Raw genomic sequence first — 72,089 nt, 5'->3', positions numbered from 1 at the left:
TGGTACCCGAAGCATCATCCCAGCTTCCAGATGTCAGTCTTAGCAGGAAAAGGTACTGAGCGCATCCTTTGAAGAGCTAAATCCAGTCACCCTGCTGTTAAAGTCAACAGCTGCCAGGCACTTGGCTGAGCTCTGACTTGTGTTGTATTGGAAGGCTCAGAACAGAGTTAATACTGCCAAGGAACAGTCACACTCATCCTTAGAAAGTGCCACAAGGATCACAACACAGCAAAGCACAGATCACAACGAGCTCGCACCCCCTCTAGCAACTGCCTCAGTCTCCCTTTTCTGCAGAAGACTGCCTCAAGCATGGTTCGTAGTTTTTCATTCTTAGTCCTTTTTTCTTATTTTCTCCACTCCATTTCAACCAGGCTTTTTTACACTGATACACAATGCATGGGAATGTCTGTCCCAGTAATACAGAAATAATAATAATAATAATAATAATAATAATAATAATAATAATAATAACAATAATGACAGAGAACAAACTCTTAGGCAAAATCTTTAATGGTTTCTTTTTTTTCCTCCTGAAGAAGTGGTGAGGGGTTAGGCACATGGAAGACAGTACTGACAGTAGTACATCTACCCCTCCCCCCAAAGGATCAAGCCACTTGGTTGAGATGCTGGCATAGCCCAGGTTAGTAGTCATGAAGATGACATTTTCTAAGAGTTTCTTTATGTATTAAATAAGGTCAATGGCCAGTGTCCTCTCAGGAATCATGGTGCCTCTGTGATGGGTTTGGTCCTTGCTGGGCATTGTGGGAGGGGGTATGGGAAACAGACGGGCAGATGCCATGCATAATTGCCAGGGGTGGGCCTTTCTGTAGTAGATGACAGGTGATGAGTTAAAGGGTCCAGAGCCTTGTGTTCCTATGAAGGTCCCTTTTCTACTTCAACATTGTTATCAAGGTTATGAAAGACCAATGCTGCTGAGCCAGTGGTCATATTCAAGTCTTACAGTGCTTTGCAGTTAGCAATATTTGACATCTCCATCCCCTTTCATGGAAAGATTTACTTTGCTCAGCTTCTGGGGGAAGCTTCTCCTAAGCCTCTTTTGTCACTTCTTGTCTGTTTCCTTCACCCTTTGCCAAGGCAAAAAACACAGATGTCACCTCAAAGGGAAGGAAAGTTTATTCTGGAGCCATTATGATTGGCCATGGCCTGGAAACACATACTCAGAGTCTCCCAATACCATATTTCAATGTGGTGACAATTTTATGAGGTTTTATAGTAACAGAGCAGAGAAAATCATGAATCAAGGGACTTGTAAAATATACCGATGGGACTGTGAGATATGTGGGTTATATAGCAAAGTGGAGAGTTATCTGTCATAGTCCTTAGATGCTCTCTTATGACATTCTTGGCCTTTAGGTTGGCAAAGACAAGGGCCTGCTTGTACATTTGAAAAGGATTTATAAGACTAAATGCTAGGCCAAACACAGAGGTGGGCAATGATTGGCTATTAAGAGAGCTAAAGATAGCCCATGATAATTGGGATCGGGAATCAGAGACACAACAGCTCTACACAATCACGGAACTTCTGATTAGTCAACCTTGTAGACTCTTTACATAGCTGCACCTTTTTCTTGGACTTCAGTTCACAGTTCCCCCATTGGACAGATATCGTATTTTATACATGCAGATGTTGTGTGGGATTTATATCCGATGATACTGGAAGCGCTCTTTATTAAGACCTGACATAAGTGATACCGAGTGGATGGGAAATAGTCTTCAGGGAGAGAGATATTGGTAAAACCACTACGGAAGAAATCCCGGGGTCATTAAAATTTAATAGCCACATTTGAAACCCCAAAGCTCACTCTCGACAGTGACACACTTCCTCCAAGGAGGCCACACCTCCTAATACTAATCCTTTCAAAAATAAATCCCACTTCCTGTTTACTAAGCATTCAAATACATGAGCTTATGGGGGTCATTCTTATTCCAACCACCACAGTGTGTTTGTGTGAATGTATGCCACATGTGTATGAGTGCCTGTGGAGGCAAGGAGAGTGCATCAGATCCCCTGGAGATGTTACAAGCAGTTGTGAGCCACCTGATATTTGTAGCATAAATCTTAAAAGTTCTTATTAATAAAAACAAACCGAGGGCCAGGTATTGGGTTAAATGCTGGAAGATCAGAGAAGCAGAACAAGCCACAGCTTCCTCACCTCACCAATTCCTCTGCTGATCCTGTTTCCTCCGATTGGAAGCTTTTGAGTTCTCATCCAAAGTGGGTCTCAGCTGAACTGCTGCTCAAAAGCCTAAAAGCTTAACAAGCTCTAGTTCCTGGTTTTCACGCCTTATATACCTTTCTGCTTTCTGACATCACTTCCTGGGATTAAAGGCTCACTTCTTGGGATTAAAGGTGTGTGTCACCATGCCTGGCTGTTTTCAGTGTGGCTTTAAACTCACAGAGATCCAGATGGATCTTTGCCTCCCAAGTGATAGGATTAAAGGCATGTGTGCCACCATTTTCTGGCCTCTGTATCTAGTGGCTGTTCTGTTCTCTGACCCCAGATAAGTTTATTAGGGTGCATAATATTTTGGGGGACACAATACCACTACAGATATGGGTGCTGAGAACTGATCTGGGGCCTCTGGAGCAGTAAGAGCTTTCAACCACTGAACCATCTCTTCAACCCTAAAACTTATATTCTTCAGTTATATTGGTTACATGTTTTCCTTATGTTCAGAGTTAAGTTCTCTCTATGAAATATTTTGTTTGATATTTAGAGTATTTGAAATTATTTATCTTTGATTTTTTTCCTTTATCATGTTTGATTTTCCAGCTATAAGTGGCAAGTTATAAGTGTGGGAAAGATAACCCTTTTAGAATATTTAAAAAAATTATTCTTTGAAAATTTCATCCATTTATGCAAAGAATTTTTTTGAAAGAATTTATTGACGGCATCCCTCTGAAACTTCTTCTCTGCAGCTCTCTGTGGTGTATCTCTAATCTGTTTCCCTCCAAACATCTGGCCTCTATTAAAATTTTTAGATTTATTTTATGTGTATGAGTGTTTTGCTGGCATGTATGTATGTGTGATATATATATTTAATATATATAAATATATATTATATATTTAATATATTTAATCCCAAATATATATATATATATACTTGGGACTCTCAGAAATCAGAAGAGGGCATCTGATTCCTTGGAACTGGAGTTGCGGATGGGTGTGAGCCACCCTGTAGGTTCTAGGAACAAAACCAAGTGCTCTTAACTGCTGAGCAACCTTTCCACCCCTTGATGTCTTCTTTTTGTTATTATTATTAATAACTTCCTGAGTATAATCATGCTGTCTGTATGCACATTGGTGTGGGACTTTCCACTATGGCATGGGCAACCTACCAGAGGCCACATCCCCAAGAAGTGTGACTTTGCCTCCCTCAGTATCTATCAACTGCCAATAGCTTCTCAGTTAGGTGTGAGATCTTAGGGGCTTTTCTCCCATCTATGCTGGAATTTTGGTTGGCTTAATCTTGTACAGGTAACCACAGCTGCCATGAGTTGATGTATGCACAGCCATGTCATGTACTGAAGATGACATTTTATAGCTCTCTTCCCTATCTATCAGCTCTAATATTCTTTCCATCCCCTCTTCCGTGATGTTTGCAATGTCTTGGTAAGGAGAGGTTGATAAAGATGATCGATCCATCAATAGCTGAGCACTCACAGTCACTTATACTTGGCACTTTGACCAGTTATGACTCTCTGCATTAGCCACTATCCACTGCAAAAAGAAGCTTCTCTGACCAAAGTTGAGAGCAGTCTAGGTCTGTGGTTATAAACAGAAATATTCAGAAGGCAATTTGACAGCATGACCATTTGGAAAAACAGTTGTATATTCCTGACTAGGGTCTATGACCTCTCTATCCATGGGCTCTTGGCCGCGTTTGTAGTACCAGGTTTGAAATCCCTCCTGCAGAGGAGAGCTTATAGTCAACCACAAAGTTGTTGGTTATCTCCATAACTGTCATACCATTATTACAACAGTAGGCACATCTTGCCTGACAGGCAGTATTGTAGTCCATAGTACCCAGCACTGGGTAAGACCATTGATGTTTTGTCTGCCCTGACAGCCAGCACAACACCTTCTGGTACTATGTAAGCTAGCCAGCAAGGAGAGGGTTTCCTAATCAGGTTGAGATTGATTTTTTTTATGTTTTTTATTCAAAAAACATATTTATTTATGAGTTCTGTCTTCAGCAATAGGGTCTTACCATGTAATTATGGTAGGTGACCAAGGACAATGGCAATAGCTTGTGGTCTTTTGGGTGCCTTCGTTACATTCCTCACCAATAACTCATAGAAAGTTCCCATGGCTTGCTCTGATATTTTTATTTAATAACTCATGTCTTCTGGAAGAGACATTGTCAGTCCAACACAGGGCACTTCTGTTCAAACTCCTTTATATATACAAACATTTTAAAATAGCCCATAGACTGATGGATTTCCACAGCTTTATTCATATAGCCGTAGTTCTCATTAACCCACCCTCTCCTTTGCCCTCTCCCCAGACCTCCTATCCTCACTTAAATGTTTAGGCTGAGTGTTCTCCCCTCTCTCATATCATGCCACCTGTGTTCTACTATCCACATGGGTTGAGTTTTTTTCTTGGGTTGGAAGATCATAGGTTTCTATTTATCCTGTTCATACACCTTCATTTTAGTTAAGCTTTCCCCCACACCCTCACTATTCTGCTTCCCACTCTCTCACTTCCCCATTCCCCAAGTCTTCCTTTCTAGAGTTCCATGCCCTAATCCTGCATTTGCATTCTTTGTTTCTATTTTACCCATACTTTATTATCTCTCTTCCCTTAATGAATCCACTTCCAGCGATCCATTTCTAGTTTCCTGTCTTCCACATGTACTCCAGTTTAAATATACAAAGCAAATAATCTAGAGTTAGAATCCACATGAGTGAAAACACACACTATTTGTCTTCTGCATCTGGGCAACCTCACTTAGTATAATTTGTTCAGTCCCATCCATTTATTTGAAAATGTCATGAAAGGCATCTCTAATATCTAAGTTGCTAATACTCTTATTTGTGACTAATACTTTTACTTGTCCTTCTTGTTCTTAGATGTTCAGGATGGATCCTCATGTTCAGCCCAGGGGCAGTTCACTGCCATGCATGGCACCAGACTGTCAGCATGAGAAAATCATAATAGCCACTATGCCCAATAAAAACAGAAGGAATGTTACAGTAAGTTAAAGGGATTGAAGACTTGAAGCTCATCAAGGATGTGCTTGCAATATTAGTAGGAGAAACTAATCTGATCATAAACATTTTGTTTTTCCTTGATGAGCTGGCATAGTTGGGCTACATCCATACTATCATTACCATGGGTCCAAACACTTAGGAGGTGGGCCCCAATTAATTCCCAATTATTCCTTTAATGTGGGCACTGGGAATTTAACTCTGGTCCTTATGGTTGCAAAGCAAGTGCTTTCACCCATGGAACCAACTTCCCAGTTCTGCCCTTAGGAGTTTTTAATAACCGCTAATTATAGCCACTTAGATGTATCCATGCTATCTTTCCTTAAGTTTTAATTTTCACAGTCTTTTTATGATATACTTTAGCATTCTGCTGAGTTAACTTTTCTGGGGAGACACAAGTCAATTTCATCATCCTAGATGGACCATCAATAGACAAAAGTGAGGTGTCATCAAAGTCCAACTTGGTGAGACCAGTGATTTTTATAGGGCTTCATGCAGATCACACATGGGGGGGTATTTATAGGAGTGTAAATGATCTTTAAACAGCTACATCACTGAAAAGTTCCACCGTGGCAGTTAGTGAGGATTTCCAGAGCAGGAAAAAAAGAAAAAAGCAAGCAAGCAAGAAAGAAATGTGGTCTAGCCAGTGTCAGCAATGTGGTCTAGTCAATGTCAATACACACACATGTTGCCTTGGTACAGTCCCAAAGAATGTCCACCCTTCTCATTCTGGGCATTCTTGCTGTTACATCCCAGGAATTTAGAATACTCTGATCAGATTATATATCACCATATATGGGAGACAAAGAAGCCAAAACTGTAGGAAAGACATTTATTCAGGCCCCATTGTACTCAGGGCTCTCCTTTGGGAGATTATTCTGCTGAGTCGGGGTCAGCATACAAAAAGCCTGCTTCTTGCAAAAGAGCCTTCATGTGCCATCTCTGTACAGAAAGCCTGAAGCAGCACTCCACCACGGATGGTGGACTAATGGAAGCTGCCTCATATCATCACCTTTTAATTAACCTTTTACCTCTCTGTAGAGTCTGACATCTCCCTAGATCAGTGGCTCTCAATCTTCCTAATGCTGCAACCCTTTAATACAGTTAGTTCATATTGTGGTGACTCCCAACCATAAAATTATGTTTGTTGCGACTTTGTAACTCTAATTTTGTTATTGTTATGAATCATAATGTAAATATCTTTGTTTTCTGATGGATGGTCTTAGGTGACCCCTGTGAAAGGGTCATTCAACCCCTGAAGGACTTGTGACCCACAGGTTGAGAATCACTGCTCTAGAAGTTTGCAGTTTGGGGAAGGAGTGACAGCTGAAACCTAGAGGAGGGTCTCCAGAGAGGCTCTCTATGTAGCTTCATTGCTGTCATACTGTTCTACCCTAGTTGCCATGCTGTGAGGCAAAGTCTAAGAATGGCATCTTGTTATGAATGGAGGAAAATCTTTTGTTTTTTTTTCCTTTTCTTTTATTCTTCTCTTACACATTACATCCCAACCACAGTTTCCCTTCCCCCAACTCTTCCAAGTCCTTCCCCCTTCCCCAGATCCACTCCTGTTTTCTCTCCAAAAAAACAAACAAACAAACAAACAAACAAACAAACAAAAAAACAGGCCTCACAGGGATATCAACTGAACATGGCATAACAAGCTACAATAAGACTAGACACACACCCTCATATCCAGGCTGGATGAGGAAAAATGTTCCAAAAGCAGGCAAAAGAATCAGGGACACTCCCCACTCCCACTGTTAGGAGTCTCACAAGAATACCCAGTCACACAACCATAACATATAAGCAGAGGATCTAGCTCAGACCCAAACGGGGTCCATGATTGTTGCTTCAGTCTCTGTGATCCACTATGAGCCCTCCTTAGTTGATTCTGTGGGCTGTGTTCTCACAGTGTCCTCGACCCCTTTGGCTCCTACAATCTTTTCCCCTCATCTGTGGGGTTCTGCTGGCTCTGCCTACTATTTGGCTGTGGGCCTTTACATCTGCTCCCATCTGATGCTAGATGACACCTCTCTGATGACAGTCGGGCTAGGCAGCAATCTAGGAGTACAGCAGAAAAGCATTAGTAAACATTTCACTGAAGTCTTTTTTCTCCGTTGTGTTTGGTTATATCTTAGGTCTCTGGATGGTCCAGCCTTTGGTTCCTAGCCACCCAGGCTGTGTCAGGCATGGGCTTTCTCTTGTGGCCTGGGCTTCAAGTTGGACCAGTCATTGACTGGCCACTCCTACATGTTCTGCCCTACCATTACCCCAGGACATCTAGGAGGCAGGACAGATAGTATAGGTCAAAGGTTTTGTGGCTGGCTGGGTTGGTGTTCCAGTCCCACTGTTGGAAGCCTTGCCTGGTTATAAAAGATGGGTGGTTCAGGCTTCATACCTGTCTTAGTTAGGGTTTCTATTACTGTGAAGCAACATATATGATCATGGCAACTCTTATAAAGGAAAACATTTAATTGAGGTGGCTCACTTTACAGTTCAGAGGTTTAGTCCATTATTGTCATGGCAGAAAACAAGGCAGAATGCAGGCAGGCATGGTGCTAGAGAAGGAGTTGAGAATTCTGACACCTTGATTTGAAGGCAACAGGAAGTGAACTGAGACACTGGGCATGACTTGAGCATATATGAAACCTCAAAGCTCATCCCCACAGTGACACACTTCCTCCAACAAAGCTATACTTACTCCAACAAGGCCACACCTCCTAATAGTGCCACTCCTAATAAGTTTATAGCATCCAATTACATTCAAACCACCACAGTATCCCCCATTACTAGAAGACTTCGCTAGGGTCACTTTCAAAGATTCCAGGGAGTCTCCACTGCACCAGGTTTCTACATTGCTTCCCAAATGCTCCCCAATTCCAGTTATCTCTCTGTACTCTCTCCCTCCACCTCCCTGCTTGATTCTTCCTTTTCCCATTCACACCCACCCCCAGTCCATTGGAAAAATCTATTCCCCCTTCCTCGGGAGATGCTTCTTGCCGTAAGCCTTCCTTGTTATTTAGCCTCTATGGGTCTATGGATTGTAGCAAAGTTATCCTTTCTTTACTTTATGGCTAATATCCACTTATAAGTGAGTACATACCATGTTTGTCTTTCTGTGTCTGGTTACCTCACTCAGGATGATTTTTTTTCTCGTTTCATCCATTTGCCAGCAAATTTCATGATGTCATTGTTTCTAACGGCTGAGTAATACTCTATTGTGTAAATTTCCCACATTTTCTTTATCCAATTTTCGATTGAGGGACATCTAGATTCCTCAATGAATAAAGCTGCTAAGAGTAAGTTGAACAAGTGTCCTTGTGGTATGGTGGAACATCCTTTTGGGTATACATCCAGGAGTGTTATAGCTAGGTCTTGAATTAGATTGATTCTCAGTGTTTCAGAGGAACTGCCATATTGGTTTCCAAAGTGGCTGTACAAGTTTGTACTCCCATTAGTAATGGGGAGGTGTTCCCCTTGTTCTACATCCTCACCTGCATGAGCTGTTATTTATGTTTTTGATCTTTGTCATTCTGATAGGTGTAAAATGGAATCTCTGTCATTTTGATTTGCATTTCCATGATGACTAAGGATGTTAAACATTTCCTTAAGTGTTCCTCAGCCATTTGAGATTCCTCTGTTGAGAATCCTCTGTTTAGATCTATACCCCATTTTTTAATTGGATTATTTGGTTTGTTGATATTTACTTTCTTGAGTTATTTATATATTTTGGATATTAGCCCTCTGTCAGATATGAAGTTGTTGAAGATCTTTCCCCATTTTATAGGCTGCTATTTTATTCTATTGATGGTGTCCTTTGCCTTACAGAAGATTTTCAGTTTCCATTTGTTAATTATTAATAACATCTGGTGTCCTGTTTAGGAAGTTGTCTCCTGTGCCAATGTGTTCAAGGCTATTCCCCACTTTCTTGTCTATCATGTTTAGTGTATCTGGTTTTATGGACTTGAGTTTGTGCAGGGTGATAGATACAGATATAATTGTATTCTTCTACATACTGACATCCAGTTAGATCAGCGCCATATATTGATGATGTTTTCTTTTTTTATATTGTATAATTTTGGCTTCTTTGTTTAAAATCAGGTGGCCATAAGTGTGTGGATTTACATCTGGGTCTTCAATTTGATTTCATTGATCTACCTGTCTGTTTTTTATGCCAGTGCCATGTGGGATTTGTTACTATAGCATAGTAGATCTTAAAAGCAGGGATGGTGATGCCTCTGGAAGTTCCTTTATTGTACAGGATTGTTTTAGCTACCCTGAGATTTTTTTGTTTGTTTGTTTTGTTTTTCCATATGAAGTTGAGTATTGTTCTCTCAAGTTCTGTAAAGAATTGTGTTGGGATTTTGATGGGGATTGCATTGAATCTGTAGATTGCCTTTGGTAAGATGGCCATTTTTACTATTTTAATCCTACTGATCCATGAGTGTGGGCGATCTTTCCATTTTCTGGTATCTTCTTCAATTTCTTTCTTCATGAGTGGGGTGGCACATGCCTTTAGTCCCAGCACTTGGGAGGCAGAGCCAGGCAGATGTCTGTGAGTTCAAGGCCAGCCTGGTCTACAGAGCTAGTTCCAGGACAAACTCCAAAGCTACACAGAGAAACCCTGTTTCAAAAAACAAACAAACAACAACAACAAAAAGAATGTATTCTTTCTTCAAATACTTCAAGTTCTTGTCATACGGGTCTTTCACTTGCTTAGTTAGAATTACCCCAAGATATTTTATATTATTTGTGGCTATTGTGAATGGTGATGTTTCCCTGGTTTCTTTCTCAGTCTGTTTGTCATTTGTATATAGGAGGGCTAATGACTTTTTTTAAAGTTAATCTTGTATCCAGCCACTTCTCTGAAGGTGTTTATCAGTTGTAGGAGTTCCCTGGTAGAACTTTTGGGGTCACTTATGTATACTATCATATCATCTGCAAATAGTGATACTTTGACTTCTTCCTTTCCCATTTGTATACCCTTAATCTCCTTTTATTGTCTCATTACTCTAGCTAGAACTTCAAGTACTATATTGAGTAGATATGGAGAGAGTGGACAGCCTTGTCTTGTTCCTGATTCTAGTGGAATTGCTTTGAGTATCTCTGAGTGGAGGAAAATCTTTTATTTTCCATTTTAGAAAAATCTTTAATCATAGGACAACATTATGTTTTATAATACAAAAAACCTTCCTTAACTAAAAACATTTCCCTTTTCTTTAACTTTCTTTACAAAAAAATAACCCTTACCCTATATTTATATCTTTTTCTTAGTTGGTTTTTGGTCTTATTTTGCTTTATAAAATTTAGAAAACTTAAAAAATTTTCTTTGTATTTTAAATATCTAATAATTATAAATGCAGGCATTGATGCTATTTGTCCCATGTTTTTATAACAAATTTATGTTAGCTAGATGTTAAAGGTTTAAGTCTCATTGTTACAGGTTCTTAGAACCTATCCTTGTTCACATGAGCACTTGTATTTATATACAAACACAAGAATGCACAAATGGACAGAAATACACCCATACAAACACATCTCTTCATTTACATACATGAGTCAACCAAATGCAGGATAAAAGTGCGGAATTTCTGTCTCTATCCTACTTTTATCTACTTCATTTTAGGGTGACCTGTTGGTTTTTTAAGCAAAGATGTTAATCACTTGTGAATATCTACTGATGTTATTTTGTCACTCTTTAAGTGAAAGCACAGAGATAAGTCATTGTCTCAAATTCACTGTAAGAAAGAGCAGAATCTAAGTGATACTTACTTATAATGTCACTATTGGAAATGGATCATCTTGATGGAGCACAAAGAAACATAAGAACAATGTGAAATTAACCTGGTGTAGGCTATGATCCAAACAGGGCTGGGAAGTATACATGGCCAATGCGGCCTCTGTCATTTACCCCTAAAGCAGCAGGGAACTTGGCTGGTCCTCATTTCACCTTGGCCTGCTCCTGGTGGGTGCGATATAGAAAAAAGCAGGAAGACACATATTTAACTTGTTTGTAAGAGAACACTAAATTTCTCATGCATTTGAGTCAAACACATTAGAATAATTTTCTTCTACATAGGATCTTTAAAAAATGTCTTAGCAAGCTAAACATGGGGAAAAGGAAATCAGTTTGTGTTAAAAATATCTTCGTTTTTGTTTTGTTTGTTAGTCTTCAAAGTTTACGATTGTATCTTATCTAGGCGTGGCCAAGATACAAGCTTGTTAACACTTCCTTTTTCTTCAAGAGAAGCAGTAGTGGGAGGTGGGAGTGGAAGAGAGAACATAGGCAGATAGACAATGGTTCCTACATATTAATTGCAGAGATGTAAGCTCAAAAAATTACTCTAAAAAGTTATATTCACATATACACATATACATCTTAAATTAGGAATGCCACAAATAATAATTTTAGTGTTCAATAAGCTTTAGAAATGTGAAATGAAGTGACTACATTTTTTTTTCACTTATTTATTTTTAGATTAGGAGCAGATTGAGTTTTGTGCCACATAAAAACAAGTACCTGAAAACAGTGGTCATAATCACATCTAACACAGCTGGAGTGTATTTCTTGGCAAAACAAAGTAGAAAGCTTACATCTCCGTATCTTCAAGATGTAAGGAAGGCCCCAAACAAGGGGAAAAGTCAAAGGTAAAACTTATTCTGCAGAATTAGATTCTTATCTTGTAGCTAGAGTTTTCCTGCCTTGCCCACAGTCAGGACAAATCTATGTCACCTGCCAGTCCCACAGCCGCTCAGACCCAACCAAATAAACACAGAGACTTATATTGCTTACAAACTGTATGGCCATGGCAGGCTTCTTGCTAACTGTTCTTATGGCTTAAATTAATCCATTTTCATAAATCTATACCTTGCCACATGGCTCGTGGCTTACTGGCATCTTCACATGCTGCTTGTCATGGCGGCGGCTGGCAGTGACTCCCTTTCCATTCCTGTTCCCTTAATTATCCTCTCTGTTAGTCCTGCCTATACTTCCTGCCTGGCCACTGGCCAATCAGTGTTTTGTTTATTGACCAATCAGAGCAACAGATTTGACATACAGACCATCCCACAGCATTTTTTTTTTCTCATTTAAATGCTGATCAATGGGGGAGGAGGCTTTACAAATGGAAATTTTTATTTTTTAATTCAGGTTTAGAGTAATCCAGGTCACAGCAATCTTTTCCTTTGACCCAGAATTTTGTTCTGCTTGGATATAAAATAAGAAAAGGGAGGAGCAGAGAAGGATGGATGAAAGTATGGAGTGGATAAAGTTTGCTATCTCATTGTATATCTTTCATCATGAGCCAAATTCTAAAGTTTTCTTGTGAATTTCTATTTATTTTAAAGATCTCTTTATGTTGGATGGGATGTAGTTGTAATTGTTGTACTGTACAGGCAGGAATGAGAATATTCTAAAGAGATACCTGTGCCCTTCACTTTGTTATTAAACTGTTGAGACAATGGATTACAAGAAATTAGGATTTCTCCAGTTTTCTGCTGGGAGGAGGAAAAGATTGAGAGCTTCTTTCTTATCAGAAGGGGTGAGCTGGGTGGGGGTACTGTTGAGTGGTCAATCTGTGGGGTCTGATACTGTTTCTAGGTGGCAGCCACTGTCCATGGAGTGTGAGGGTGGAACTGGGTTAGATCTGGGCATGGGCTGGTGCCCTGGGAACCACCCCCGTGTCAGAAGTACGCTACTGAGTGAAGAAACTGTGGAAGAAACTGTGAATTTCATCTTCCATGTGTTACCAGACTAAGAATTTGAGTAAAATGCAACCCCCTCCTGGCTTTGCATGCCCTTCTATTTAGAGGTCCGCATTTTACTCTATCTCATTCCACATTAAGGCATGAGCAAGTCACATGGGCTCTATCTTTAACTTATATTCTGAACCCCAGTTCAATTCTTACTCCTTCACCCCCACCATGCTTTCTGTGGTACTGAACTTGGCTTTGCTTTTTTTTTTTTTTTTTTTTTTTTAATTACTCTTTTTCAAACAGGGTCTTCTATATCTAGGCAAATACTCTACCAACTTAACTGTATCTACCCAACTATAAAACACAGACCCTTAGCTTTTTTTTTTTTAACTTCTCTTCTTACAACTACCATCCTCTACCTAACCTTCCTATTCCCCGAGAATCCAGGAGTCATTTAAACTTGTGAATTCATTGGACAGTAACCTTCTGACTCATATCCACCAAGGGGAAAATGCAAATGCCATATGTGTAGTGCCCCACTGACTTGGCATCCTCTTACCTCTCTGACACTCAGCCCAGAGATGCCACCCACTTCTTTACTCTTCTTTGGGCATCTGAGGCACTCTCCTGCTCCAGGGCTTTTTTTTTTTTTTTTTTGGTTTTTCGAGACAGGGTTTCTCTGCGTAGCTTTGCGCCTTTCCTGGAGCTCACTTGGTAGCCCAGGCTGGCCTCAAACTCACAGAGATCCGCCTGGCTCTGCCTCCCGAGTGCTGGGATTAAAGGCGTGCGCCACCACCGCCCGGCTGCTCCAGGGCTTTTTCCACATTGTTCTATCTGCTTGGAATCTTCCTCTACAGAAATTCTCCTCTCAATTCCTCATCTTCATCTAGACCATCTAGACCGATCCATGAAGCCTTGATCTGGCTCCTTTCTGAAACTGCAGCCCTCTGACTCTGGACTTCCCTTTTTTACCTTACTGAAATTTTTTTCTTTCTTTGAGACAAGGTGTCACTTTGATTGGCATAGAACTCCCTATGTAGGCTAGGCTGAGCTCAAATTCCCAGAGATTCTCCGGCTTCTGCCTTCTGAGTACTGGTACTAAAGGTGTGTGTCACCACCTGACCTGGCTTTTTTCCCCCTTTTTTTGCAAAATAATTTTACCACGTATTACTTTTTGGATGAACTAACTTTACTTCCCCTCACTGGGATATGAGCTATCTTTTATACTTCATCCTGTGTTCTCAGTCCCCAAATGAGTAATGCATAATACATGCTCAAAAAAGTTTTGAATCAATGTGTCGGTAACATGGTTCTGCTGAAATCAAGAGATGGTAGGGAGGGCTTGTCCTTCCCAATGGCAGTGGTTTTTGAGTAGAGTAGAGATGAGAAGTAAGCAAGGATGGAAGACAGGGAGTGTAGATGTAGAGGGAAGCTTTATAACGTCTAGGTGGTGGCAGGTTAGACTAAAAAGTTTGGGAAGAGCAGTGTCTAGTCTTTGGAAGCCGCTGAGTCTGGCAAAACCCTGTAGGACAATGCTCTTTGGATGGCATTTATTCCTCTGGGGCTTCTTTTTATCTGCCTTATTTTTCCTAGTTCACAGTGAACATGACATGTTATTCTTCTTCTTCTAAAGAATCATAAAAGAAAACTACAGTGCATCCAGCCCCTGTTTATGCATGGGATGCTAACAATCAAAGACATAAATGATACCATGACTTAGGGGCGGAAGGGAATCCATATCATCCAACTATTGCTACCTAGCAGCATAAACAACTCATCAGAAGGATTCAGAGTGGTTTAATCTGTTGGAGCTAAGAAACATGTATGTATAGTATAATTTAAAAAAAAAAAAAAAACTGCACCCAGGAAAGTCAGGCAAATGTTGATAGAACAACCTAGAGTTGCGGTATGGCCCAGTACAAGAGTATTTGTCTAATGTGCTCTAGGCCTTGGGTTCAATTATTAACTCCATCAAAGGGGAATAGCAGAACAAGAAAAAAAAAAGTAAGGAAGAAAGAAGAGCAGTGTACTTTGTTCACAGAGTACGACATTTGAAGCGTATGTCATTACAGCTCATGGCTCAGTGCCACTAGAGGCGAGTTGGTCATGGCACCACATGTGTCTAAGTTACTATTCTATTGCTGTGACAAGACACCATGAACAAGGTAACTTGTTAAAGAAAACATTTAATGGAGGACTTGCTTACAGTTTCAGAGGGTGAGTCTATGACCATCGTGGCTTGTGGCACGGTAGCAGACAGGAAGACATGGCGCTGAAGAAGTAGCCGAGAGCTTACATATGATCCACCATCAGGAGGCACAGGGAAGAGGAGGGGGTTGAAATCTCAAAACCCTCCCTCACTGACACACCTCCTCCAACAAGGGCATGCCTCTGGGGACCAAGTATTCAAATACATGTATGAGCCTGTGGGGGTCATTGTCATTGAAACCATCACAATATGACTGCGGCCCAGTACTCCAGACCCTGAGACACAAGGATCAGAAATTTAAAGTCACCCTGGCCAGCTGTCTTCAAGAATCAAATCAAGTGGAAAACAACAAACAAACAAAACACAGACAATATCAGAAAAAAAAAGTAAAATGGTGAATGGGGACAATCCTATAAAATACTCTTGAAGGATAAATCAGCAATGGTGTAACTTTGTGGAATTTTGTCTACTGTGACTTGAATAAACAATAAAAACTCCAGAAATAACATAGAGAAGCAAAATGCCATAGATAACACAAGAACACAATGGAACTGCCATAGTGTCCACAGCTGAGACATTTTACAAAGGGATATTAGATAAGAGATGCTTGGGGGAATTATTTAACCATTGAAGTAAAAAGCAATCGAAAACAAATGGCAGCAATTTACAGGTGGATTGACTCTGTTGCTGCTAAGATTAGCCAGGAAAATCAATTACAGCCAGCGCCAGTGACATGCACTTATCCTTAGCAGCAGGCATTGGCTTCAGGGCTCCAAGATTCCAAAGCCTAAGGATGCCCGTATGTGAAGAGTTACCAGATGTGAGGTAGACCACCCCCATCCTTTCATATACTTTGAGGTATCACCCAACATGATGTTAGTGCTGTGTAAATAGTGGTTATATGGTATTGCTTGAGAATAATGAGAAAAGCCTGTACATGCACCGTATGGATGCAATTTCCCCAATACTTAAAATCCAAGATTAGTTGAATTCATGGGTGGAGGACCTGTGAGTGGCAAGTGCTGACTGTGTTAAGTGAAAAGCATGGACTATGGCAGTGGCAAATGATGCTAAAGACAGCTCATGGTGGGCTTTCAAAGACAGCAACTATGGCCCAAATCCTCTCCATATTTATTTATATCATGATAGAAAGAAGAAAACTTCAATAGCTAAAGAAAAAAAGAAAAGCAAACACAAACCGAAAGAACCAGAAATGGATTCTAGCAGAGCCCAATGTATGTCTGTCTAAACTCAGGGACTGCAGCCACCACAGGGCAGAGTGGTGTGACAATGTGAGCTCATTGCATCCTTGCTGGGCGTACAACGAAATACTGTGCCAAAGAAAGAATCGCCGAAGAATTTCATGAATGTTGACCAAATAGTGGATGAAGGGAACTGGATGATAATGTCAGCAGACACAGAGAAGACTAGGCAGTGTGCAGGTCTTCTCAGAGTATCAGGCGCGTCTCTCTTCCCTTGTGTCTGAGGACACCCAGTGACTGGGCCGGTGGGCGCCAGTCATCAGCTTCAGGCAGGATTCTTCAAAGGCAGCTAAAGAGGTGGATGCAAAGTGACTGATGGAGTGGCCTAGACATGAAGAGTGTCCTTCCTCAGGCTTGGTTGAGCCCCCGTGGATTGGCACATGTGGCAGAGCCTCTGGATGTAGACCAGGATTGAGTGGAGGACAGCTAGTGACCAGCAAAGAGTCCTTTGGATCCCAGCAGCAAGCATGAATTCCTCAGGGCTTGGGAGGGTACCCTCTGGGCTGGGGAGGTTGTGAGGAGAAACTTCCTGGCTTCATGTTTTCTTTTTATCTTAGGGAACACAGAGACTGAACCCTCAGGCTAAGCAGTAGCTAGGCCTTACCTCATAGCTTTTGAAGACGAGAGTTTTCTAGTTATTCAGGGACAAAATCTTATAGTATTTAAAAACATTCTACAAATTACATACGTAGCAATGATAGTTATTGAAATAATCTTTACTGGAATATAGTGTTTTTATTCTCTTTTCCCATCTGCAATAATAACAGGGTTCCACTAGCTTTTACTTACGCCAACACATAGTATCAGTTTTCCTTCAAAATTACTTTTTTCTATTCCTGTTCCACCACTTACATTTCTGTGTGTATTTTCATGCACATCAATGGCTCATCTAGCAAGTCATTCATAGTTTTACTTTGTTGTTTGTAACGTTTTTTTATGGGTAGGTTTGCTTCTCATTGTTCACATGAAAAGGCATTGTTGTTTTCTAATGTAGCTACTTTGTTCCTAGCAGTCACTAGAATACCAGACACTTGTAGTGTCTGCAGCACTAGACTTAACTCCCCAGCAGACGCTCTCTGGTTACCTGCTGTTTGGGATGTTACCCGATGCATTTTTCCTTTGCTTCCTGGATGTACATTTTCCTTTTGGGGAAGGTAGACAGTACTGTGAGTCCAAGGCTAAAGCTTTCTCCTTCCTTGCTGCCTGCCCACTTGCCTTCTGACTTCCGTCCTTTCTTCCCCTTCTGTTTCGTCTTCTGGGGACATGGTCTTGATGTAGTCCCACACTAGCCTTGAGTTTGTGATTCTCCAGCTTCAGCCTCCTTCCCAAATCTCGTTCAGTGAAGGTTTCATTTTTTTTCTGGTAAAACTAGGTGACGTCTGAACACATTTGCATATTTTACATGAACGCCAGTACGCAGCCTGTAGCATGTAAGCAGCAGTGAGTGTCTTCTCAGAGCATTGGTTTCTCTGCACCTTGAGGATGTCTCGCTGTGCAGGTACAAATATGGAACTATGTCCATCTTAATAGGATTTTTATCTCAATGTAATGAGTTTGTTAACAAAGAAATTGACAATAGAGGATTGGAGGAATTATGGACGTTTTTGTGCCTGTTATGCTTGATGTAAAGAAAAAAGCATATCCACTTAGTAGCAAGCACTACTGTTTGATTTCTGAATTCTTTCTCCCTGAAAAAGAAATGTGTGATCTATTAGCAAATCCAGGAGAAGAAGAAATAAAATAAATACTGGATTTAAAATAAAAAAGTCTGTTAAGGTTTCTCAGGAAATCTGAGATTCCTTGTTTTAATATTTTTGTGTTTAACATCTCTTGCTGCCTTTTCTATTAGAAAATTAAAAAAAAAATTGCAAGTCCTGAAAGTAATATAACCCAAACTCAAGCGCTCACTCTTTAAGACTAACCAATGTTAAGTGTTAAGATATCTTCCTCAGATCATTTTTTATGTGAAATAAATAAAGGATTACTGGTTGAGCCAGAGTCTTTTCTGTGGCCTTCCCTGCTAACTGGTCATGTTGGGGAGGGGAAGGGTGGGAGCGGGGCTTTTGACATGGGTGGCTCCCGAGGGAGCTGTGGAAGGGTCTACAGTCCTTTCCTTATACTAGACAAAAATCCAAAAATGGAGGTCTGGAATCTGAACCATTCAGAGTGCTGAGGAGATTAAGATTTGATCCAAGCAGGTGGATCCAGATTGCTCCCTTCTGGGGTGATTCAGTGTACCCTGGCTTTCCCATGTGGATGTCTTCCAGGCCTGGCTTCATCATGATCACAATGTTTAGAAATTCAAGCCTTGGGGTGATTTTTATGCTTAGAGAAACTGAGGACCAGAGAGCAAAATAAATGTTTTCAGGACACAAAATAAATTCATGAACAAGAGAAGGCTAGTTCCATCTCCTTTCCTTTCTTCTCCTCCCTATTAGTCCTTCCATTTCCCAAGCAACTTGAACCAGACCCAGTGATTTTAATAGTCAAGAAATTTCAGTGTTCTGTATGCTAGGTTTAAAATGGGACCAAAACAAACAGACAAAAAAAATGCATGATTCTTCCTGCTGTTGAATGGGATTCGGATTCTAAAAGGAGAAGTTGCCTAAGACAACAGAGAGACATTGTTGGGTATCAACGTCTTCTTTTCTAAGGCAATGTTGTGGAACTAAATAGTTAACAGGACCGAAGCTTCCCAGATGTCATGGACTGTCTGCAAAATGCTCATGGGGATGAAAACAACAATTTGTGTAAAAATTATTCAAATACCCCATGGTAGAGAAACATTTATGCTGCTTACTAATTCTAGAATGAGCCTGTGCCCAAGGAAGAGTCTTTTTTTTTTTTTTTTTATCATATCTTCTGATAGACGCTTGCATATCCTCAACTTGTCTGATTAACATGGTCTCAGGCTACAATCTTTGAGGGCAGGAGAACTGTGCCACTCTTTAGATGCCCACTTGGTGCAGATGCCCCCTGCAGAGCAGAGGCCCGTGTGTCTTATAGTCATCACTGAGCAGGGCAGGCCTGCTGGAGAAGCAGCCTCCTTAGCACTGAAGACAGCAGCCTGGAGAAAGGCTGCTTTGATAGTGAAAGCGGTTCTTCCCCAACAGGACAGGCTGTGTGTACAGTCAGGCAGTCTGTAGTCTGCTGGTTTGGTTTCTGTCCTGTGGATTTGAAGATGTATGCCAATGAACAGTTGGAGCGGCTCCCAATTTTCTCCTTTGATGAAGTGATACAGTTAGAATTGATGGGTTGAGCCAAGATTGACCATGCACAGTCACAAGCTAAGCAATCTCATCTGTAAAATGGGGACAATGACTGGTTTTGTTTTGGAAACTCGGGCTGCCACAAACTCTTGGATTCAGCCTTTCCAGTAGATGAGACTAAAGGCATGTGTTACCGCGCCTGTGTGACGATGACATTTTGATGGTTGTGAAAATTAGAGTTAATGCAGGAAAAGCATCCAGCAGAGAAGTTGTGTAACTGCCTACCAATAGTGGTGGCCACTGTCATTAGTAAGCACAGAGCCTTAGGAAACAGGCTGGGGAGGTGGGGGTGCACAGATGTGGGGAGCACACAAGGCATCAGCCCAGGATCAGAATGCTTTGCCCTATTCTTTCCACACAAGTGTCCATTTCCCCTCTCTCCAGTTTCCGGACCTGTGGAGAGGATGCATTTTTTCGTCAGGATTTGCATTATTTCTTTGAGAATTATGCTGTTGTCAAAAAGACCACACAGCTCTGCTCCTGCCCTGTGGCGTGTGTTGTCCTTTGCTGGGGCTCTTAGTGGGTGAGCTTATTTGCTTTCACTGGGACTGGCAGGGGAACGTCTGCTCATTCAGTTTTGGTGTGTGTGTGTGTGTGTGTGTGTGTGTGTGTGTGTGTGTGTGTGTGTGTTTTCCCCAGCATGTAAGCTGTAGTAGACAGACTTGAGGCTCAGAGGGAAAGGCCACTAAAGCCTCAGAGCGGCCAGAATTACTGTAGTGTTTTGAACAACGGAACAAGCTTTCTTTGGAAGTGAAACTAATCCTTAAAACTCCGACCAACCATGGATTAGCCTGGCAAGGAGACAGCGGATTGTCTTCATCTGGGACAGGAAGAGGAGCACTGTGGTAATGAGTAATTTGCCTGCTACAGTATTTTATTTGCTTGCTATATAACTATTTAAATTCTGTTAGGAAAAAAAAAAGTCTTTCAGGCTGCATGCTAACCCGTAGGTTCTACGATGAAAGTAAATCTCATTTTTAATTTTTTAAGTGGCTAAATGTTCAAATAAAATACAGGAAAACAAACTAAATCGAGGAAAGAATTGCAGCCAGAAAGATATTTTCACTCATTGTAGCTGATTTCTTTGTTTCTCAACCAAGTGGAGCGGAAGAAATCACAGTGAGAATCCAAAATGACGCTGATCCCAAAACTGTTTGCTTTGGGGATATTTTTGTCCTTACATGTTAATGTGTACCCAAAGTTCTGTGCGAAATGTCCCTTGTTCCCAAATGACGAAGCCTTTCCACGAAGGCAGAGGAGAAGGGGAAGGCAAAAGCACTTTGTCCTGCCTTGCTCAGAACACTCCCCGGTCAACACCCAGGGGACAACATCTCCTTTCAGACAGGCGCTAACCAAGCAGAACCAGCTGAGCTCATGCTCCTCTCTTGCAAACATTTCCACCTCACCTCTGCTTCAGAGGAAAAGGAGTCCACAGACGGAGCAAGGCCAGCAAGAAACGAACGCAACAGGGAAGACAGAGTAGATGGAAAAGCAGGATTCGCTCCAGGTATTGCGTGACACAGTGTCACAGGATACTGACTAGTGGAACCGTGGGTTTCATTTCCAGACCTCCGCACCTCTCCTCCAGCATCCCCATGGGCCACTTCTGTGCTCAACACAGGCTTTAACGAGCAAGAACACGTGTACAATAAACCTTAGCTGTTTGACATTCAATTTCAACTCGGCCTTTAAAATGGCATTAATGGTAACTAGCCCATCCCCCCTCCCCTCGCTTCAGTGCCTTTTGTACTTCGTTTGTAAGTTTTACCCTTAAAAATGAGGAATTCTTTGATTGTGGAATCTGGGAGTTACCATGCAATTTGAAAAAGGCTTTTGTGGCTGACATTTAAATACTTTGCTTATTACTCACATTCCAGTTTTCATTTACATACCTATCTTTTACAATAGAAAGAATTTATGTATTTTTTTTCCACCAGAAATTAGAATATTCCAGGGCTCCAGCATCTGATTACATGCTATTCATTTCCTTTTAAAATGCTGTTTATAAATGACTTTGTTATTTTTAATGAAGCTGGAATGAAGATCAGTATGAGTCTTAATTGTGCATGCAGGAAGCCACCATGTGTGAAGAATCCTCACTAGCTCCCAAGGGGCATTGGGAAGGGGTCTGGGACTAGAAACCGGGGCCTCAGACATGATAGATATGTGCTACTACTGAGCTCTTCCTCCATGCCCCCAAACCTGAACTTTCCTGTAAACGGACAGCAGATTTCCTACACTCTGGCCTGAAGATTGCTGATTGTGATGGTGGCTGCATCTTTCTATCCTTACTCTTTCCCTTTAAACTGCCTAGACGCTGCAGTGGGCCACTGCATGGGTGGGGCGTGTGTGTGTGTGTGTGTGTGTGTGTGTGTGTGTGTGTGTGTGTGTATGAGAGAGAGAGAGAGAGAGAGAGAGGTGTGTATGTGTGTGAGTGAGACAGAGACAGAGAGGTATATGTGTGGGTTTTTTTTTGTGTGTGTGTATGTGAGAGAGAGGTGTGTGTGTGTGTGTGTGTGTGTGTGTGTGTGTGAGAGAGAGAGAGAGAGAGAGAGAGAGAGAGAGAGAGAGAGAGAGAAAGAGAGGTGTGTGTGTGTGTGTGTGTGTGTGTGTGTGTGTGTGTGTGTGTGTTGCAATGACTTCAGGAGTCCAGTAAGTCTCCAAAGCAAAAGTCCAATTTTAGGAGCCATGATTAAATCTAACAGGATGACATTTTAAAGAAGCAGCTTGCTGACAAGTCAGGGGTGTGGGGTGTGGGGGCAAGGGTGTCCTCCTCTCAACCCTTTCTTTCTTCTTTGGGACTTACATATGTGTTTCGGGAACAGCAGGAAGGGAAGGTCTCCAGGGGCCCCAGAGCACTTAGTATTGTGGGTGTTGTCCCTTCTGCCCCACAGTGAAGAGAAGGGGAATGAAACCTGGAGAGGAGGGCTGTGCAACTTGTCAGGAAACTAAACAAACAAACAAAACAAAAAACCAGGCTTCCGTAGCAGGTAAGACTATAATGGTAAAGAAGGCTTTCAGTCCACATGGCATAAGATTTCAGTGCTCATGGGCAGAAAGAGGATTTCCACAAAACGTTATGTCTGCACATTTCAGGCACTTACAGCAAAATGCAAAGGTATCTAGGATGTGAAACAGGAAATTTAACCATTTAACCTCCTGTTACCCATGCGACTTGCTCCCCCATTACAGCCAGCTGTTTCTGTGTCTTTGGGTACTTCTGGGGATGTGTCCCTGTCCTGGACCGTCCAGACCAACGAACGGTAAATGAAAGCAATAACCATAAACCCGCTGCGGCCCCAGAAAACCCGCTGCGTCTGGAAGCGCCTCATTACCTTGTCAGTGTCAGGACATGGCTCCAGATTCCCCGCGGCCATGAAATTATATGGGGGCTATCACTCGAGCACATGGCCAGCCACAGAGGGGGGCGGGGGCGACGTCCCAGCCAAAAGGTCCCAACAGAAAGTTTCTCCTCTAAAGTACTTCAGCCCCAGGCTGTCTACGACCAAGATCTAACTTCTCCATAGCTTTGGGATTGCCGTTAGTGGCTGCTTTTGTCGTCAACAGCCTTTTGTCTTGTCCTGCTAATCTCTGCAGTGTGGGTCCTGGGACAGAGGGTCGGGTTTCAGCAGAACATGTGTTTCACTGTATGGAAATGTGCCCTGGTCGGCAGAGTAAACAGCGGTATCGAGGAGGGAGACCCAAGCCACTGATTACTATCAAAGAGTGCTGGAGCCGTAAACAGTAATTGACCATCTTTTGAGAAAAGGTAGAAGGGCTTTAAGGCAGGGTCTTTTGTTGTCTTTAGCCCCTGTCTATCTACATTCACCAGGCCAGGATCATATATCAGTCTCCAGTTCAAAAGGGGTTTTTATTTCTTGATTTGTTATTTGCCATGCTGGGGATGGATCCCAGGTTTGCATTGCCAGGTAGGAGCTCTACCACGAATCTACATCTCAGGCCACGTTCTTTCAATTTCCGATTGTGTGTGTGTGTGTAAAATAAAACCGAGTCGAATTATTCTCCCACAATTGCAGTCAATAAACACTAATACAATAACAAGTTTCTTTCTTATCTCTTTAGGGAATGCAAATAGCAAAGGGTCCAGCATCACAGAAACCAAGTTTACTTCAATTAAATACTGTTTAAAAAAACAAAAACAAAAACAAAAACAAGGCAAGAGAATATTGGTTTGAAATATAGAAAGAATTAAGACGTAGAGCTGGGGTCAGTCTTGCAGGCAATGACGCAGGGCTGTTGTTCATGCCGTGTTCTGCAGGAGTGCCCACCGACCAGGTTTTCAACAGGGCAATTGCAACCAGGTACCTGTGAACTCCTGCTTCTGATTTCTTTCGTCACAAAAGTCATGCTGATTTTTCTCCTTTCTCCAGTGTAGTTAAAGACGAGCCCCATAGCCCTTCCCTGCACGCAGTCAGTTGTGATGATCCGGCTTTGAGGATTCAGTCGGCCTCCAGTATGTACAGCTGAACTTATCCTGGCGCCGCTTTCCTTCCCTCCTGTGCTTTCTGCAAGCAGACAGGTGTGCACACATTTTGTGCTCTCCTGAGGAATGGCGTATTTTCCATAACTCACCCCGTATAGAGATTTGATATTTTATTAAAAATTTACAAATACACTGATCTGATTTGCAATCTTGAACTCAAAAAGTGTATTTATTTCCATATGAATAGATGAATTAAAAAATTCTGTCTTAGGTGTCAGAGGGATGTATTTTTAAATCTCTATAAACTATAATAGAGCACTTGAGGTAAACTTACCCAAAACATACAAAAAATGTGCAATAACTGAAGGTCTAACAAAAACACACTCTTCACTCCAAATTGATTTGGGTGTTATTTCTCCCTCTTTTTTAAACCAGAGGAGAAATTCAGAGCAATAATGTCTGCTAAATCACACGTTCACTCCTAAAGGGTTCTTAAAATTTGAGCAAAATTGAAAGCACTTCTGGAGAAAATAGTTGTAAAAAATTGTTACTCTCAATAAGCATACGTGTGCATGTAGATCCTTTTAATATTTATATTAGTCTGTACTCATTGTATGAAGTGACGGTCTTCTTTATGATATTTTTATGACTGTTTATGGTGAGCTTTGATTTTATTCACCCTGCCCCGTCCCCTGCCCCTCTCCTGTCCCTGTTTTGCTCTGACTGGGCCCTTTTTGCTTTCAAGTCCTGTTTTGTTCTTGAGTCTAGATGCCACTTGGGATAGGATACTTGTTTGAACATATATTTTATTCATATCTGAGACTCTAAGATTATAAAGTTTTACTAGTAAATCAGAAATAAAATATTTTTTGCATTAGAAATCATTTAGTGCTTATGTGGCCATGTGGTAATTTATTATATTTAAAGGAATATATAAAATTACTTACATAATTATTTTATTTCACTGTCTCCTCTATTTTAAATTTTACAAAGGGAGTTAGTTCAGCATTAGAGAAGAAATCTCAGTAAAATATTCAAGTTTCAATTTTAAGTCTAGTTAAAAGTGGAGAAATGCTTAAAAAGCAATAGATGTGGGAAACAACTGTTGAAGGTAGTTTTCACCTGGGTCAGACCTTGGAGAACTTGGCTGTTACTAATATATAGTTTGTATTTTTATGTTCGTTTTTGTTTTATTGGTTTTATGAGTTTAAAGTTTTAGTAAGGTTTGATCTCTTGTTTATTTAATTTTTAAAGACAGTGATGAAGACATGAAAGGACCCTCAGATTTATGTTTTGGTAAGAAATGAAATGAAACACTTTTAAGATTTCCTTGTGGAAAGTGAAAAGTATTAAGAAAACATTTGGACAAGGTTCTAATGGGACCTTTGGGACCAGATTTAAAGTCTATAATTTAGAGAAAAATATTAGGACACTTAAACTTAGCAACATAATTAACATTTTAGTTACATTTGATATTAATTAATAGTCAGGCTCTGTTTTGAGATTAAAGTGCTCCAAGGATTCATTTAAAAAGCACTCTCTTCATCAACCACCAGAGGTCGCAAGAGAACACACAATGCCTGGATAGGTTGACTTCCTTTTCAGAGACAGCAGACAGTCTGGGCCACCTACCACAGCCAAACATTTGTCATGCTCCCGGGGATAAGAGGAAAATCTCATTTTCAAAGTTAGAAACATGAAGTTAAAACCTGGATTGGAAAGCTTTCTAGATTACTGAAATAAAAAGTAATTGCGATTTGAATAAATGCTTTTGAATATGTTATTTTTTAAAGTCATTTAAAAATGGTGTTAATTAGTAACAAAGAGCTAGATAGTGTATGATTCTGTGTATATGCGTGTCCTATCTCTTTGGTGACACAGACAAATTAGTGATTGCTTAGGGCTGGGGGAGGCATTGAGTGGTAGTTGGGGTGGTGGTTAAGGAGAGGGGAGCGCCGCTTTAAGTGAGCATACCAGACTATCGTTAAATTGATTATAATGATGGCTGTATAGTTTTGAACGCACTAAAAGCCATTGGATTGTACACTTCGAATGAATGGCCCTCGCTTCACAAATCACAGTGCAATAAAACTGTTTAAACAAAGACTTAAAATATAGCATTGTATAAATATGAATGTGGAAATTCCCAGATTTACTTTCTTTCTATTCTTGGGGTTTGCATAACCAGTTATGATGTATCTTATGATTTAAATTTCATTGAAATAAATATGGATTGTTTTTTGTTATTTCACGTGAGTCCTAAAGAATTGGTGGGTGTTCGGGTAGAGGAGCTCCTGTGGGTGGGGAGAACACAGTGCCGGGGCCCTGGATGTCAGCTCCTGAGCCTTCCCTTCCGCTACCCTATACCTTCCTTGAGACAGTCTTCCTTTTTATGGAATGGAGGGCAGGACTTGATCACTTTGATGACATTTTAGTTCTACAGCATTTGTGGAATCATCTCCGTCTAGTGGCATCTATGTGACCTTTTGGACATTTAGGAACCCTCTGAAGCGTCTCCAGCTAGCCCTGTTCCATGTTTGCACATTGCTTGAAGTGAGGCAAAGAAGCCGCCTTATGGTCTGAGATTGTTAAGTCTGCTTTGGAAGCAGCTGTTGGAACCTTCTGCTAAATTACTTGCATTTGGAAGTCTGAATAAAACATTACCTATATTTTAAAAATTTAATACATTTAGTTTATTTCATTAAAATACGTAATTAAAATTATAAAGATTTCCAAAATTGGAATTTCATATGTAATAAATGATCTAGCAAGCAGTCGTGTTCAATTATACCTAATAAATATACAGCTCACCTATGCCCCTGTACTTTTAACTCCGCATTTTAAAATGTGGAAAGTGGTGACACACATTTTTCAGATATATGAACATTTTCAGAGAAATGTGTTTTGAATCAGAAAGGAACAGTCTGCACTGATTACCTTCATACTTGTTCTTAACCTTTCTTTTGACGAGGAATGCTCTTTTGAGGTTCACTGGAACTCTCTCATTTCACTGGCTTCGTTATTAATTACATCGTCCGAAATCATGATGGCATTTTTGTCTCGTCTACACCAACAGCTTCAAAGATATGGAAACAAGAAGCCCAGTTGTTGTACTCCCCTGCATAAGAAGCCGCTGGTCCTACTACAGTGGTGGCGGGCATGTGTCACCTTCCTTCAGGACCTTTTCCTGTTTCAGAAGCAGGAGGCTTATGCTGTCCAGGTCCAGGGTTATCTCCACCCTTCTCTCCTGGTTGCCTCCCCATAGACATCCAAAAGGGCTCACAGGAGTTAAAGCTCCCTAAAGTAGTCACATCAGAAGAGTTGTCTTCCGCCATGCAATCCTGGATGCGCTGGATTGCTTTTCTTCGGCCATGCAGTCCTGTATTATGTGCGGGTTTACTTTCCTGTAGTTTGTACTTCCTACAGCAGTGGCCCTACCTACTAGCCTCATTTTTGTTTCTGTTTTAATGAATTTTTAGAGTACAAAATAATGGACTTGGTATGTCATTTTCTGACGTGGATATCATTCTACTTTGCTCATTTGTACACCCCACGACTTTCTCTCCACTCTCCTCCTGTGAGACACACAACATCCACCTGTCTTTTATTGACTTCTCCTGTCACCCCCTTCTTGATCCTCTTGCTTTTCCAACGTGGTTCCCTCTTTACTTACTTTTAAAATTAATTTTTCTTCATCCTTGAGCATTTCATACATATATACAATGCAAATATGATCATATATCACACATCATATCCTATTTTCTTCCTCCAAATCCCCCACAACATAGTCCCTCCCAACTTCCTGTTGTTTCATTTTTATTTTTTTTCTCCACTATTTTTATTTTTTTTCTCCAATTATTGCTGCCTACATGTGCGCAGGTGTAGGGCATCCCTTAGAGCATGGGAAATCTACCAGTGGTCACATCCTCAAGGAAGGATTATAGGGCTCCCAGCAGCTATCCACCACCAGTAGGTAGCTCTTCAGTAAGAGGCGGAGCCTGCAGATTACCTACCCCATCTACACACAGGGATTTTGGTTGGCTTGCTCTTGTGCAGGTGACCACAGCTGCTGTGAATCATGGAAGGTGTGATAGCCATGCTGTGTCCAGAAGACATTTCACAACCTCCCTTCCCATTCTCTGGTTCTTGTATTCTTTCAGCCGCCTCTTCTGTGATGTTCTCTGAGCCTTGACGGGATGTGTGTGTGTGTGGGGTGTAGTTAAAAAACAGCAACAAACCATGTACGGCTGGGCACTCAGTCTCCTATTCTCATTCCTTTGACCATTTACGTAGTGTTCCACTTATCCGCAGTCCATTGCATAGAGAAGCGTGTCTGACCGAGGTTGAGAGCAGCCCAGATCAATAGCATAAACATAAGCATTTAGAAGTCAGTTTGACAGCATTGGCAGCTAGCAGGTTCTGCTCCGGTGCCTATGATCTCCATTCTCCATGGGCTTTTGACCAAAATCACCGTACCAGGCACAAAATTCCCTCCCGTGGAGCAGACCTCAGATTCAATTAGAAAGTGATTAGCTACCCCATAACAGTTATGTACCAGCGGGTCTGGCTTGCCCGGCAGGCCGGGGTTATAACGCAGGGTCAAGAGCTGGGAATGGCCACTGATGTCCTCAGTAGCCTGCAGGGAGGAAGATTCCGGTTAGATTTGGGTTGATTTCTCTATGTACTCCATCCACAGGCAGTGCTGTCTTTAAAAATAAGGTCTTATCGTGCAGTGTTCTTTTGGGCGCCTTGGCTGGCTCCTTGACCCTTAGGGAAGTATTTCATGCCTTGCTCTTAGATTTTCATTTAATAAGCCATTCTGGGAGGCACACTGTCCACCTCTGCAGGGGATTTCTGTGTAAACTCTTATTTTTTTTTTAAGTTATATTTTGAAGTTAGGTTACTCACTAGTGCATTTCCACAAAGCTTTTTAATATATCCTCAGTTTTGGTTAACCCATCCACTACTCTGTGTCTTCCCCACCTCTCACCCCCATGCCTACTTAATAACCCCAGGATTCTCCCCCATGCCTTTCTTTTCACACGTATACGACTATCTTTCCAGTTACTACTATTAGTTTCTAAAATATTTTCTTTATTACTATTTTATGTGTGCACATGTTTTCTAGCATTTTTATATGTGCACAGTGTACACTCTCGGTGCCCTTGGAGGCCAGAAGAGGATATTGGGTTCCCTGGAACTGGAGTTATAGATGGTCTAAATTGCCATATGGGTGCTAAGAGCTGAACCCAGGCTCTCTGCAAGAATAGCAATGGCTCTTAACCAGTGAGCCATTTCTCCAGCCCCCAATGACTGTTTCCAAAAAGTAAGTTGCACCATAGCAGGCTGCCAAGTGCCCCTTCCTTAGCCCTGCCTTCCCTTACCCAATTTCGCAGGTATTCCCACGCCCCTCTCCGCATAAGCATAGTTCTCCTCACAGTATTCCTTCCATTCCTCTTTGTCTCCTGTTGTCTCCTCCTTCTCCCCCTCCTTTAATGCGCCCCACCCCCAATGGGTCCCTTTTTGGTTTCCTGTGGTCTACTTGTGTTCCAAGTTAAGCACACAACAACAAACAATCTGAAGCTAGGATCCCCACATGAGACAGAACATTCAGCTTTCATCTTTCCAAGCCTGAGGTACCACACTCGGCTAAATTTCTCAGTTCTACCCAGTTGCCTGCAAACTTCACGATTTAGTTTTTTCTTACAGTTGAGTTTATATGTCACATTTGTATTATTCATTCATCAGTCGATTGATACCTAGGCTTATTCCATTTCTTAGTTACTGTGAAGAGAGCAACAGTGAACTTGAACGTGCAAATGTCTAAAGCCCTTTGGGGATCAGCCCAGGAGTGGCATAATTGGGTCATTTGGAAACTAGTTCTAGTTTTATTTTTTTTTTTTTTTGAGGAACTTCTAATTGATTTCCAAAGCGGCCGCACTAGTTTACACTCCACCGAAGTGTATAAGAGCTGTTCCTTTGCCACACCCACGCCAGTATCTGTGTCATTTATGTTCCTGATGACAGCCATTCTGAATGGAGAGAATCTTAGAGCAGTTTTACTCTGCATTTCCCGGATGGATAAGAATATTTCTTGTCCACTTTACATAAGCTAAAGTTGTCTGAGAGGAGGGGACTTCAGTTAAGAAAATGCCCTCATATGATCAAGTTGTAGGCAAGCCTGTAAGACATTTTTCAAATTAGTGACTGATCGGGGAGGGCCCAGGCATTGTGAGTGGAGCCATCCCTGGGCTGGTGGTCTTGGGTTCTGTAAGAAAGCAGGCTGAGGAAGCCATGATGAACAAGCCAGTAAACAGTACTCCTTTATGGCCTCTGCATCAGCTCCTGCCTCCAGGTTGCTGCCCTGCTTGAGTTCCTGTCCTAGCTTCCTTTAATGATGGACTACAGTGTGGAAGTATAAACCAAATAAACCCTTTCCTCCCCAACTTGTTTTTGGTCATGGTGTTTCATCACAGCAATAGTAACACTAACTAAGAAAGATATCCAGCACAGTTTTTCAGAAATTAGTTTTTATTTTTGAGATTATAATACAGTTATTCAAGGAAATATGAGGATATTTACTCACAATATCCCTCCTCCAACTTCACCTTTACCCTCCCAATGTCCTCTTGCTAACTTCATGTCTTTTTGTTTTGTTTTGTTTTTTTCGAGACAGGGTTTCTCTGTGTAGCTTTGCCCTTTTCCTGAAACTCACTTGGTAGCCCAGGCTGGCCTCGAACTCACAGAGATCCACCTGGCTCTGCTTTCCCGAGTGCTGGGATTAAAGGCATGCACCACCACTGCCCGACTCTTCATGTCTTTTTTATTGCTTTAGAATTCATACTTGAATGTGTTTTCATTAAATCTAACCTCTGTTCCCTGTCCTCAAATTCTTTCCCTGCCCACCCCTCCCATTCCCTCCCAATCTCATGTGTTTTACTTTTAAACCCACTGAATCCCCTTAGTGACACCAGTAAGTGTGTGGGTGTAGGACAATCTACTGCATCATGGGTAGCCTCTCAGGAGCCACATCCTTAAAGAAAAGCAAGTCTTTCTCCTCAGTTGTCACTTGCCAATAGCTCCTCATCTCGGGGTCGGGCTTCATGATCCCCACACCTACAAAGGCTGGGATACTGTCTGGCTTGATCTTGTGCAGGTCTTGTGCCTATAGCCACAGCTGCAGTGTGTGTAATTGCACATTCCTGTCCAGAGCACAGAGCTTTGCTGCAGACTTCCATCACCTCTACCTTTTACAACTTTCCCAGGCTCTCTTCCAAGCTGATGCCTGAGCTTTATGGAGAGATATAGATAGATATAGATGATATCAATATAGATGATAGAGATGTAGATGCTATAGATGTAGTTATAGAAATCCCATTTCAGGCTGAGTATTTAGCAGTATCTTATTCTCTGAATGTTGACCACTTGTGGGTCTCAGTATTAATTGATTCTTCTACAAAACAAAATTTCTCTGATGAGGGTTGAGAGGAGATGCACTAATCTATGAATATTAAGAAAAGTACTTAAGAGGCAGTTTAATACTATGTCCATTTAGCAGAATAATAGTAGTAAGTTCTCTTCTAGAGCTGATGACTTACCCAGCCACTGGTTCTTGGCTTAGTTAATGGTGCCAGGCATCATTTCCATCTTGTGGAGTGGGTCTTAAATCCAATCAGAAAGTGGTTAATTATTCCAATAACATACACACCACTATTGCACCAGTGGGTATATTTTCAACTCAAATTTTTATTAATTTGGGTCTTCCTCCTTTTGGCTAATTTGGCTAAGAGTTTGTCAATTTTGTTTATCTTTTTAAAGAACCCACTCTCATTTTATTTTTCTGTACCGTTTCATTTCTGTTTTGTTAATTTCAGTCATAATTTTAATTATTTCTTCCAATCTACTGTTTTTGGAGTTTGAGATGTTCTTGTTTTTGTTAGGTCTTAAAGCACAGAATTTATTTCTTTATTGAAGGTTTCTTAAATTTTTTGATGCTGACATTTATTGTTATGAACATTCCTTCTAGCACTGTATCCATTTTTTCATAGATTTTGATATGCTGCATTTTCATTATCATTCAGCTCTAGAAACATTTTAATTTCCCTTTTGATGTCTTCATGTGACATATGCATCACTTAATATTGAGTTGTTTAATTTCTGAAGTTGTGTACTTTTTGTAGTTTTTATTGTTGATAACATCCATCTTTATTTTATTGTGGCCAGTAGGATACAGTATGTATTCCAATTTTTCTGTATGTGTTCAGTCTTGCTTTGTGTCCTAAATATTGACTGATTTTGAAGAGAGTCTCATTCTGCTGAGAAGAATGATTATTCTTTAGTGTTTGAATGAAATATTCTATAGTTGTCTGCTAGGTCTATTTGACTTATGATGTCATCCAATTCCAGTGTTTCTCTATCATTTTGAGAGTGAGGTATTAAAGTGCCTTGGTCATGATGTCTCCTCACAGCAATAGAACAGTAACTAAGATATATCTCATGGGGAGTTTCTTTTCTTGTCTTGTCTATTTGGTGTTCTGCAGGCTTCTTGTGCTTGGCTTGGCATCTTTTACTTGAGATTTGGGAAATTCTCTTCTATGATTTTATTGAAAATGCTTTCTATGCTGTGCTGAAATATTCTTCTCTTTCTTCTATGCCTGTAGTTTGAAGATTTAGTCTCTTCATGGTGTTCCAGAGAGCTTCTATATTCTGTTCACGTATGTTTTAAAATTATCACTGATATTTACTATGTAATCCATTTTTTTCTGTCTTGTCTTCTAGCCATGATACTCTGTTTTCCACATGATGCAAGCTGTTGGTGAGATTTACCACTGAGTTTTTAATTATTGAGTTTTTTTTATTTCCATCATAATTTCAGTTTGTTTTTTTCTACAGAAATTCTCTTTATTGATTCTCTTTTCATTTCTTGGGTTGACTTCCTTACTTCATTCTGCTCTTTGTTTTTGCTTTCTTGGAATGCGTTCATGCCTTATTTGATTTATTTGAACACAGTTATAACTATTCTTTCAAATTCTTTGTCTGGGAGTTCTTCCAAATCATTCTTATCAGGAGCTGTTACTACGAGACTAATGATCCTCCAGGAAGTCATGTCATCTTGTTTTTTCATGTTTTTTTTATTTCTGTACTGGATCTTGAACATTTGGAGTTAGTTTGTTGCTTGGACCTTTCTTTCCTTCTTTTCTTTCTTTCTTTCTTTCTTTCTTTCTTTCTTTCTTTCTTTCTTTCTTTCTTTCCCTCCTTCTTCCTTTCTTCCTTCCTTCCTTCCTTCCTTCCTTCCTTCCTTCCTTCCTTCCTTCCTTCCTTCCTTCCATTCTCTTCTCTCTCTCTCTCTCTCTCTCTCTCTCTCTCTCTCTCTCTAAAAGTTCAAGTCATATTCTTTCTTATAGAGGTGGTATTTGCAATGTTCAGAAGAGGACTAAGTTGTAGTAGAGTTGAGGTATCGTTTTCCTCTATGGGACTGGCATTTAGGGCCAGAGACTCATCTCAAGTCTTCCTCTGAGGGTATGACATCATCCTGTATCATTTTAGGCCTCTTGCTTCTGTCTGTAACTTTTGCTGCTAATTTTCAAACTCCCTGGAATCTGACCCAGAGTTAGATCCAGTTTTTACACTGGATCTGCAACTTCTGTCGAAGCAGCTGGGAGATATGGAACTTTGCATGCACCTGTGGTCATAACCTTGCCTCATCTACTTTTATGTTCTATATATAACTCTTTAAAAATCTAGATTCTGGGGGCTGGAGAGATGGCTCAGAGGTTAAGAGCCCTGGCTCTTCTTCCAGAGGTCCTGAGTTCAATTCCCAGCAACCACATGGTGGTTCACAACCATCTGTAATGGGATCTGGTGCCCTCTTCTGGCGTGCAGGCAGAACACTGTATATATAATAAAAATAAATAAATCTTAAAAAAAAATCTAGATTCTGATATTTGTGAGTCTGGCTTACATACATTTCCCTTGTGACTTGCTTCTTTGATGTTATATATCATATCTCTTAGTGTGGGGAGCCCTTAATTACATAGGCAGACTTATGGGACTGACAATGTGACTGAAGTCATGTGATCACCTCTACTAAATAGAGTGAGTGTTTTCCCCCCAACTTATTCTGCAATGAGAACACTGCCTTATTTCTTAGAAACACATTGAAGCTACATAATTTTTGTTAGTAATTTGCTGTTATATTTTCTCAGTTTGATGTTTTTTTTTTTTTCAACATGGGGAGCCTCCTTTATCCACAGCTGTCCATCTAGAACTCAGGTCATGCAATTTCTCTACCTCAGGGCAAGGTGAGGCCACCTAAGTTGGAGAAGGTCACCTGTCTGAATATACTGGCCACCAAGGGTCAGTTCTTTCAGACCACACAGCCATTCTGTGCTGATAGGAGCAATGTCCTCAGAGATGGGCATCTGGGGGGGTGCTGCTTGCCAGGTCAGGAGGTAGCAAGTCATAGGAGAGTTTCAGAACAAAGCCCAATGGCTCAGGAGATAAGTTCTTCACGTATTTAACAGTCCAACATTATGTAGCATGGAGGACATATGTATAGTGAGGCATTACCACATGGGATTCCAGTATACATTTGTCAGGAACAACTAAAGAGGATTCTGTTTCAGAATCAGAAAACACTTACTGAGTAAAGTCTTATGATGTTTTATGGACTGAAAATCCAAGGATACTGTATAGAGTTGAGTTCTAGCCTCCAGTTCCTTATCACTTATATGGAAGAAGTATTACATTATATCAACATAATGCAGACATGAAAAGATACAAAGTTAAGTTCTGTATGAGTAGGTAGATACTTGGGTGAAAATTATCCTAGTGGTATAAGATAGTTCAAAATGGTAATCTCTGGACTGGAGATGAGTTCACTGATAAAGTATGACCCTATCACCAGGCTCTGTTCTCCATACCCAGCATCCTTTCCCTCCTTTGCAGAATAGATGAATGGAGTGAGTAAATGAATGAAATGCATATTATACAGATGTGTCTGGATGTGTGCAGACACCATCATTGTATCTGGCCTGACCCCTAGGAACTGTGAGTTGGGTGAATATTTGTCTTGACTCTGAAGTAGATGAAGGAGTTGTGCACACAGCCTAGTAATGAACAGGGACGTAGGAACAGCAGGGACACAGGGAATGTAAGCATTAAGGCCTTTGTTTGCTTGCTTAGCTACTAAGTGCACGATTTTGATTTTCCTACCACTGTGCATTTATATCTCTTGCTCAGCATAATCAGAATCTGCCAGAGAACGAAGGAATGGAAACTCTGATGCCTTAGAGTCAGAACGAGGAGTGCGCTAAGAAGTCAAAATATTTGATTAAGCATGGGGCTGAGTGGTAGGGCTGAGGAACTGAAACCTCCTGGGAGCGGGGTGTGGTTCTGTGTGCTATGTTTATGTGACAGATTGTAACAGCTATGATTTTCAGCAATGTCTGATCATGGGTGCTTTCTCCTGTAGCTGCACTTAGCCAGTGCACTCTTATTTATTCCTCATCTGTGTACTATGACACAACTTACCAACTCAGAAACTATATTTTCACACCAGTGCATACACGCAGCATTTTCCTAGAAAAGGAAACTGACTTTTTCCGAGTTGCCAGATATGCAGTCTTGGACCAGCTCATCTTTTAATCTTTCATACTACAAACAAGGTTGACAAAACTCTATGTTAAGTTATGCCAAGTATGTCCCAACTAGGCACCCATCTTTGCTATACAGTATAACGTACACACATTCATTCACTGTGTTGCATTCTTGGAACTGGCCCTGAGGTACCAGAATCAAGCTCTCTGGGCACTTGGGCCATGCCTGGTGTAACATGAACTCAAATTCCCTGCTTTCCATGCCTGAATCAGGCATCCCTGTCAAAGAGAAATGCATTTTCTTCCTAAAATTATGATTCACTAATCACAAAGTTCTTGTTTTTCCCAGATACAGGAAGCCTATTTTGTGGTAAAGAGGCTAGCATTCATAAATCAAATATTTTTTTTTACAGAAGTTTAAAGTATTGTCCTTAATTTGAAAGCAAACACACAAACATTAGTGTTCTTTTTAGTTCTTTCTTGTGAATTTGAACATGTGGCAGCACCTGGTTCAACCTCCTCATACTTACTGGCCTGGTCATTGCTGCTGGGGTCTGTAACCCAGACCTCACATCTGTACTACAGGGAACCCTAGGGGAGGATCTGGGGAAACCTCCTCAGCTCTCACATCTATAACATAGATAATCCTGATTTGAAGAGATAGGGAGCTAAGGCTGTGTGGATACCCATTCCTGGGAAAGGAATCTGGCATGCTATAGGGCATGTGTACCAAAAGGAGATTAGAAAACATAGACTAGATGCACACATTGCACTATGGACAATATAAAATGTAGAGCAATAAGTAAGTGTACAAAGAGAGAAGCAAATTATGGAACTATCAGTTAAAATGTACACTTGAAATCTCTCGATACAAAATATACACCAAGCGTGACCTATGGGGATAGAGATAGTTATGAACATATATAGCCATAAACAGTTCAGAGGCCTCATACATACAGATGAATGGCAGCCACATACTGTGAAAGAAAGACATTTTACTTCTGCCTGAAAAAATTCAAGCAAGACCCCCAAACCCAAATATATAAAATTGAGTGTGAACATGGCTCATACACTTTCCTAAAGCTATTGTTAGGATGAAACTGTCAGCAGCTTGGATCTACTTGTTTTAGACCCATTTCTTTACATATGCAAAGTAGGATTTGTTTGTACCAAATGAAATAATGTTGTCTATTGTTTTTATACAATGCTTATATGCACATGGACACACACACTCACATACCTTCTGTCTGTTTCTTATGTGTCGATTCTACCCCCTCACCTCTCACCTATCTGTTATTATCTGGCAATCGACAGATTCCTTTTTCTGTTTTACCCTCTTCTTTCTTTTCTGGACCTTGTTTATTTTCTGTGCATTGGCAACTATTGGCAAGAGACACAGGAATGGCAAACACTGGAGATGTGAGAATCTCATCAGAGAGAGAGAGAGAGAGAGAGAGAGAGAGAGAGAGAGAGAGAGAGAGAGAGAGAGAGATCTCAGGTTCCAGCACCAAGAGACAAAGCCACCAACCAGTGCTTTAGCTTTTTGGACAGGATGCTTCAGTGACCCTTGGAGCAAATGTGCAGCAGCTGAGCATACTGAGTGACTTATGCTTGACCATCATTAGCCATAGTGTTCTTGACTCAGCACCACCAAGAAGGGGCACAAGGTTTCCTGCTGGCTACAGAGGAGCACAGCTGAGTGGAAGTCCTGCAGAGATTCTGTGCTGAAGCCACGCTTAGCTCAGGCATATGGGATAACCTTGGCTTAGTCCAATTCTGAGTCTGAGTTTTCATTTCCAGACCAACATAATGACAATGGCCATTTGCTTATTGCTTGAAGACTTCCATGGAAGCCCTCCAAGAATTCACTGATGAAGGAGCTCAGCCTCAGTGTCACCATCGTGGGATGTGTGGAGACAATTCAGGGTAAGCCTCAGTCTCCTAGAATCAATCTTCAACAAACTGCAACAGCCATTTATTCACACATGTTTCTCCTTTTTGACAACAGAAGTTTCACTTAACAGACCTTAGACCTTAGACATATGCCATGACTGTCCAATCTGCCAAATTTAGTTATCTTCGCCATCATGGGTGGGCACCAACACAGTCCTTCCTACTACAGGGAAGTTGTCAAGAAGACAGTTTGCCCCCTTTACCCAAATCTGTACCAGAAGCCTTTTAACCCACTTTGAATATGGCTACTTTGAATGTTCCAATGACAGTTTTGGTCCTGCCACTCGTACCAAAGTGTTTTTTTGGTTAGTCTCCAAGTGGTGTCAATGACATCCAGGGCAACAAGATTCCTTGTTCAAATCAAACAGACAAGCAATACTGCTTCCCCTTTTCAGAAAGGCTCCCAATAACTGTTTTCTTGCCGTCATTACTCCCCATGAAAATCCAGGACTCAGCCAGCACAGCTGGTTACCCAGGACTAGAGGATGTTCAGCACTCAGAGTACACTGCAGCATCAAGCTGCCCAAGGCTTTGGAAGGGAGAGGGTGTGCGGTGTGGAAGACTGCAGAGGTTCTCACTCCTAAGAGAAAGACTCTGGAGAGGAAGGGCTGGAAAATTTTGATGATTTATTTACTTCTATGAAGTTGAAAATTCTCAGAGTGAAACATTTTTCTAGGACCAACAAAATTAGAGCCAAATAGGTTATTGAAAACTTACAAATTTTCTTCCTATGTCAGTAAATTATACAATTCTATGTGTTTTTTGTTTTAATGGCCAGCCACTCATTTTAGACAGTCTTCAATGTATATTTATGTGACAAAGGAAAGGATAGAAATGCAAATGAATATTAGATATGGCTGGAAAAATATGCATGCAGTTTGTAGCTCAGTAGTAGAGTGTGGGCCTGAGATGAGGTACTGGGTTTAAATAGTACTGCAGGTAAAAAAGAAATACTAGTTTCCTTTGCTTTGTGTGATGGGGTGTGCCCCAACATCATCTTTGAAAACTCCCACATCACCCCATAGTTCAGCAGATAGATGGAAATGTCTTTCACAGTGAGAATCCTTGTTCAGTACTAGGACCCATGTCCATTCTGTTGGTCAATGTATTAGTTGCTGTGATTAAATAGTATGACCGAGGCAACTTATAGATAGAAGAGTTTATTTGGCTTATGGTTCCAGAGGCATAAGAGTCCACTGTGATAGAGGAATATGACACCAAGTGGAAAACCAGGTTAAAAAAAATAAAAACCAACCAACTAAACAAACAAACAAAAAAGATACAGCTCCTTTAAGAAGTTCTGCTGTTCAGAAGAGCATGTAAACAGCTTCTTTTTCAAGCTAAACAGAAACAAAAAATTAAGTGAAAAATGCCTGCCTCACACAAGCATCAGCATTCTAGAGCTCTGGGGAGTTGAATGTAGTTCCTGATCAAATGCACCTCTGACAGGGGTGTGAGCTTTAGGCTTTGCTCTCACAAGCCCAAAAGTGCGCAGCGACAGCCAACAGAGCTGAGCAGAGGACCCAGATTTAGTTTAGCACTTTAAAGATTGCTCACACAGTCAAAAAGGCTAAAAGATATGCAGTAAATATAGATCCAGATTGGGGAAAAAAAACCCAAACCTCTAAACAGGTTCCATTGTGTTTTACAATGTGCATTGGCTTAAGGAAGAACAGAAAATGGGTATAAGACCTTCCTAGAAAAAAGTAGTTTAAAAAATAACAAGTAAAATCTTTAAAGAAAGAAGTAAAATTATAAAAAAGAGTAAGCTACATAGATATGGGAAATATATAGGGAGTCTGGATCCTGTATGTTATTGTGTTGATTTTCAAGTTTTTAACTATTGATGAGCAAACAACAGCTGCTAAGAGACATGAGACTGAAAGAGAGATTGAAGAGAGATGAAATTAACCAGCATAGACATTTTAATAATTCTTTAACTTTAAAATGGAAATTAAAAAATGTATTTGTCAAATGGAAGTAAAAAGTGCTTTGGAGATGAGGTGTTGCTTTTGTTTCCACAAGAATCAAAGGCTGTGGATTTGTTCTAGGTTAAGATGGATCAGGTTTGATCAAGAGAGATCTTGTGAAACTTGACAGGTGGTATCTCTCAACAAAGGTTATAGCTGGTCTTCCCAGGACTTGGCCATTATCTCAAATTTTCTCAGGGACCCTTAAAGATGTCTTTGCCCACAGATAATAGGAAGCAATCTGGAGAACACTACACCTATATTCTCAAGAAGTGGTATGGGTGGTGTTTGGTTATTTGGTGAGTTATGGATGTTTGTTATCATTTAGGGGAATATAGGAATATAGGATAAAATGACAACTATTAATCTCAGATATTTTGCATTGACATGGATTTTGGTATATTGACACACATTTAAAGTTATTTTTGTTACACTATGTCTCTACTTTTGTTTGGGGTATTATGCTTATGCAGCTCATTTAAAAATGCAATGTATAATTAAGAAATGAGGTTAGATAGTCTATAATAATCAAACTTGTAGTCACATTAGGAATGTTTTCAAGGTTAAATAGATATATTTAGATAGATAAATATGGTAATATATTGTGTACCCTAATAAACTTGCAGAGGATCAGAGGACATAGCCAGCCACTAGATTAGACATAGAGGTCAGGCAGTGGTGGCACACACCTTTAATCCTAGCACTTGAGATCTCATGCTTTTGCTTGGGAAGCACACATGCCTTTAATCCCAGGAAGTAACATGGCAGGGCACAGAAAGGTATATAAGGCACAAGGAAACAGGAACTCACTCTCTTTAGGCTGAGGATTTTGTAGAGGTAAGAAGTAGTGGCTGGCTGTTCTGCTTCTCTGATCTTTCAAATTTCACCCTGATATCTGGCTCTGGGTTTTTTTTTTATTATAAGACCATTTAAGATCAGAACAACACCTGGTACCTAATGTGGAGCATGAATTAATGAAAAAGCCACTTGTCTGTGGCCTTGGAGGCCCCAGCTCAAGCCCAAACTGCATGTGGCTGGAGTCTCCATCCCACATGGGCCAGAGTCCCTAATCTGCTGGCTAAGTTTTTGTTGCAGCCTCTCTGCAGCAAACTCCATAGGTTTTTTTGGGGGGGGCTCATAACAGATAAATGGTCTTCAAACACTTTAAAGCCCTATAGAACATGGCATTTAAAATGTTTTGTTAGCATAAGGTTTTCATGACAATGAGACACATCTGTTTCTGGCAGCACCAGGATTTACTTCAGAGAAAATTATAGGCATCAAAAAAACTCCTTATGGAATTTGCTTTTAATGTGGCAAGGCTAGCCATTTGGGCAAGAAACTTCTTTGCCTTGACTGCTGACAGTACGCTATACAAACTGGACATGCAGGATATACAGGAAAAAGACTGTTGAACTTTGCCAAAACAAGGCAAGACAGTCCTTCAAAATTCCTGCTTCATAGAAGAGTCTGCCAGATACTCTAGGCCTGTAGGCTGAAGATGGATGCCCCAACATTGTAGAGGAACTTTGGGTGACCATCGAGGCAGTCATTTGTCTCTATCATTTTTAGAGTTTTGGAAGTTGCTTGTAATACACTTGTTGTTTACTCAGGTAATATTGCACTCTTCTGAGGTCTTTGATAGAGTTAAAGACTAAACAATTAGAGTTTCAGTTTTTCTTAGTTATGGTAGAAAGTAAATTAGGTATAAAACTTTGAAATTACTAAGATGGGATGCATGGTGGAGTGTTTTCTCTGAATTTGCTAAGTACAAATGGACTGAATATTGTAAATATAATTATTACTTGATAACTGTTTTGTTGCATATAGTTTTACTACGTTAAAGTTAAACCTTTCATTTTCATTTAGACAAAAAGGGGGAAATGTTGTGGAATATTAATTGAAGATGTGTAACATTTATTTATGATTTGGAACATTTGCTTAATGATGCAAAGATATGTTGCATTCCTTTATATTGCATTTATTTAACTCTGTGAAGCTGTGTTACTTTGCCTGTCTAAAACACCTGATTGGTCTAATAAAGAGATAAATGACCAATAGTGAATCAGGAGAAAGGATAGGTAGGTCTGGTAGGCAGAGAAAATAAATAGGAGGAGAAATCAGGAAGAGGAGTTCAAGGAATGAGAAAAGGAGAGGAGGATGCCAGGGGCCAGCCATACAGCCACATAGCCAGATAGAAGCAAGAAGGAAAGAAAAGATATACAGAAATAGAGAAAGGTAAAAGCACAGAGGCAAAAGATAGATGGATTAATTTAAGTTAAGAAAAGTTGTCTAGAAACAAGCCATGCTAAGGCTGTGCATTCATAAGTAACAATAAGCCTCTGTGTGTATTTATTTGGGAGCTGTTTGGTGGGCCCCCAAAAGAGTAAAAGAGCAAAAACAACCAACTACAGCTTGTGCTAGCTACATCCTAGTGATGGAAAAAGCCAAGCTTTTCCTCTATGCTCAGGAACAGGACAGAGGCCCTGACTTTTACCATTTTATTCAACACAGTTTAGAAGTCCTGGTAACTAGGAAACAGGAAGAAATGAAAAGCAACCAAGCTGGGTGGTGGTGGTGCATACCTTTAATCCTGGCACTCAGGAGGCAGAGGTAGGTAGATTTTTGTGAGTTCAAAGACAGCTTGGTCTACAGAAGGAGTTCCAGGACAGCTAGAGCTACACAGAGAAACCTTGTTTTGGGGGAAAAAAGAAAGAAAAAGAAAAGCATGTAAAGAAGTCATTAGGAAGAAGTCAAAGAATCTACAAAAACTCCACTAAAGGAAGGCAGAATTTTAAACTAAAGCTGCAGGTTATAAAATCAGTAGCTTTTCATATTCCACTCATTTCCCCTGTTTTTTTTTCCCCTTTTATCTACCTGTCTCCAGCTTCCCACTCTCTCCCTCCCTCCTTCAGGGTTGATATGGAATCCAGGGTCTGTGTCTGCTAGGGAGTGCTCTGCCACTGAGCTACACCCCTAGTCCTGCAATCAGGAGCATTTGTATATGTTAATAAGAAACTATCTGAAAAAAGAAAGCAACAAGGCAATTCGTGACTAATAACTTCAATTTATAATAGCCACAAAAAGCTCAAATACCTCTAAGTAAATCTAACAAGGAGGTGAAAAGCCTGTACACAGAAAACCACAAAACAATTATGAAAGACATTGAGGCTGCCATTAAAAAAATGTTCATGAATCAGGAGAATTAACATTGTTTGGATGGCCATACAATCCAAAATAATCGATCGAGCCAAGGAAATCTCTATTAAAATACCCACAATATTATTTTTATAAATAGAAGAAATTCTGAAATTTGCACAGAACCCTAGAAGATTCTAAAATGCTCTACATTTAACAATATTTGGTAACAAGAACACAACTGGGGACATGGCGTTACTTGGCATCAAAATAAACTGCAAAGCTAAGGTAGGAAGAAAGGTGTCACACTAGTGTAAAACCAGACACATTCACCAACAAAAAGGGATGCAGAACCCAGAAACGAACGCACGTTTACAGATTTCAGTGCCATTTACCATTAAGTTCCAAGACTGGCCTCAAGGACAAACATCAACAGTCACTTCGAGTAAGCGGTGCTAGAAAACTGGATCTTCGTATTGTTGACCCCAAAACATGGTTCTTACCTCAAAGGGATAAGAGATAGTTTATGCTTGAGGCAATAGTCCAGAAACATGCATAGAAGCTGCCTCCAAGGACATGCGTGGTGGAAGTAGTTATATGAGATGTAATTAATGACAGGACCAAGACAGTTATAAATTGAGCCATCTATCAAATTCATTTCTGGGGAACCTTGGCAGGTTACAGCAAACTGAGAAAACTCTTCTACAAGGATCAGATGTTGTTGGATGACATTCTTAGCATTTGGATTAGTGGAAGCTGGTGGTCTGTTTAGAATGGATTTTAAAGATTTTGGGAGTTACAAGTATGTTACATCAGACACAGGGGTGACAATGAATGGCAGTACCCTATTGTGGGTGTGGCTGAAGATGGGTATCACCCAGCTTTTCTGAAGCCTACGTGAACGTGTTTCTAGAATAAATTGACACAGATTTGAGATAATAAATATGAGTCTAGGGGTTTGTTTTCTGTGTTTTGTAGCTCAGGTGGGGTTAGCAGTTTCTGGCAGAGTCCCTTTTCCTCTAAGCTGAAGAGTATCTTCCATGTGTTGTCTTGTTCCAGTGATAAATTCAGTTGGGTTTAGCTCTTGTTTATTTAGTTCTTTGTCTCCCAGGAGTTCACTGTGGGGACCCTGTAACCAGTTCTCAGTTTTTGGCTATTGTTTAAAAGAGTCCCTTGTAATAATATGTAACATCTTCCTTTAATGGCGATGGCTCATCCAGTCATTTGTCCAATTTTATAGGCTATCTAGTAATTATTTTATGAAAAGATAACAGATGTTTTCCAAAAGGGATCAATCTCAGATTTAGAAGTAATGGGAATGCCTTTGGCTTAGGAAGCCCAATACAAGTTTTACAAATGGATCTAAATATTTGTCCACTAAAATAAGTTTTATGATTATAATGAAATTCAGCAGGAATGTCGCAAAAAAGAATAATTGTTTTTAATGAGCTTTTCCTACTACTAAGGGGATGGCTTCCTGGCAAGAGAAAATTTTAATCCATTGGGGAAAACATACGAACCAGCAGTCAGACACATTTATGTCTTTGTGTTGGAGACACTGGGATGAACTCCAACTGGTAGGCTTTAAATGTCCTATTTGGCAAATAGATAGAACATAAAATCTTTGTTCTCAGTGCCAGTGTTATGTTAATGTAAAGCTTTATTATCGTAAATAGACATCTAAGCTTATTTTTTTACTTTAATATATTTAATTTTGATCTTGGAAATTATTAATAACCTTTAGTCACAGTGGATGTATATACAATATACAGTCTTTAAGTTTTTAGCCCTTTTTTGTTTTGTTTTTGAGACAGGGTTTCTCTCAGTAGTCCTGGTTGTCTTGGAAATCACTTTGTATGCCAGGATGGTCTCGAACTCACATATGTTAAGTGTTTTAGGCAGAAGTTATTATTGCTTGGATCTTTAAAAAAGTCCTTTATGCATTTTCTCTCTTGGTCTTAACAAGAGTCTGAAAGTTATAGAATTTTTATTCTATATATATTTTAGCAAGAGCTAGCTAAGTTAAGAAATAATCCTGGACCATGCTCAGTAGGACAAGGCAGGGAGAAATTTGTAGAGTCAAACATCACCATCTATTAAGTCTGTAGTTGCAGTTTTGGGCTCAAAAGGCATCCACGTGCCTAAATCCCTTAGAGCAGTGGTTCTCAACCATCCTAATACTGCAACCCTTTAATACGATTCCTCATGTTGTGGTGACCTCCAGTCATAAAATTATTTCGTTGCTACTTCATTACTGTAACTTGCTACTGTTATGAACCGCAATGTGAATATCTGATATGCAGAATATCTAATATGTGACCCCAAAGGGGTTGTAACTCATAGGTTGAGAACCACTGTCTTAGACACTGGTAAATAGTTCCTTCTCTCTGGAGGGTGGAGGGAGAGAGGATGTCCTGCATTACAGGCTGCACAGGAGTCTTAGTGCTCAGACTGGTGAGTTTGGACCCTGGGACATTTGTGTATTTATTGAAAACAATCTGAAAACTAAGAAGAACAATTTTTAAGAACACATCATTACACCACTTTCTCAGAGACTTATTCTTGCAGTTCTGTATCTCAGGCATTACAGGAGCCACACTGAGCCTGACGATTGGATGAACACAGGGACTCTAAATCTAATGTTAGTTTTTTGGGAACAATACTGGTTTAAATTTGATAACTTTATAATGTGCATATATAGCAAGTCATATATTAAATCATCTAATCTCCTAACATCATTTATAACAGAAGGTATTATCTACTAGCAAGGAGTTAATGCTGAGTGGCCATTTTATTTTCCCGTTAGCAAAAATAGTGATTTCAATATTGACAGAAGATGCATGCCATATGCCCAGAAACCACATAAAATTATCTGTACATAATCTTTAAATATATGCTTGAAGTTGCTAGCAAAAAACAGTTTATCAATTGCTTGAGCATTTAATAAAAGTATATTTTAACAATTTAACTACCTCCAACAGTAAGATACCAATATTCTTTCCCATAAATTTTCAGTCTTCTCATTTTAAAGTCTGGGTTTTTAGAATGAAGTATTTGAAAATGCTGTATTCAAGCCATTTCACAAGGAAGCTCAAAATAGCATTTTAATATCTACAGTTATGTTGGGCCTCACTGAAACTGAATCTTTGTATGACCAGTGCCTGTTTTTAGTCTCAAACTTTATAGGTAACTTTTCATTTTATGTGTATGAGTGTTTTGCTGGTATGCATGTCTGTGCACTACCTGTTTGCCTACTCCTATGGAAGCTAGAACAGACTATCGGATTCCCTTTGTGAGCTGAGCTGTGAGTGCTGGGAATCGAACATGGGGCTTCTGGAAGTGAAGCCAATACTCTTAACACTGAGCCATCTTTCCAGTCCCTACAAGTAACTGTATTGTAGCTAGATCTGGCTAAAGACCTAGAATAACTGGTTTTTCAAAAGAGGCAGTAGCAGAAGGGAGGGGGCAGGCAAGTAGTTGGTTAGGGAGGGATAGTATAGGCAGGCAAGAAATAACCCTTATGTATTAATGCCATAATTACAAACTCAAAAGTCATTCTAAAAATGTTTATAGTCACATCCACATATCTAAAGTAGATATTTCAAGAATGATAACTTTAGCACAACAAATTAGAAAATGTAAAAATAAAGTTGCCACAGATTTTTGCTATTTAGTTACTTTTAGGAATTTTAGGGTCAAAGTAAATTTCACCCCACACAATTTTATATAAAAAATTGGCACATTAAAAATGATATGAAAACAATGGTCACAGACACATATTACACAATTATGTTAAATGAGAATGCCTTCTTTAAACTGTTTTTAAAAATATATTATTGTTATGTGTGTGTGCATGACATAGTGTGGGTGCCTGGGCCACAGTGGGTGTGCAGGTGTCAGAGGACAACTTTGTGGAGTAGGCTTCACAGGGGCTGCAGGGGTTCAGGTTATCAGGCTTGCAGGACAGTGCATTTACCCACTGAGTCACCTTGCTGGCCTGATAGAAGATTCTAGAAGATTCTTAGAACCACAGAAAATGTCTATCTCTTACATAAAGAATAAAGGTGAGCAGGGGACTCTTGTTATGAAGCCTTGGGTTAGAATGTTTCTCTTTGTTAAGAACCAATCAGTAGGGAAAGAGAAGGAGGTGGAGGAGGAGGATTGGGTCGGAGGGATGGAGAAGAGAGGGAGGGAGGGAGGAGAGAGAGAGAGAGAGAGAGAGAGAGAGAGAGAGAGAGAGAGAGAGAGAGAGAGAGGTCTATACAAACGCACCTTTAGAAAGAATAAAATCAGCATATTCTGGATATTCTGGTTTTCATGTTAATAGGATTATTTGAAATTCTTTAGCAAATTCCAGAGAGTCTTGATATGGTGCAGGAAAACACAAAAGGAAAGTTTTTAGATTCTCTGTCTCCCTAGTTCCTCCTCCTCCTCTCTCTCCCTCTCTTTTCCCCACTCCAAAGGAATTAGACTAAGTATATACACCTAAAAGAGGACATTACAGTTTTTCCTTTGGATGTGGAATTTTTTGTACTTAGGGATGACTGCAGAAGAGAGCAGAGGGGAAGGCGGACAAGCAGGGAGAAGCTGATGATGTTTCTGGTAGAGGATGGAGAGAGAGAGGGTAGACACAAGCTGAGGGCTGAGAAAAGTTCAGCTTTAGTTTTCATACAGTCTCTAAAATCTTCTTACCAATTTTCTGATCTTTAATATCATCCTTCAATTTTGATAAAGTTCCCAAACTTTTTTTTACTCAATCTCTTTTAAGGGAGCAATTTTGTCATTTCCTGTTTAGAGTAATTTAAATTTCAGTTAAGGCAGACTGCCATTGATCATCTTTAATTTTATTGCCTACAACTTACAGAGTAGCATGCAAAACATCAACAAAGCAGCCAACCAAAACCAATCAACCAAACAAAAAACCCACCCAAACAAACGAACAGAAACAAACACATTTCAGGAATATCACATGTTCCCCACTGAGGAAACTGTAAAGTCAAATTATCTTTAAAATTTTTGTACTTTCAAACACTTGCAAAAATGAACTGAATTTAAAACTAGCTGGAGCCGGGCGGTGGTGGCACACGCCTTTAATCCCAGCACTCGGGAGGCAGAAGCAGGTGGATCTCTGTGAGTTCGAGGCCAGCCTGGTCTACAAAGTGAGTTCCAGGAAAGGCGCAAAACTACACAGAGAAACCCTGTCTCGAAAAACCAAAAAAATAAAAATAAATAAATAAATAAATAAATAAATAAAACTAGCTCGAGCATCAAATGGCAGTTTTTCTTCAGACACTTTTTCTTTTCTTCAAGCCCTGTCTCACATCTTCTCCTGAGCATTGCAGACATCTCTCTATTAGCTGGGGGTGGGGGGAAGTAGTTGTTGTGGAGTATTATTTTAAGATGTGTTACATTCATTTATACTGTGGAATATTTGTTTAATGATGCAAAGATGTGTTGCATTCTTTTATGTTGCATTGTTTAACTCTGTGAAGCTGTGTTAGTGTGCCTGTCTAAAACAACTGATTGGTCTAATAAAGAGCTAAATGGCCAATTGTGAGGCAGGAGAAAGGCTAGGTGGGGCTGGCAGGCAGAGAGAATAAATAGGAGGAGAAATCTGGGAAGAGAGTTAAGGAGCAAGAAAAGGAGAAGGAAAGAAGGACATCAGGGTATAGCCACCTAGCCACACATCCAGCAATAGAGTAAGAAGTAAAGAAATGTATATAGGATAGGATAAAGATAAGAGCCTAGAGGCAAAAGGTAGGCAGGATAGTTTAAGTTGAGAAAAGCTGGTTAGAAACAAGTGAAGCTGAGGCTGGGCATTCATAAGAAAGAATAAGCCTCTGTGTATTTATTTGGGACCTAGGTGGTGGGCACCCAAAGAGTAGAGTAAAAACAAAACAAACCAAACAAAATAACAACAGTGGACCAGACTCACGTGCTGCTCATGGGGTAGTTTCCTGGGTTCCCACCTTTAGGTTGGTTCCTTGCATCATATGAAACTGATTTCTACCTCTTCCCATAGACAATACAAACATGTTAAAACAGATTAGTTTCAAACATAGACCTTACATTTTGAAGAAACCTAAGAGGTGTTTCAATAAGCACATTTCAAGAAACATGAAGAGTGTATCTAGAAGCATATTGATATGGACATAAACTCCAGGGAGCAAAAGGACAAGTAGAGAGCTGGACATACTGGAAAGTGCCCACAGGCCCGTGATCCCAGCCCTCAGAGGGCACTGAAGTTCAGTAAGGTTCACAAGGGCTGGATCACACAGAGCCTGTCAACACCAAAACTAGGTTGCTGGGATTACATCAAAGTAACCAGCTAAGAAACAAAGTACAGCAAAGGTACAGTGAAGAGGCAACCTGTGGAGTAGGAGGAAATGTTTTCAGGCTAGTCAATCCAGGAAGAGAATGATGTCCAGGATACAGGAGGAACTCAAAGGAGTCAACAGCAATGAGGCTTAGCCAACCAAAGCCAATCAAACAAAAACAAATATGAATAATCTGATCAAGGAAAAATGATCTGAGCAAGCATTTCTCAAAGGAAGATACACAAATGGTCACAGAGTACATAAAAAAGTCTTCACATCACTGCTCATCAGGAACATGCACAGCAAAACCACATGAAGATATCAGCACAGCAAGTTGGAGTGGCTAATGTAACAAAAAAAATGTAGAAGTAGGAAACTTTCATACATCCTTGGTGAAAAGTAAGTTAGTATAGCCTCTATGGGGAACAGCATGGAGGTTCCTCAAAAAGCTACAAGTAGACCTATCTTATATCCAACTCTCTCAATGGATACATAGCCAAAGGAAGTCATCTCAGTATGTGAAGGACACAGCTGCACACCAATGTTTATTAGAAAGCTATTTGCAGCAGCTGAGAGATGGAACCCACGAAGTATCCACCACTGGATGAATGCATAAAGAAATGTGGTATATTTTATAGGATGGAATATTATTCATAAAAACAATTGAGATTCTGCCATTTGTAACAACATGAATTAGCTTGAGGACAATTGAAATGAAAGAATCCAGACACAGGAATACAAATATCATTCCATGTAAAAACAAAGAAAGTTGATTCCATAGACGTAGAGAGCAGAATTACTGGGCATTGTGGGGACTGCAGCAGGTAGAGGGCTGTTGAATGACAGTTTATAGAAGGAATGAATTTCAATGCTCCATAGCACAGCAGATGATAAGTAGCAACAGTAACTTATTGTACATTTCAAAACATCTGGAAGAAAAGATACAGAACAATGATAAATATTAAAGATGATTCAGAGGCTAATCGCATGATCCCATTGTTCTATGTCGAAGTGTCAAACCATATTCCATAATAATGCACAATTATTGTGTCAATTAAGAAACCCATTATCAGAATTGACCTGATCTGTCATGTGGGGAATGGGCTGTGGTCTGTGACTGGATCATCAAATGGTTTAATTTTTCTGTCAGTCAATTCTGTTATTCTTTTCCTCTAGAAATTTATTCACTTGAAATTAATTGACACAAAATGATTCACGGTATTTTCCAAATAACTTAAAAAGTCTACTGCTTCTACAGTTATGACTACAGGACCTGAACTCAGGGAGGCTGCTGCCCTGATGCCCAGAGACGTGACAGCTGAGCATGTTGTGACTACCTCCTTGGCAGGGTAGCTTTCCCTTACCCCACTCCCTCACAGAGATTCAGTCTTTATTGACTCAGGTTATTACTACAACTTCCTAGCATGCACAGACCCTGTATACCTCTCTTCGAACTTCCAATCACAGAGCAGCAGTGGTCAGGTTCCACTCTTGTCCTCAAGATTCCCAGGATGACTGATAGCACCAGCACTTGCTTCTGTCTTTGAATTCATACTTCAGTTTCATTTCTGACTTTAAGAAAATTTACTTACTCTCTTAAAATCTCATTTACACAATGAATATAGTGCTTTGGATCCCCCCTCCCCTTCCTTTTCTCAGTATCAAGGTTTTATGTAGCCTGACCTGTAAGCTAAAAAAGAAAATCTTCCCTCCCATTTACAAGTAATGCTTACAATGTAATATTGCTCACACTTTATTGCCCTCCTCACTCGCCCCATAAATTTCTGGATTCTTCTAGTGCTGAGACAACTTCTGTCTGTGTGCATCTTTGTATATTGTCTGTCTGTATTCCAATGGCTTTAATGGTGGGCTGACAGCTTGCTTTGGGCAGCATTCCCTGGGTGGGGTTTTTTAGTCTCTCTTTTTTCTTGGGCATCCTCATTCTCTGCTTGTATCATTGCTTCTGGTGTGTCTTTTCCCACTCCTCAAACAGCAGCTCCCTGGGAAACAGCTTCTCACTGCACACACATTTCCTAGCTTTATTCTATTCTTGTGTCTCATTTCATTTCTATGGTAAGTTCTAGAAAACTTTCTTTATCCTGTTGTCTAATTACCAATTCTACCACTTACTCTACCTGCAGAGTTTCACTCTGTATCTCATTCTCTTTTAGTTCTGTGACTAGATTTTTTTATTTCTTGTATTTACATGATTTTTTATTTATCATTTATTCATAATATATGCATTTATTTTCTAAACAATATTTCTTTGTGAATTGTCTTAGGGTTTCTATTGCTGTCAAGAGACACCATGGCCACAACAACTCTTATAAAGGAAAACATTTAATTTGGGTGGTTTCCAGTTCAGATGTTTAGTTCATTATCATTTTGGTGGGACATGGGGGGTGTGCAGGCAGACATCATAGTGCTGGAGAAGGAACTGAGAATTCTACATCTTGATCCATAGGCAACAGGAAATGAACTGAGACACAGTGTGGCTTGAGCATATATGAGACCTCAAAGCCCACCTCCGCAGTGACACACTTCCTCTAATAAGGCCATACTTAATCCAACAAAGGCACGTCTCCTAATGGTGCCACTCTTTATGAGCTTATGGGGGCAATTACATTTAAATACTACATGAGTTTTCTTAAAATCTTTATTAAATCAGAAATATTAAAAAAATTAGATACATTATTAATACTTAAAGACTAAGCATTTTTGCTCTTTTGTTATTGTTATTGCCTCTATTATTATTAACTACTGTTTTCAGGGGGGAAAAGCCCTCTCTTTTAGAATGATTTGTGTTCATTATACATAATAAAAGTTCTGAGGGAATATCCATAAATAATTGTTAAATAACTGAAATGTTCAATCCCACCATCCAGAAATAGTTGTATCATTAACTATCGATAAACATTCCCAGATATTTTCCCTCATATGTACATATGTAGAAGGGAAAGCAAGTCCAAACAGTTATAGCAGAACGGGAGCATTCTACAGAACTTCACTTTTAAAGGTTTATTTAAAAAGTGTCAGGCTCAATATTATTTGGAAACACTAGAAAGGAATATTCCAAGGTCTCTTAATTTTATGTATGTTGTCTGACTGTGGGTCTCTGTATTTGTTCCCATCTGCTGCAGGAGGAAGCTTCTCTGATGATGGCTGAGAAAGGCATAGATCTATGAGTATAGCAGAATGTCATTAGGAGTAATTTTATTGTTATATTCCTTTATCAGGACAGGAGTATTTGGTTTTCTCCTAGGTTCCTGGCCTATTTAGTCACAGGTTCTTGACCACCTAAACAGCATTGAGTATTGGGGCATCCATCTTATGGAGAGGGCCTTAACTCAAATAAGCTATTGGTTGGTTACTTCCACAAGCTTCGTTCCACTGTTGTACCAGTGTATCTTGAAGACAGGCCGCTATTGTAGATCAAAAGGTTTATGGCTGGGTTGGTGCTTGCATTTCTATTTTGGTAGTGTGCAGAGTACTAACAAGAATACTAGTCTTTAGGGGTGAAGGTTGTATGTAGGCACCAGCTCTGTGTTCAGTGAGCTGTGTAAGTGTTGTCTTCAGCAATGGGGTCTTCCCATCAGTTTATAGGAGACCTGAGATGTAGAGAACAGGCTGCAGGGCTAGTGCCTAAGCAATGGCTGCTTATACAGGACTGATTTCTGGCCAAGTCCAGGTGTCCGGGCCTAGCATCTGGGTATCTTTGGAAGGTATTTTCATTCATTCTGGCAGGCCAGTTGATCCAGTGAGGTGTGCTTAGGACTCTCTGAAATGTCAATTGTGACTGATTATTGATATTGTTGGCCTTGGGACAGAAGAGTTCCTCACAATCCCTTAGGTAGGAAAGATAAAGTGAAAGAAGGCAGGAGAATGGGCAGTCTCCATAAATCCCCACCCTCCACCCTCCAAGGCTCAGGGAACTCTGGGGAAGAGGAGACAGAAATAGTATATGAGCCAGAGAGAATGGAGGACACCAACAAAGCAAGGCCTACTACACACAACAGGGCTTAGCACACATATGAACTCATAGACTGAGGTAGCATGCACAAGGAGGGCTTGCATGGGTCTGCACCAGATGGTATCTAGAGCTGAGAGAAGTGGACATGCATCCACATCCCTAAAACAGAAGCTGTCTCCAATTAATAGCCACTTGCAAATGAAAAATTAGTTGCAGACTGAAGTTTCTTGGTCCCACCTGGGTCTACCCAGGCCACAGCCATTTTTTTTTTTTATAAAATAATCATTCAGAGGGTTAATATTAATTATAAACTGTTTGGTCTATGGCTCAGGCTTATAGCTAGCTAGCTATTACATCTTAATCAATAGAAATTAACCCATTTCTATTGATCTATGTATTGCCATTGTGGCTGTGGCATTACTGGTCTGCTGGCATCTTGCTTCTTGGGTGTCTGTCTCTAGTCTTCCCTGACCCTGCTTTTCTTCTCCCTGTATTTTTGCTTGGATTTCCTACCTGGCTCTTATCATGCTTTACCATAGGCCAAAGCAGCTTTATTTATTAACCAGTGGGAGCAACACATAGTCATAGTATGCAGAAAGATCATCCCACAACAGTTAGTTTTCTGCAAGGGAGTCTCATTGGGGAAACAAACCATGCTTCAGGGTAGGCTTCATGCCCAACAGTAGATGGCCAAGACAGAATGAATTCAATGGCATCTTTGGAGGTTCTTTGTCTCATAATGTTAAGTCAGGGCATTAAAAAAAAAAAAAACAACCTTACAGGTCCTTTGCATACATACCATGCATGGCTTCTGGTTTGGGTGTTTATGGGATTCTTAGCTGTGCAAACGTGTATCTCTGCATCTATATGTGTTTCTTGTGCTTTTTCTTTGGCTCTTTTTCTTGTTTGGGTGTGTTGTCATATTCCGATTTACTTATTTATTATTTATCTTATTTTGTTATTATTCCTTAGATGCCTATTTGTTTTCTAATGATACAGAAAAGGTGTGGATGCAGATGGAAGGGGAGGTAGGGAGGAACGGGGAGGAGTAGAGGGAGGGGGAACCATAATAATCAGGATCTATTGTATGAAAAAACTACTCTCAATAAAACAACAACAAAACCATAATGACTGCGTATTCATCCTCATCAAAACCTGTAAGTCTCATGAATCTCCAGAAAGTAAAGTGAAACATATTTTTCAAAATTAAACAAAAAACAACAACAAAAAAAGAAAACACTAGAAAGGAGAGAACTCAAAATGAATCCAAATGAACCATCTGATTCTAAGAGCCATTTGAAGGAGAGCCCTTTTCTACACTTGAAAAGAAGACGACGATAAACATGCACATGTTATTCGTAATCTTCTCTCTCTCTGACAGAAGCAACTTCAGAAAGGAAGGGTTGATTTTGACTCATGGTAGTAGGAGATGGCAGCCAGTCACCCTTTCTTCCTCTGGTGGAAATGGTGATAGAAATGATGTCTCTGGGGAAGGAAAGGACTGCTGAAGAACTGAGGTTCTTTATAGGAGTCCATAAGCCCCTTCTTTGTTTGGAGGCAGAGCTCAGTATACATGCCATGGAGGAACTCATGTCATTTAAGTGCGTATTCAGAAAGGGAACAGGCAGCCATTCCTCTGCAGCTTGTATGCCTTTAGATTCTTTTGATTTGTCATTGACTTCTTTTGAGGAGAGGGAAAGGGAACCAGGCTGTGTGGTTAGTTGCTGAATTCTGCTACTTTGTTCCCAAATTGCGTGTTTCTTTTATTGCTTGTGGGATTTTGGAGTGGGTGGGGGTGACATTACTCTTTGGGTGAGTTTATCTCACTGTGTAGTAAGAGCGTAGACATGAGATCTACAGAGGCTCCACACTGAGTAGATCCCATGAGCACAGGCCTGGGTGCATGTGTCTTAGGTGGTAGAGTACACACCCTCCGTGAGACTGACACACTGGCCCCACTGGCCCCACTGAGGCACACATTCCAGGACTGGGAACTGTAAAGAGGCTTGCACAGCAGATCTCTAGAACTTGTTCATTTTGTAAAGAAATGTAACATCCAATGTAACAGCAGCTCCTCGCCACTCCCACTCCCAGCCCAGCAGCCATCTTGCTTCTTTGAGTCTGGCCAGTCACCTTACACATTGAAGTTACTCAGTATCTGTCTTTCTCTGATTGGCTGGTTTCACTTGGTATAATGTCTTGGAAGTTCTTCTGTGCTTTCTCACAGGATCTCTTTATTATTACAGATTATTTTTTGGATAAGGGTCTTACTATATTGCCTATATACTACTGTATTTACCAAGGCTAGCCTCAAATTCCTGGGCTCAAGAATGGCTTCTCTCTCATCTTTCTAAGTAGCTGGGAAAACAGGTATGTCCCATCATACCTGGCTCCCTTTCTTTTCATGGCTGAGTCATATTCCATGATTGTCTATACATAACTATATGTTTTTATCTTCTCACTGGTGATACACATTTGGGTTATGTCAATACTAGAACTGGGAGGTGTCAATGCATTTTCAGTGGGCTAACATAGCCAGGAAAGCCGCCCATCTAAGCAACAGGTGAAGGTGCAGTTGCCATCGTTCACAGACAGATATTATGAGATTTTCTTGCAGGTTATCTGTATTTTGACTCTTGTTTGGAATATACTACTTCCTGCTATTTGATTAAGTAATAACAGTGGTCCCTGTATTCTCTGGAGTCCTGAGGCTTCAGAGTCTACTTACTGCTGTGTGTTTCTACTTTCTCCCCTGCTTTGGAGGTTGCCTGTGAATAGCTTTGTATTCTGCCCAGAATTTATGACTGTTGGGGACATGAAGAAGGATTTGACACTCGGCTCATGTGTCCCTTTGACATCCACAGCCAGATCCCTAGACACAAAGACACTCGGGAATCCCAAGACAATAGCTGGACAGAACTGGGCTTAAGCATAACAGATGACAATTGACAAACTATATATTTTTTTTTTTTTACTTATTTATACATAAAATACCTACAGAGAAAAGAAAAGAGGTTGGAATATAGTTTGTGAGAAACAGTGGAAGAAACTTTTCATGTTGAGCATGGCCACCAATCCTGGAACAGAACCAGAGGGTTCACAAAAGAAACAAGTCCAAAATATTTTGGAGTAAAAGGGAAAGCTGCTGCATAGCCTCAAGGGCATTTGTCCAAGTCAGAGAGCACAGAGCATCTTGGGGCAACGAAATAGCCATCAACCAAGCCATTCACATATTTGCCAAAAAGCCAGATGTTCTTCATGGAAATACTTGCTTACAATAATTGGACCTTTTGGATACATTCCTGCTATTTGTAGGGCAGAAATGATACCTAAATGTGGTAAGTAAATGTCACACCACACCCTTCTTTGCCAAAATAGTTCTGTGATTTAGGAATGAGGCTTTTAAAAGACATTCGCAAGCATCTCTCAGTTTTTAAAAGCGCACATGTATTTTATTATGGATTTTAAACTCGAGCTTTGGTTTGTACATTGCTTTGAGAGCTAGGAATTTTCATAAGAAAATTAATGATTGATAAAAAAATTTCTTCTCTGGCTCTAGAGAGTAAAGAATGATGGATTTAGACTGGACAGTCAGACAAAGTAACATCGTGTTTTAATCAGTTTAAAGGCTGTGAGTGCAACTCAACGATAAAGTACTTGCCAAGCTCCGAAGAGGCCCTGTCTGGGTTTGATCTCCACAAAAACACCGAGAGCAAACTCATGTACAGCTTTATCTTACAGGATGAACATAGTCTTTGAGAGCAGGAGGCGATGGCCAAGATCACTCAGTTTAGTTCATTTGTGGGGAAACACCAGGCCCTGAACAGAATTGATGATTTGCATAGACATGGATTAGTCAGGTTAAGGTTTGTAGTGGGAAGTCGTGTTCTCTGTCCATATAAACTTCTGTTAGTGTGATCCTCACAGGAATTCCCCCTTTTCTCTTATACCATCATCAATTTATCCGATTCAGGGAATGGTGCACATTAACCTTCCTGGTGGTCGAGATAGAGCCTAGAGGCCTTGCTTGCACATGCCAACCAGCTGTTCTATACTGAGCCGCACCCTACCCTAATTTTAAAATTTATTTATGTCAGAGACTTTGGCTCCATGTTGATGTTTTCTTTCTTGCAGTGTCCGCCAGTCCATCCTTCCTTTCTGAAACATGTTTGCCCTCAGTTTCCCAAGTCTTCTCTACTTTTGATCATGCTTTCTCAGAGTTTCTGTGGATGTCCCTTGCAGGCATTCTGAAATATAAGCTTCTTCCAGACAGTGTCTTTGCCTGTGTTCTCTCCTGGTTCCTACAGTTTGTCCTTGTTCCTACCTCTTGACTGTCCCTTTTCTGCAGTTGACTCATTGATCAACATTTCTTTCCCCACTGTTTAGAGAAAACCTATTTCTGGGTGGCATCTTTCCAAACCCCAGTCTATTGCTGACCTCACTGTCCTCAACAGCATGTTCCTTCTTCTGTCCTCTGGCCACCAACAGCTGGACCAGGAATTCTCACATCTTCTTCAACTACCCTTTTCCCACCAAACAGTTTTGCTTTCTTAGTTCATCTTGCATGTCTCTGCCTACATTTCTAATCTTTGTTCCTCCCACAGTTTGGGTAACTGACATCACACCTTATAGAACCACAGTATTTATTTCTATTCCTTCCCCTTCAGTTTTCATTACTGGTCCTTAAAATGCAACTAGAAACATGTTTTTCCATAATCAAAATCCTGTAGTAGTTCTCATTGTCCACAGAGGGAAGAGTATAAACACTTTGCCATGTTCAAACTTGTCTGCCATCCGCTCACAAACTAATTCCAGTTTATTCCCTACATTTGACATGTCCTGTAGCCCCTGGATGCCAGAACTACATCCTTCTGTGGTGATATTTTGTTTGTGCACCAAAATAAAGCTTATCTGGGGATCAGAGGGAAAAACTAGCCACTATATTAAAAACAGAGATCAGGCAGCGGTAGCACACACCTTTAATCCTAGCATTGGCCAGGCAGAGATTCATCCAGATCTCTGTGAGTTCAAGGCCACATTGGGAACAGAGCCAGGCATGGTGGGACATGCCTTTAATTTTAGTGCTAGTTAACCATAGAGGTCTGGAGGTCTGTACAGACAGACAGGAAGTGATAGAGCTGAGTGGAAAGTGGAAAGTGATGTAGCTGAGCAGAGAGAGGAAGTAAGATGGCAGGGCACAGAAAGTTATATAGGCATGAGTATACAGGAAGTAGCTCTCTTGGGCTGAGGATTTCTTAGTGGTAAAAATGTGACTGGCTTCTTTCTGCTTCTCTGACCTCTTAGTTTTCACTCCAGTATCTGGCTCTGGGTTTTTTTTTTTTTATTAATAAGACCATTTAGCAATTTGTTGTACATCCTTCCTGTCATCCTTTATTAGTTCATGCATTTAAAATACATGTTTATTGTTTCCATATCATTTGTTTACCAATTTGCTTATTCCTTTCTGAATAATCCAATTTTTCTTTGAAAAAAACTTCTCTGAACTTTGATAGTCATGAATTAAAAGCTTCTATAGAATTGTGAACACAGGCAAGGAGACAACTAGTTAGACTGACACATTAGGTATTAAGTGAAACATGGTGTGCTGGAGGTGTGTTACTATGTCCTAATGGCTCTGTTGGGGGAGAGAGTGAGAAGATGTGGAGTCAATGACACAGACCCCGGGAGTCAGGTGAAAAGACAAACAGCAGACTCCTTTATTCAGTAACAAGGAAAGCCTTATATACCCTCCTCCCAGCACTGAGGCTGTGTCTTGATCTGGTAACATTGTGTGGGCATGAGCAGGAGCTCTGGACAGTGCCCCAATCTGATGACATTGTGTGGTCATTCCTCATTGACTGGGCACGATTAGGAATTCTGATGTTTAGGAATTCACTAGGCCCTCAGGCAGACTCCAGGTTGGCTAATAAGGAAGTATGTTATGTGCATGCCTTGGTAACCAGTTTAAGCCAATTTCCTTGACCCTATGGGCCTGTTCTACTACAGAAGTGATGGTGGTTAAGGAACTAATCAAGACTGACATCAGAGTTGCATGGCACTGATCATACCTAAATGTACCTGTGAAGCATTATTCTAATTATTTTTAATCAATAAAAATTCAGGAGTCAGATATTGTGGTAAGAACCTGAAGGATCAGAGGAGCAGAGAAGCCACCAGTCTTTTCCTACCTGTTCCATTCCTTCCTCTAAAAGGTGTGAGATCCTTCTCTTGTCCACCTTACTACTTTCTGTCCTATCTGTCTACAGTCCTACAAAATCTCTATGGTTAATATTGGTCAGCTAGTGTCTAGCTCCACCCTCTGACTCCAAGTAAGTTTTATTTGCCAGAACACAATCAAAATATCACACAACATACCTGGAAGTTACAAATATGGGGGAGATAGTGCTTGATGGAGAAACAGCCCTGGGAACACAGAGGTGAGACACAGGTCTCTCTGTCACTGGGACAGAATGAGGACAGAAAGGGTGAATATCATCTCAGTAGGAGAGCTGTCCACTCAGTTAAGACAAACTTAGCTAACCAAGTCTCAGAAATTTGACATCTAATAGACTCATATTGGAATTCCCAAGAATGGATAGGTAGTTCAGGAGTTGACCCAGAAACTGAGTGATGCCACAAGACTCCACATTCCTTATGCTCTGAGCACCTATTCTTGTTGTGTGTGTTACTCATCTTTAGTCCCACTGCTTTGCATTGTTCAACATTTTAACTTTACACTTCAGTTACCAATAATATACCAGTTCCAATGCCTCTTAAAGAGGTTTGTTCTCCCACCACAGCACAGGTTTTCATCCAAGGATGTGTTTTTAGGAACAACTACATGTGGACATAATAACCTCATAATGGGAGGAAAGAGACAGAATAGGTCATCATTTTTTTTTCTTGAGTTAGAATCTGGCTATGTTGCTCAATCTGTCCATGAACTCTTCAACCCCTTCAGCCTTCTTCTTACCTGTGATTTTTAAAGTGCAAAACATTGCATACTATAGAATAGCTCTTTAAATACAGCCTGGATATGGTATGTTCTCTGTTCTGTTGTCCAAGGCAAGTCATGCATGTTGTCCAAAAATCTCCCCCTCTTCCAGAGAGACATTGAAAGTTTTATGACAATAACTAGGTATATGATCCCTCAATAGGATGACTGTGAGCAATGGGATGCAGTAGTATAATATGCCACATCTTTCAGGGTTGGAAAACTACTGCACAAATTGCTTTTCATGTCTGGGATCAGAATTGGAATTAGGGAGAAATAGGTGTTTTTCATGAATATTCTTATAGTCTGATTCTATTTTCATTAGCAAATCAACAGAGATTTCTCAAAAAAGGTGCCAGAAAATAATATGATTTTTGTAGGTCAAGTTTCCAAGAAAATACAAAAGATAAAGAAATATAAACATTTCATCATTGCCATAACAGTTATTGCCTGACTCCTTTTGAATTTATATGTGCCAATTCCCAAGGCAGAGAAATCATTACATTTTTCCAGAGCATAATCAGCTTTAGTGGGCCTTTCTTCCTTTTCCACAATCAATGTAGACTTCTCTGGAAAAAGCAATTCATTGTGATGGATTTTCAGTATGAGGTGGCTCTCCAAAATATTGAGCACTGACTGTTATAGGCTGAATATAAAATATTCCCACAAAAGATTCATGTGTTGTAGGCCTGCTCTCTACCTGGCAGTACTTGGATGCTGAGGGCTCTGACCTAATCAATGAATTAGTCTCCTGATGGAGTTATGATAAAATGGCATTGTTGGGAGGTGGTAGAATGTAGGAGGAGGTTGAGGAAGTAGGTGTCTTAAGAGCATGCCTTGGAAAGATATTCCTTGTCCTGCCTCTTTCTTGTCTGATTCTGCTCCTGGGTACCATGAGATTACTAGCTTTTGATAGACCCTTCTTCTAGGACAGTCTTCTTTTCAACAAGCAGAGAAACAATAGAACAATTAGACCATGGACTATAGTTCCTAAAAACACAATAAAATGAACCCACACTTTTTTTTAAAAAAAATTAATTTTTTTTATTTAGGAATTTTTAAAATTCACTTTACATACCAACCACAGATCCCCTCTCATCCCTCCTCCTGCTCCCTTCCAGCCTTCTGTTCCCTGACTCCCCCATCCCCTCCTCCAAGAGGGTAAGGCCTCCCATGAGGAATTAGCAAATCCTGAAGCCTGGTACATTCAGTTAAGGCAGGACCAAACCACTCCCCTCTGCATCAAGGCTGAGCAAAGCATCCCACTATAGGTAATGGGCTCCAAAAAGCCAGCTCACGCACCAGGGATAGATCCTGGTCCCACTGCCAGGGACCACTCAAATAGACTAAGTAATACAACTGTCTCCCATATGCAGAAGGCCTAGTCCAGTCCCATGAAGGCTCCACAGCTGTTGGTCTAAAGTTCATGAGTTCCCACGAGATTGATTCAGTTGTCTCTGTAGATTTTCCCATCATGATCTTGACCCCCACTCTTGCTCATATAATCCCTCTTCTCTCTCTTTGACTGGGTTTCTGGAGCTTGGCTTGGTGCTTGGCTGTGGATCTCTGCCTCTGCTTCCATCAGTTACTGGATGAAGACTCTATGGTGACAGTTAGGGTATTCACCATAGTTACTGGGGTAGGCCCCTTCAGGTACCCTCTCCACTATTGCTAATAGTCTAATATGGGGCCATCCTTGTGGATTCCTGGAAATTTCCCTAGCACCAGGTTTCTCCCTAACCCTATAACATCTCCCTCTATCAAGATATCTCTTTCATTGCTCTCTTACTCCATCCCTGTTTCAGCTTGACCATCCCCTTCCCTCTTGTTCTCATTCCCCATCCCCTCCTGTCTATTGCCTCCCCTTGCCCCCAGTTTACTCTGGAGATCACATTTATTTTCCCTTCCCAGTGTGATCCATTTATCTCTCTCAGAGTCCTCCTTGTTAGCTAGCTTCTCTGGAGCTGTGGGTTGTAGTCTGGTTATCCTTTGCTTTACATCTAGTATCCACTTATGAGTGAGTACATACCATATTTGTCTTTCTGAGTCTGGGTTACCTCATTCAGGATATTTTCTAGTTCTATCTATTTGCGTGAAAATCTCATGATGTCATTGTTTTTTTACAGCTGAGTAATATTCCATTGTGTATGTACCACATTTCTTTATCCATTCTTCAGTTGAGGGGCATCTAGGTTGTTTCCACATTCCGGCTTTTATGAATAATGCTGCTATGGACATAGGTGAGCAAGTGTCCTTGTAGTATGATTGAACACCCCTTGGGTATATGCCCAAGAGTGGTATCATTGGGTCTTAAGGTAGACTGATTCCCAATTTTCTGAGAAGTTGCCATATCGATTTCCAAAGTAGCTGTACAAGTTTGCATTTCCACCAACAGTGGAGGAATGTTCCCCTTGTTCCACATCCTCTCCAACATAAGCTGTCATCACTGTTTTTGATCTTAGCCATTCTGACAGGTTTAAGAAGGCAACAGAGTTGTTTTGATTTGCATTTCCCTGATGACTAAGGAAGTTGAGCAATTCCTTAAATGTCTTTCAGCCATTTGAGATTCTTCTGTTGAGAATTCTCTGTTTAGATTTGTGCCCAGTTTTTTATTGAATAGTTTGGTATTTCGATGTCTATTTTCTTGAGTTCTTTATATATTTTGGAGATCAGCCCTCTGCCAGATATGGGGTTGGTGAAGATCTTTCCCCATTCAGTAGGCTGTCGTTTTGTCTTATTGACAATGTCCTTTGTCTTACAAAAGCTTCTCATTTTCAGGAGGTCCCATTTATTAATTGTTGCTTTCAGTGTCTGTGCTACTGGTTTTATATTCAGGAAGTGGTCTCCTGTGCCAATGTATTCAAGACTACTCCCTACTTTCTCTTCTATTCAGTGTAACTGGATTTATGTTGAGGTCTTTGATTCATTTGGACTTGAGTTTTGTGCATGGTGATAGATATGAATCTATTTGCAATCTTCAACATGTTGATGTCCAGTGATGCCAGCACCATTTGTTGAAGATGCTTTCTTTTTTCCATTGTACAGTTTTGACTTCTTTGTCAAAAATCAGGTATTCATAAGTGTGTGGATTAATGTCAGGGTCTTCAATTCAATTCCATTGGCCCACATGTTGGTTTTGATGCCAATACCAAGCTGTTTTTATTACTATAGATCTATAGTGGAGCTTGAAGTCAGGGGTGATAGTGCTTCCAGAAGTTGCTTTACTGTACAGGATTGTTTTAGCTTCTGGGTTTTTATTTTTCCATATGAAGTTGAGTATTGTTCTTTCAAGGTCTGGAAAGAATTGTGTTGGGATTTTGATGGGGATTGCATTGAATTTGTAGATTGCTTTTGGTAAGATTTACATTTTTATTATGTTGGTTCTACCTATCCATGAGCATGGGAGATCTCTCCATTTTCTGATATCTTCTTTAATTTCTTTCTTCAAAGACAAAGTTTTTGTCATATAGGTCTTCCACTTGCTTGGTTAGAGTTACCCCAAGTTATTTTGTATTATTTGTGGCTATTTTAAGGGGTTATGTTTCTTCTATTTCTCTCTCAGCCCATTTATCACTTGTGTATAGGAGGACTACTGATTTGAGTTAATCTTGTATCCTGCCACATTACTGAAGGTGTTTATCAGCTGTAGGAGTTCTCCAGTAGACTTTTTGGAACCCACACTTCTTTTAAAACTTTAATTTTAATTAAAGATGCTTACACATATGTGTGTGCAGGTTCTTATGGAGGCCAGAAGAGGGCATTAGTCCCTTGAGCTGGAGTTATAGGTGGTTGTGAACTCTGATCTGAGTGCTCAGGTCCTCTGGAAGAGCAGCAAACCCTCTTAACTGCTCAGCCATCTCTCCAGCCTCCTATTTTAAATTGTTTCTTTTGGGTATCTATCACAGACCCATACCTTGTCTTGTGAATTTGTTGTATGAGTACATGCCAGTAATATAAGCCATACATTATTCATTTTCATTGAGCATATTTTTGCTTACTCATCTGTGACATAGAATCTTCAGAACAGGCCTAGCACAAATTGGTCAAGATTTCTATTTGGTAAACATGGTATTCAACATTTCTTCAGTAGCTTAAAATTTGTAGGCCTACTTTGTGAATTTTGCTTCATTGCATTGAAGGTATCAGACTGCATTATACTACTTCCCATGAATATTAGCATGTTAGGAACTTTCCCAAGTCAAACCACTTCATCACCTCCACTACACACTAAACTGGCCCAAATTCTCCAAATGGAGAAACTTCACAATGACTTCAAGATATTCTGAGTTAAGAGTCTTTGTTCTGTTATTTTATTGTTATTTTAGAAAACAGTGAGCATGTGGTTTAGATCATAACATATGCACATTTCTGAGAATTGTTAACAGGATAGACTATAAAACTCTTTTGGAGTCTGGAAAGGTGTGAACATGTATGCAGCCTATGCTAAAGTCCTAGACAGCCTCCATCATGTGCCACTTCTTTTCATACATCCTTGGACTCACTAGCTGGATAGCATGAGGGACAATGCTCAATCAAGTGTTGAGAACGATTCATCTCCTTAGTTGAAAATGACAGGACATCCAGAGGATGAAGTGCATAAGAAAAAAAGGAATAAAAGATTTTGGTCAGAGGGGAAGAATTCCAAAATACCTAGCAATGCGCCTTAAAATAAGTTGACTAAAACAGTAGTTTGTACTGAAGTCTCCCTTGCTCTTACTATAGCATCTTGCATGATATTCATATTTGTGATTAAGCAGCAGAGCGAGTTTCAGTTCTATTTCTCCAGGCCTCTGGACTGCTCAACAGGACTTGGAGTGGGTTCTGCTACTTTTTAAGTATTTGATCCGAAATAGTTAAAATTTTCTTCCAGAAACCAATGCCAAGAATCTCAGTCAAAGCATATTAGTAATATTTTTTAAAAGATTGTTGTGAAGTGTTTCCAAGTGGGGAAGATTTGAATACTTTTAACCAATTCCAGGTGCATACTTAAACAACCAATTTTATTTTTATTATGAGGAAAGGAAATAAGAATCATTGAAATTCATAGTTGACTGCAAAATCCCTAATTTTAGTCTTTAATTATCTTACCTTCCAATATTTTGCAAGAAATGCCCCAAACTAGTGCACCAGAATTAAATAGACTTTATTTATTTATTTAAAAAATCTTCTTCCTTGGTGTTTCATACTCCATACTCATAGTCATGACAAAATGAACAACTTTGCAGGTGTGGAGGGTCTTCAAGGTGATTCAAATGCTCCAGGGTACTAAAGGGTCTGTTTGTGGGTCTGTCAGTCAGCCTAGTGTCTAGGTTGCTAGGGAACTCAAGTTTAGCTTAGGTCTCAAACCACACAGAATCTCTCTCAACTCTGGCCCCAGCCTTAGGACACTAAACAGGAAGTGCCCATGTGGAGTCATTCCTGACGTTCCGCTCTTGGGACACTCTGCTCTTCTGTATGATCAGCAGTATGCACTCTTCATTGCTAATAGGCTTGACAATGTCCATACCAAACATGAGGCAAATGATGAGCCAGAGTTATAGCTCAAGGCCAATATGAGGCACTGGGTTTAAGGCCCAGCACCTAACCTAAACCAAAAATGGAACTAGCAACAAAACAAAAACACTCCGATACATATGCTTGTTGTAATGTCTAAATGAGCTGAAAATGGCACTTGGGCCCAAATCATATTATGTTTGATAATTGTCAGAGTGAAATACTTGAAAAAATCAGTGCTATTTGCCTATATTAGTTAGACCCTATGGCCATTTGATGCAGACATAGTGTACTGGTTATTTTCTTGTTGCTGTGACAAAACACCGTACCAAAACAACTCACAGAAGGGAGTTTTTCTTCACTTATGGTTCCAGAGGGTATGAGTCCATCATGGTAGGGAGACATAGTAGCAAGTGGCAGGCATGGCATTGGGAGCAGGGAGCTGAGAGATTGCATCCTTGACCTCAAACGGGAAGCAGGGAGAGTGAAATGAAACAGGGTGAGGCCATGCACATCATCTCAAAGTACACCCCAGTGATGTACTTGCTCCAGCAAGGCTGCATCATAGAAACTTCCTTAAACAGTGCCATTAACTGAAAACCAAATGTTCAAATAATAGAGCCTATGGAGGGCGTATCTCATATAAATCATCATCTATAGCTCCCAGGCCAGGTTTTGACGATATGAGAACTCTCATGTTCTGCCTGCTTCTTTCTCTAGTTGTTTTTGACTATGAGTATACATATGTATATGGATATAGATATAGATAGATTTTATTTAATCTAGTGAAGACTTACAGAGCACCTGTATTTACTGGGTCTCTTTGGCGATGAAAATCCACGAACTCTAAAAGCTAAGGGCCCTGTGAAATTCTTGATTTCCATTTCCTCACTTCACATTGTGTAGGTTTGCATTTATAAATAAATGGTCATCTCCCAGAGCTCTCTGAGTTGATGAAGAGTAGTTACTTGCATCCATTTGACATGTGAAACTAAGAGTTTTTCCACAAAATTTGTCCAGGGCTCCATAAGCACACTGGACTTAATTGGGTCACACAAAGGACATCCAGAGTCTGTGAGAGCAATGCTTCAGTGTGCATCTGTTTTCACAAGCATTTGTCACTTCCAAATTTACAGGCTCAAGGCATCACTATACCCTTTGAGGACATCTGGTCACTTGCTAGCTCTGGCATGGTGGCCCAGGAGCTGAGGATTCTAGGAACAGGTTTTAGTGGAAGACTTTTATATTATATTATAACACAGTTTCTTTCATGAAGTTAAAAAAATCCAATATATTTTGTGTAATAGTGATACTTTTAAGAATTTCTTTAAAGTTAACATTGTTACTCCAGCTGTCTTTACTTCAGAATGGTAGAGAGAGCTGGCAAATCTTAAAGTTAACTATTTATTTAAAGCATACCAGCCTATGATTTCTATTTCAGAGTATTTTAAGGTAATGTAGCTTATTGTAGTTATTTAGTCTCATGAAGGGAAAATGCCAAGGGTAAGCAGAAACTGTTGTTTGTTTGTTTGTTGACTTAAAAAACAATCAAGGTTCTTGGGCAAGCCAAAAAGCTAGCCCCCGCCTCTATGATTAGAACCAAGTGAGAAATAAGACAGGGATAGAGGTGGCAGTTTAATTGTCAGATGTTACTGAAGGAGCAGAATGAGTTGGCCTGGAGCCAGATGAGCTTGATCAAGACTACACCCAATGACTACAGGCACATCTGGATGGATACCTAGACCCTTGGCTAACCACAACTGGATACCTGGACCTTTGGCTAACCACAGCTGGATATCTGGACCCTTAGATAACCATAGCTGGGTACCTGGACCTTTAGCTAACCACCTGACCACGTCTATCCTTGTCTATAGGTAGAAAGGGCTGAAAACATGGAGGTACACTGAGCAGAGCTAGCTTTTCCTTCAAATGTACTAATCCGCTAAGTCGGTGTCTTTCTCAAGGGTGGGAGTATGTGAGGCTAAACCATGGGCATCTTTAAGTACCCCATGCCAGGCCTACCCTATTGCAAGAGGTTTCAAGGACAAGATTCAAGCATCAGTGGAACCCTGTGCCTCCCAAAAACCAAGAGCTGTGGTGAGAACTATGCTCGGGGAAACCTGGGGCTAAGAAGTGGGGGGTTTTCCCCACCTTCTGCTCTTTGCTATGCCAAAATCTGATCCATGCTGTCCTGGTTGGGATGGGAGAAAAGCATGATAATTTCTTCTTTAGTGTTTTAAAGCTGGGCCAGTTTGTTGCTTAGCATTGGGAGGTGAATATTTCCAAGGGTTATTTTGCAGCTGAAGGGGCAGAATCCAGTGGGAAGGTCAGAAGACCTTGTGCGCACATTGTTCAAACCCAGGGAAGTGAGCATGCCTGTCTTATGCTGAATGCTCCAGAAAAGAAAGAGTTGAGACAGTGCTTTGGATAAGCTAAGGCTACACTTCCAGGTAAGTAATTTTTGTGACTATGTGTGGCTTGAGGCCACACAGGTTGAATGCATTATGGTTGACACTTGGGAGGGGGTATGCTCAGCAGTGGTCCCAACAGTGTGTCTTTGTCATTTTGGAGATTTGGAGATTACTCCCTGTGGTAATTTGAATAAGAATGGCCATCTTAGGCTCATATATTTAAATGCTTAATCATCAGGGAGTTGCACTACTTGGGAAGGACTAGGAGGTGTGGCCTTATTGGAATAGGTGTGGCCTTGTTGATAGAAGTGTGTCACTCTGGGTGGGCTTTGAGGTTTCAGAAGCCCAAGCCAGGCCCAGTGTTTCTCTCTTTGTGATGCCTGTAGACCTGGATATAGAACTCTCAGCTACTTCTCCAGCATCATGCCTGCTTGTTGTGGAACATTCCTTTACACTGTGTGAAGATGTGTCACTGTGATTGGTTTAATAAAGAACAGAATGGCCAATAGCTAGGTAGGAAGAGGTTAGGCGAGGTTCTGGGGACAGAGAGGTCTCAGGGAAGAAGAAAGGGGAGACATCAGAGGACATGGAGAGGAAATAGGAGGTGTTACATGGAAGAGAGGTAAAAAGCCAAGAGGTAAAATGTAGATTAATATAAATGGGTTAATTTAAGTTATAAAAGCTAGTGGGACAAGGCTAAGCTATAAGGCCAAGCTTTCATAATTAATAATAAGTCTCTATGTCATGATATGTGAATTGGCAGCCCAAAGAAAAATCTATTAACAAACTGCCCACATGCAGCCATTGTCCTTACCATGATAATAAAGGACTAAACCTCTGAAACTTTAAGGAAGCCCCATTTAAATGTTTTTTAATATAGGAGTTGCTGTGGTCATGGTGTTTCTCCCCACCCCACCCCCAATATCAGAGCTTTACTAGGAGGAGGGGTGGGGGACAAAAGAGAGTGATTAGGCCTGTGGAAGACACGTGCAGAAAGAGAGAGAGGTGGGGCAAGGAGGAGAGAGCAGAAGAGAGTCATGGTGTTTCTTTACATCAATAGAATAGTGACCAAGACACCTTCCCCCAAAAAGGCACTATCAAAATGGAGCAGTGTGGTAGTTTGGATGTAATTGGCCCCCATAAGCTCATAGGGAGCAGCATTTACTAGGAGGTGTGGCTTTGTTTGAGCAGGTGTGGCCTTGTTGGAGGACGTGTGTCAGTGTGAAGGTGGCCTTTGAGGTCTCCTTTGCTCAAGCTTCACTCAGTGTGGCACTCAGACCACTTCCTGTTGCCTGCAGGTCAAGATATAGGACTCTCAGCTCCTTCTCCGGCATCATGTCTGCCTGCATGCTACCTTTTTGTACCATGATGGTAATGGACTAAATCTCTGAAAATGTAAGCCACCCCAATTAACTTTACAAGAGTTGCCGTGGTCATAGCGTCTCTTCACAGCAGTAGAAGCCCTAACTGAGACAAGCAGTGTGCTATATATGGGAGCAGTTTGGCCAGACAACAGCAAGAACATCCCCATCTTGGTATCTCTCACCTCTGAGGCCTTCACCTCTGGCTATAAGTCAACCATTAGTGACTGTCTTTCCCATTCGCCAGAGATAATCAATAACTATCTGTTCTAGAGTTGGAGAATTGCAAGAAATCCACTGCTACTTTCAGGAGGAGCAAAAGTCTTCTAAGGTATTTCTCCCACCAGCTGACAACATTCAATAGTCCTCCAGTTAGAGACTGAGCCACATTAGGGAGGTTGGTAAACTTGGAAGTGGTTTAAATAGAAGTGACAGTGTGGTCTGGCCTGTGTGTTGGGAAGATATCATATTTGTATGAAGACTTACATACCTGTAAATCACAGGGGTGAAGATCAGGCCAGAACTCCATGCTCCAAATTCTATACTGTAGAACACACCCTACTTAAGACTTCTCAGCCAAATGCTGTTTCTTGCCTTGGCAATCAGTGAAAGTCAGCTGAGGACAAGAGGTCTGTCCACACCAGTGATGCTCCACAGGTCCTTCTACTTGTATACTTTGATGGCTGCTTCTTCATGGACTCTGGAGGACTGGTCTTTCTAGAGCTAGCTTAACTGCAGAGTCAGTGAGGGACTACAAGTGAGCATGCAAATCATATTCAAGTCAACAAGGCCAGAGACTACACCCTAGAGACCTTCTTTCTTGTTCTTCTAACTCCAGGACTCTAGCTACTTGCCTGAGTCACCTCAGGACCAGGTATCATACATGTAAGATGAGTCTCTGCCCCAGTGCTTTCTGGGACTGCCAGAGCAGCTACTCTTAAGCTAATTACCCTGCCTTATTTGTTTCTTCCCACAGAAAATACAGTGCTGCCTCTCTACCCTATCTGCCTTATGAAGATGCTGGCATGCCCTCTTCCTGGGAACTGTGAGACAGGCTTTCCAAAGGCCATTGTATTCTGCTCTGTTGTTTGCACCACCACACCTCAATAATAAAATTTAATGAGAGAATAATAAACAATAAGACAACTGTGGTCGTATTGTGTTCCCTGAAATATTGTGCACACTAATAAACTTATCTGGGGTCAGAAAACAGAACAGCCACAATATTAAACATAGAGGATAGGCAGTAGTAGCACACACCTTTAACCCTAGCATTCCAGAGGCAGAAATCCCTCTGGATCTCTGTGAGTTCAAGGCCACATTGGAAACAGCCAGGCATGGTGACATATGCCTTTAATCCCAGAAAGTGATCCTTTAATCCCAGGAAGTGAGGGCAGAAAGCAGAAAGGTATATAAGGCTTGAAGACTAGAAACTAGAAGCTTTTAGCTGGTTAAGCTTTGAGGCTTTTGAGTAGCAGTTCAGCTGAGACTCATTCTGGATGAGGAATCAGAAGCTTCCAGTCTGAGGAAACAGGATCAGCTGAGGAGCTGGGGAGGACCTTTAAGATTCCTGCTACAGACAAGAATAAAATTTTGCTTCAAACACACCCTTTTCACCTGCACAGTGCACATTAATTTTTAAATGCATTTTCATCAAGATTTCCAAAGCATTGAGTATGAGGGTTTGGGTTTAAGGTATTTATAAAGGGTTTAAAGTATTTCCATGTTGACTTGATATTTATATACCTGTTTTTCTCCTATAGACTTTCCCTCTAACTATATCCGGTATTTCATACAATAAGACTTTTATATAATTGTAGAGAATTGCAGTCTTAAGAAATAATACAAGTAGCTACCACATATACTTCACCTGCTTTCTCCTATGGTGATATTATGCAATCCACTGTTCCGTGTCACAAACAATAAAGTGATAATAGTATGATCCCCTGATCTTACTCAAATTTCACCAAAGCAGAAAGGACTCCATACACCCGGTCCTTGGAGCCACCATTTTATAGGCAGAACTGATTTCTGTCCCTGCCCCAACTCTTGGATACCACTAACTTCTTCTCTCTTTCTATATTTATTTTCATTTCAAGATGCTGTGGAGGTGGAGTCCTCTAGTATATGGCCTTTTGAGATTATTTTTCCCACTCAGCATCTTTCCCTTGAGATCCATCTAAGCACCTGGGTGAGCAGATACTTTATCCCTTTGTGTTGTGGAGTAATCCCACAGTGGGGTTACTTCAGTTTTGTCCCACATTGAAGGACATTGAAATTGTTACTCATTTTTTAAACCACATATTTAGTCATCAACTCTTCATATTTATTAACTCAAACTTGACCACTATTAAAGTCTTATTCTTATCTACCATGTGTCATTCTGCCATTCCTGTCACTGGGAAGAAAGAAGGTCCTGCTGAAGTCAGAGGACAGAGTTCTCTTTAAACCCAGCAGTTACTTGTCTTCTGGTTCTTCCTTCTGGATATAAGTACTCATTTCTCCTTGCCTCATTTTCTTTTCTGTGTTTGGAGCTCACACCTTTATTTCCAATATTGAAAGGGCTGAAGTATCTCTGCTGTTTACATGGTTGAGAAGATCAAGGTTACAGGAGCCACTCCTGTGCATGAGTGAGCCACACCTCTCCCAAGTATTCTTAAGCCCTGCTCATCAGTTGTGTGTCTTGGGGCTCAGGCTCCATTAAGAAAGGTCAGGCAGTATTCCCCCAAACTACAGTTCCTGGAATCCTACCTTTCTAGGAACCTAGGAC

The 72,089-nt window shown here is 40.5% G+C and overlaps 1 long non-coding RNA gene across 1 annotated transcript; it reads left to right on the top strand.

The window, feature by feature from the left end:
* Window positions 1-20,923: 20,923 nt before the first annotated feature.
* Window positions 20,924-70,470, top strand: LOC119088027. The gene is made up of 3 exons (XR_005091583.1): window positions 20,924-21,178; window positions 37,513-37,638; window positions 70,296-70,470. It is a non-coding gene; the product is annotated as an uncharacterized LOC119088027 (long non-coding RNA).
* Window positions 70,471-72,089: the final 1,619 nt, after the last annotated feature.

Source organism: Peromyscus leucopus, chromosome 5, assembly GCF_004664715.2.
Source record: "Peromyscus leucopus breed LL Stock chromosome 5, UCI_PerLeu_2.1, whole genome shotgun sequence".
In the NCBI taxonomy this organism is placed as follows: domain Eukaryota; kingdom Metazoa; phylum Chordata; class Mammalia; order Rodentia; family Cricetidae; genus Peromyscus; species Peromyscus leucopus.
Note: the sequence above shows the minus strand (reverse complement) of the source record. Positions and strands in the feature narration are given on the sequence as shown.